General features: G+C 34.6%; 1 protein-coding gene across 1 annotated transcript; it reads left to right on the top strand.

Moving 5' to 3' along the window:
* The first annotated feature begins 18,837 nt into the window (after positions 1 to 18,837).
* Positions 18,838 to 71,807, top strand: LOC129232607 (L-2-hydroxyglutarate dehydrogenase, mitochondrial-like). Its single transcript, XM_054866742.1, has 8 exons — positions 18,838 to 19,049; positions 25,897 to 26,048; positions 32,033 to 32,164; positions 36,538 to 36,708; positions 42,076 to 42,237; positions 51,483 to 51,640; positions 54,456 to 54,587; positions 71,511 to 71,807. Exons 1-8 carry the CDS (start codon positions 18,923 to 18,925, stop codon positions 71,716 to 71,718), a joined length of 1,242 nt encoding a protein of 413 aa, XP_054722717.1. The 5' UTR covers positions 18,838 to 18,922; the 3' UTR covers positions 71,719 to 71,807.
* The last annotated feature ends 282 nt before the right edge of the window (positions 71,808 to 72,089 follow it).

Genomic DNA, 72,089 nt, shown 5'->3' with positions numbered 1-72,089 from the left:
ATAATAGTGAAAATTCAGACTCGCGAAATATTGTTTTTATTTTTTTGCATCCAATAGTATAGTAATAAAAAAAACCTAAATTTTTGACCCATACACACATGAGCTCGTTTTCGTTTGTATTCGTCACATTAAAAAAAAAGTTTGCACAATTATAAGCAAACAGAATGCCGACATGTGACCACATAACTAAAAATGTTTCGAAATACCATCGTTCAACTATAACACGACAATACAAATATTCCTTTATCTGAATTAGCATTATTTTATTCAATTTTTCAACTTTCAAAACAGTTTATACTCATTTCTTGAGCGTGTTTACCACCAAAAAATTAAAAATTTTAAAAACCGCCGACTGAGTCGCAGCTGTTGAATCAAGAGGGAAAATTGAAAATCCTTTTAAAAACCTTATATTATTAAAAATCAAAGTTGAAAATCCTTTTAAAAGCCTTATATTATTAAAAATCAATGTCAAGTATTTTATTTGCTATTGAATAGAAACTAGCAACAGATAAAAATTTTAAATCATTGTTTTTAATTTCGGCCAACAATGAATTTGGTGATCAATCGCGTGAATAAAGGATTAGCCATTATTAAAATCTACTTCAAACGCGCTGATGTGTGCATCACATGACTTCCTTTTACTCCAATTTAATGTCATTTCCCCATTACTGGCAATTTTAAAGTGATTCAATAGTTTACTCTCTAAATATCACCAACAGGGCCAAATCGAAACCAGATTAAAAAATATATATATATATCGCCAAATTTGTTGCCAAGTTGGCAGCTACACTTGGCGACCAAAAGACTGGCGATATATCGCCAAATGTCCGCCAAATTATAACACCACTTGAGTTTACATCGAAATTAACTATGATTTCCACCCAAAAAGGCCCTTAGGAACATCCGAATGCAACCGAAAGGGAAGGTGCACAACTAGGTCCCACTAGGAGTCTAAGTACCAAATTTCAACTTTCTAGGACATACCGTTTTTGAGTTATGCGAGATACATACGCACATACGTACATACGGACGTCACGAGAAAATTCGTTGTAATTAACTCAGGAGTCGTCAAAATGGATATTTCGGGTGTCCGTAGATTCCTAGGCACATATCCACGTGTAGTAGGGTCGAAAAAAAACAACTCAACATTCATTCGGGGGGAGCAAAATGGAAATGAAGCCGATTTTTGAGTGAAAATTTTTTTGCGAATACAATACTTCCTTTTTTGAAAAAGGAGGTAAAAAAGATAAATAAGTAGGATAGCTTCATTGGGGCCGCCGAAAAATTCCCATGTGTATTTTTTTTTTTTTTTTTGATGAAAAATATACCTTATGCAAATCATTGTTAAGTGGAGAAAAATGCATGGGTCGCTGAAATATACTTCAAAAAGAAAAAGAAAAGAAAAAAAAAAACCTTAACGCAGAGGGAGATTCAAAGTATTGCGAGGAATACTCACACTAGAAGTTCTAAATGTTTGAATAAGAGATGCAGGAGGCCTATTTAAAATAAAATGGAATGGAATAAAGACCTAGGGTATCACAGAAAATTACCACATCCGTTCAAAATATTAAAAGTTCTTTTCAGGGTATTTGCTACTTTTTGAGTTTTGAAATCCATGACTTTCCCTGACTTCTGCCCGTAGCTTTCCATGACTCACGTTCTTCAAATCCATGACTTTCCATGACTTACGCAAGTTACTTCATTTGACAATAACATCAAAATTGCGTATAAATAGAGACTATAAAGCAGTATAACTTTGTTTTAGGAAAATATCCTTTTTATCTCAGCTATGTAAATAAGTTGAAACAAATGAAGCAAAAAATATTCAACTAAATATTTATATGAAAAATAAATGATGCAACAATTTATTGAGACAAAAAATAAGTACGAGAATTTAAGAACATTTCAAATCTAAAATAACCCATTATCTCCCCAAAGCGCAGTGTGAAATTGTAAAATACAAATTTAGTAAATGCATTCATACATTAAACAGAAAAAAAATACTTCAAAATACTCAATTCCACAGTCATCATGGCAAAAGATAAGTTAGTAACAAATCTGAATACGATCGGCATAATTATTCAATTGTAATGTACAAAAGCAAGCTTACCATTAAACATTGAAACTTCAAACTGCTATTTCTACTGTTTATGTGTGTTTTTTTAAACAGAAAAGTTATGATACGAAAAAAAAAAATCCCCAGTCTCCGGAATGGGAAATCATACGATATTGAAAACATACGATAGTCCTGAGCGCGAAATCCATGACCAACAGTCAGTTTCCATGACTTTTGGACATTTTACACTGAAATCCATGACTTTCCATGACCAATTTCGATCATGTTCGAAATCCATGACTTTCCCTGACTTTCCATGACTTTCCATATGCGCGGATACCCTGTCTTTTTCTGGGGCCGCAGACGCTTGTATTTCAAGAAGACAAAAATATTGGGATAGAAGTTGGAAATTTTACTATGGAAAAGACAAACAAAAAATCGTTTTCGGCAAAGGAAAATTGAAAGAAAGACTTGCCACAATATTTTTATCAATAATTAAAATTTTAAACGAAGATAAGGATATAGTCAAACTGAAAGAACAGCGGGGAATTCCAAACCCTTCTTTTAACGTCCCCAAAGCCGGCCTGGAAGTGTGTTTTTAAAACTTAGATTTTGAAAAAATTCCGGGAAAACGTTCTCAAACACCACCCCGGCCTAACGTCATTAAAGTTGGCCAACACATGAGTATTTAGGATTACAATTTCGAAAAACCATGAACGCGCTCCCAACGTAACTAACGATAAAAAAGCCCTCTCAATTATTTATTTATCATCATCATTCAAGATCGAATCAATTTCGCCTTTTGAAATTTAATTTAAATTAAAAAAAAAACTCCCTGAGGTAACCCGAACCTGTCCCAAACCCTAATATTACCGAAGTTCCTCAAAAATTTCATTATTAAGGCTTCAATTCAGAAAATTTTTCGGGGGAGATCTCCCAAACCCCCTACACTCCTCTAACGGTATTGAAAACCGCCTGCGATTGCACTTATTGAATTTCAATTTTGAAAATTTGCCAGGGGAGGACTCCTAATCTCTCCACCCATCAACATTATACAAAACCTTCTAAAAAAACTGCGTTTTCTACAGACCAAAAATTTTTCGAGAGAATGCTCCTCTCTCTCGCTCTCTCTAGCCAACATCATCGAAAAACGTCTTAAATCCCGCTTTCAGTGCTTCACAAAATATTTCTGTGCGCGAGCTCCTTAACCCCCCCCCCCCTTTCATCAAAGGTTGGCTTAAATTACGTTTTCGGAGCTTTAATTCCAAGAAACTGGCAACGGCACATTTTAATAAAAAAGCCTAGAACTGCGTTTTTATGGCTTCAATTTCAAAAAATTACGGGGGATGGTCCCAGCATCTCTCTTTTCCTTAATATCACCATAGATCGTCTAAAACCGCATTTTTCGAACTACAATTTTCAAATTTTCCGGGGGGAAAGACCCCCGCGGACCCCCCTTTCAGAAATAATTCACAATTGCCGTGCTTGAAGTTCAAATTTTGGAAAATTATCGGGGGATGACCCCGTCTCTTTCACCAATAGCATCACCATAGATCGACTAAAACTTTGTTTTTCAAATAATAATCTTGAAAAATTCCCGGAGAAGTACCCCGACCCCCTCTTTCTCTCCTGAACATAATCAATTATAACGTGCAATTCAGTTTTTGGAACTCAAATTTGGAAAAATTACCGGGAAAGGATTTCCTGGTCCTCTCTCCTTCCTCATCAACAAAATATGGTCTAAAACTGCGTTTTTATATCTTCAATTTTGAAAAAAATCCTGGAGGTAGCCCTCTGACATCCCCTATTCCTGATTCAATATTATCCTTTAATATAACTATCCCTGCTAAACCAGAAGCTGAATCTTCTCTCTCTCTTTGCATATTGGAACATGCGTTTGAAATAATTAAGGGGTCGCCAAATGCGTCCCCCCCCTCCTCAGATTTTTATAAATATTTACCAGATTTTTATAAATTCCAGAGAACGAAATAAATTACGAGAAAGCAAATTAATTTACGCTTTTACATTTCTCATCATTAAAAAATGTGGATTCAAGTTCATAGAATCTCATTTTAATCTGTAATTCTAATTACAAAACTAAAAAACACGGTTATTACAATGTATTCGTTTATAATCACCATTCTGCTTCTTATGCGCAATTCGTTGTAGGAAAAGTGCGCAATATTTTAAAAAATCTTTTAGCATGATGATTTTATTTTTTCTTTCATTAGATCTAAAATGATTGTCACCTTTGTTTCAAATTAAGGAACTAATGTCATATACCCCACCCTTGGCGACCTTTTCCTGTTGGCGTCAAGAAAGTGTCGCCAAGAAAACGATGTATGACGACATATGTCATACATCGTTCTTAGCGATGCTTTTTCAGCGCCAACAGAAAAATTCATATAAAAAACATGATCAAAGCACTTTAGAACACAATATATATATATATATATATAAACAGCATAAAACCACAACAAAAAACATCGCGAATATACGCTTTAAAAATACCTGAAACTAGAAAGTTTTTGTACACAAAGAACAATTACTAGAAAGCATTTAAAATGCTTAAATTGACAAATTACTATAACAGCTCACCAATGAAATATGTACCAATAGAAATAAAAGCTATTTTCCAACATGCATTTCATCGAACAAAAACTTTTCTCATACTCTGCTAAAAAAGAGCAAAGTGATTCAAATTGCTATGTTGAAAGCGGGAAACATAACAAAAATCAATAATTATTTCAGCCAAAAAGCGCTTAGTTACTCAAATTTCGATGTATGAAAAGTAGAAATGTCTCAACAGAACATACCAACATAAACAATACAAAAATACCATACATGAATTTGCTATCCAGACATGCTTTCAAAATACCTATTATATTATATTTTACATGAAATAACTTCATTTTTTTATAAAGTGCTAGAGTTAACTTATTTTCAGAAATTCAGTACCTAAAGGAGGCACGTTTATAGAATATGTCTAAATAATTCGTGGCAACGATAAAAATTAACTCTTAGAATAAAATAACCGTACTATTTTTGTAAAATTAATTGACATACAGTAAAAATAAAGTTAAAAACTACAAGAAACCCTCAAGATTTTGTAAAAACAAAGAATTTCGAAAGTGAGAGTTTTTTTGGAATCCTAGAAAAAAAAAAAAAACTTACCTTTTTGTGGTATAAATCCTCCCACTCAATCTGAAACAAAACATATGACAAATGGCACCTTACAGATACACACCAAGTTGGAGTTTACTTTTAATGAACGTTCAAGCCTGAAAAAACTGGCATTTTCTAATATTTATTCATCAAAACACAACTACTGAATTGAAACTAACCCAAAATAAGCTTTCCTGTAAGGTATATGCACGAAAAAACAAGAATATCCCTTGCTCTCCTGCGTGAAACCGATGTAAACAAGTTTGGGAACTACTTTGATATACCCCCCCCCCCCCAAATCGGACATTTGGCGACTTCTTTTTCTCGCCAAGCAAAATAAATTTGGCAACAGCGAAAACCTAAAAGCTGAAAAAACCTGAATTGGCAACACCAAAATAAAAAACAGCAACCCTAAAAAGTCCGTAGGGAGTATCAGATTTGGCGCGTAATTTTGGAGGGGGGGATATCAAAGTTATACCCAAGTTTGAATCTAAGATTGTTTTCGGGTTGTCAAACACAGGTTAATTAAAATTAAAAATTATCGCTTCATTGGCGAGAAAAATATTTCAATTTTGTGCAAAAAATCAGATGTCGCCAAATAGGGGGGGAATCACATCTGTACCCAAATTAATCAACGTACAAGATACATAGAATCGTCATCAATCGGGGGGGGGGGAGAGCAAGACCCCCTGGACCCCTCCCTTGTGCGTGCCACTGTTACGAATTAATTGATCAAAAGAAACCACAAATAAGCTCATCAGAGCACAAGAAGCATGTCCACCATCATGACCAAAAATGGCTCACATCTGCTAATACTCATTCGAAACAACTCCATCCCGCAAAGTTCGGTCATTTCCTTATTCCTATTCCGAGTCACAACTGACTACAACTGTATTTATGTCGAGGACTGCATACTAAGTGCCTTGCCTCCGTTATTTTATATACCGATAGATGGCAGCACCATCACCGGATCGAACAGTTCATGAGAATTTAGAGAGGGCCGTGGTAGCCTGATCGGTAAGGCATTGGACTCGCGGCCGGAGGGTCTCGGGTTCGATCCTCGCTGGTCGAAGACCCACCGTCGTCATTAAAGGGGACTGGGCGACGTTAAATATGCTCGTGGTCTCAATGTCCTCCAAGTGAAACGATACCTCTGGGGGTGCTAGCACCAGGTAGCTATTAGCTCTTGGACTAGTTCTAAATTCTCATTAACTGTTCGATCCGGTGATGGTGCTGCCATCTATCGGTATATAAAATAATGGAGGCAAGGCACTCAGTATGCAGTCCTCGACATAAATACAGTTGAAGTCAGTTGTGACTCTGAATTGGAATAGAATTTAGAGCTAGTCCAGGAGCTAATGGCTACCTGGTGCTAGCACCCCCAGAGGTATCGTTTCACTTGGAGGACATGGAGACCACGAGCCTATTTAACGTCGCCCAGTCCCCTTTAATGACGACGGTGGGTCTTCGACCATCGAGGTTCGAACTCAGGACCCTCCGGCCCCGAATCCGACACTCTACCGATCGAACTACCACGGCCCCGGGTCATTTCCTTATTTAATAAAAGATTCATTCTGTTTTTGACGTGCTGCAGTTACATGTGTAGACCCTATCCATTTTAGTATCATAACTATTGCAAAACTCGCACTCGATCTTCCAAATTGAATTATTCAAATTATTTTCGGTACATATGATATCAAATTCTTGGTTCTTTCAGTGTGCTATTTTTATTTTTATTCAAAATCATTGTGTACTTCAAAATTAAAAAAAAAAAAGTAATAATTGGTGGTATTGACCAGTTTTGCATTTGTTTGAACGATGCAAAAGGGCTAAATAAACCATCCATTCTTTTTAGGCGGGGATGTTTCGATAATTGGGAATCTGGCAAGTTTTCTTCTTTGGCGTCAATTTTTGGCTCCAGTACCTGCGCGAGAGGTATTTTTCACTGCAAATCTAAACAAAGATAACCGAAACATCTATTCAAATAGGGTTACTATAAATCAGCAAGGTTACCAAAATAAAATTATTTACGCCAAAAATGAGACGACCGCGTCAGATTCCCAATTATCGAAATATCCCCGTAGTCTGCGTGGTAAAGTATATCTACCTTGGTTCAATCGTAAAATCTAAATCGGACCTGAGAAATGCTTAAAAATAAAGAAGTTAATACAAATACACGCTACTTGCAGATCACGTCCCATAAAATATTTTCACAGATGTCATTGTTCTGCTTTTTGATTTTCTGTCATACAGTTTTGAAAGAACACTAAACATCTCGTCAATAGATGCGTTTACAAAAAAATAATTCATACTAAACAAGGACGCCCATATAGGGGGGCAAGGGGGGGGGGCCCTTAGAAATTAGAACTCCATTGCTTTTAGTACTTTTTCTTTGCAAAAATGTAAAGACATTTCTTCTCCAGCCATTAAATGAGCAAGTTATTAAAAATGTCATATTTTAATGACTCTAATCTGTCTTGAAATCTTCTTCCATGGATTAACTTCCATAATGTAAGTGGAATACACAGAGAAAAGTATTTTAGTTGAATAATAAATTTTTGAAATAAATACTCCGGTAAATACCCATTTTGGGTATAAACCTATAAATTGGATAATATACCCCCTAAAAATAAATACCCGGGTATTTTACATCACTAATACCAAATAATAATAGCAAAACGCAGTTTCCTTCACTCATGCCGGGAAACGAAGTAGAAGCTGCGTACAATTTTATTCCACATTTCGAAGATTTCTAGTCGCAAACTCGAACATTTGAATATATAATGTAAACGGACGTGTCAAAACATGTTATTCTACTTGATCTCTATATTAATTAAATTTACTTACATGTTTCCATCTTAGAATAGAAGAAATGAACCGGTACCTCTCGAATGCTTAGAAGGAATCTCTTGGCGTAGAACGAATGAATTACTCATTTTCAGCGGAATATCGTCCACAAAACCAAGTGCTGCCACTCAAGAAATGACAGCTGAAATAAAATACAAACAATCAATGTTGCAGACGATAATTTATTAGTTAGTTCCGCTGATTCTCAGCTTGCGTGTTCGACAACCTCAACCGGCCGCTACCGGTGAACCAATCACGTGACAGCTACTGATCACGCGTTTCAATCAACCAATCAACAGCTTAAAGTGGTAACCGTTGATGATAGAACGCTGCGGTTAGTTACCGGTTCATCACCGATCGACCGGTGAGGTTCGACGAACGCAGGGATAGAATGGCTTGCGCTCTGTTTCGCATTTTTTCTTTTTCGCTCTACATCTACATCAGATGTATTATTCCCTTGCAGTTTTAAGCAATTTCCAAGCGATTAAAAAAATAATAATTAATTTGAATTTTGTCTTCTTGAATTCAAATTATGTTTTTCGTAATCACGAGTGTGTGTATGTAGGCATGTGTGTTTGCGTGTGGGGGGTATGTGTGTTTGTGTGTAGGGGTATTTGTATGTGTGTGTAGGCATGTGTGTTTGTGTCTGCGTGCAGGCATGAGTGTTGGTAATTGTGTGTATGAGTGTTTGTGTGCGTGGGGGCGGGATATGTGTATGTGTGTGTAGGCATATGTGTTTGTGTCTGCGTGCAGGCATGAGTGTTGGTAATTGTGTGTATGAGTGTTTGTGTGCGTGGGGGCGAGATATGTGAATGTGTGTAGGCATATGTGTTTGTGTCTGCGTGCAGGCATGAGTGTTGGTAGTTGTGTGTATGAGTGTTTGTGTGCGTGGGGGCGTGGTATGTGTATGTGTGTGAGGGCATATGTGTTTGTGTCTGTGTTCAGGCATGAATGTGTATGAGTGTTTGTGTGCGTGGGGGCGAGATATGTGAATGTGTGTAGGCATATGTGTTTGTGTCTGCGTGCAGGCATGAGTGTTGGTAGTTGTGTGTATGAGTGTTTGTGTGCGTGGGGGCGTGGTATTTGTATGTGTGTGAGGGCATATGTGTTTGTGTCTGTGTTCAGGCATGAATGTGTATGTGTCTGTATGTATGCGTGTGTGTATGTGTGTATGCGTGTGTGTTTGTGTGTGCATGTGTTTTTGTGTGTATGTGTAGGTGTCTGTATGTATGTGTGTGTGTATGTGTAGGTGTCTGTATGTATGTGTTTGTGTGGGTATGTGTTTTCGTGTGTATGTGTAGGTGTCTGCGTGTGTGTATGTGTGTATGCGTGTGTGTTTGTGTGTGCATGTGTTTTTGTGTGTATGTGTAGGTGTCTGTATGTATGTGTGTGTATGTGTAGGTGTCTGTATGTATGTGTTTGTGTGGGTATGTGTTTTCGTGTGTATGTGTAGGTGTCTGTGTGTGTGTATGTGTGGGTTTGTGTGTGTTTGTGTAGGTGTCTGTATGTATGCGTGTGTGTTTGTGTGTGCATGTGTTTTTGTGTGTATGTGTAGGTGTCTGTATGTATGTGTGTGTGTGTATGTGTAGGTGTCTGTATGTATGCGTGTATGTATGTGTTTGTGTGGGTATGTTTTTTCGTGTGTATGTGTAGGTGTCTGTGTGTTTGTATGTGTGGGTTTGTGTGTGTTTGTGTAGGTGTCTGTATGTATGCGTGTGTGTATGTGTAGGTGTCTGTGTGTGTGTATGTGTGGGTTTGTGTGTGTTTGTGTAGGTGTCTGTATGTATGCGTGTGTGTAGTTGTGTATGTATATGTTTGTGTGTATGTGTAGGTGTCTGTATGTATGTGTTTGTGTAGGTGTCTGTATGTATGCGTGTGTGTATGTGTTTGTGTATGTGTGTGTTTGTGTGTGTATGTGTGTGTGCGTGTGTGAAGTTGTGTATGTATGCGTGTGTGTAGTTGTGTATGTATGTGTTTGTGTGTATGTGTAGGTGTCTGTATGTATGCGCGTGTGTATGTGTTTGTGTAGGTGTCTGTATGTATGCGTGTGTTTGTGTGTGTATGTGTGTGTGCGTGTGTGTAGTTGTGTATGTATGCGTGTGTGTAGTTGTGTATGTATGTGTTTGTGTGTATGTGTAGGTGTCTGTATGTATGCGCGTGTGTATGTGTTTGTGTATGTGTTTGTGTATGTGCCATTTTGGATCGGATTTTTCACTGTTGCACTGCTAGGGTTACCACAGTAAAGTTTCGTATATCGCCAAATTTGCTGAAAATTCACGTGCCGCTAATAATTGCTCAGAGTGAACAATCGCCAAACGCGATAACTCGCCAGAAAAGACAACCACGCAAACACGCGCTCCGATCCAAAATGGCTGTTCTTAAGCTGATGCTTCGTCTCGGATATACAGGGGCCTTAGTTTTCGCTATAGGTGCAGCATCGTGAGGAGCCGGTCGACGGTGATGCTGCAGAGGGTGCTGGCGGGAAAATAAAATGATAGCACATCAAAACAGTCAAATGAAAGCAATAAGCAATCGTGATTGCTCAAAAAAAAAAAAAGAAGGAAAAAAGGTTTCTTTTGCTGAAGCATTTGCTTTCCATTGTGGGAGATGTAAACACATTTTGTAATTAATTTATCAAATGAGAACACGTATCTGTGATCCCTTTGTGCCCAATTTTGTGCCCAGGAAATGTAATAAAACTATTTTTCTGTCAGCCAAGTTCGTTTTTTCCACCTCCTGAACATTTTTGAGAAATGGGGAGATTCTGTCAATAGTAAGGAATTTTCGAACAAAAACAAAAAACAAATTATATTACTTTGAATTTTTGGCATCTTGAATTCAAATCATGATTTTCGCAATCACGAGCGTGTGTGTGTATGAATGCGCGTGTGTGTTTGTGTAGGCGCATGTGTGTGTGTTGTGTATGCAGTGCTGTGTGTGGGTGCGTGTGTATGCATGTGTGTGCGTGTTGTGTATGCATGTATGTGCGTGTTGTGTATGCAATGGTGTTTGTGTACGCGCGCGTGTGTGTGTAGGCCTTTGTGTGTGTGTGTATGTATAGGCATATGTGTTTGTGTCTGTGTGCAGGCATGAATGTGTGTATGTGTATGTGTGTTTGTGTAGGATATGGACGCAACCTGGAGACGGCTTTCGCAAGAGGAGCAGCATCGTGAGGCCGGTCGACGCGACAGTGGTGCTGACGGGAAAATAAAATGATAGGAATTCAAAACAGTCAAATGAGAACAATAAGCAATCGTAATTGCTCAAAAAACAAAGAGATATTGCCATTTTAATTTTGGATGTGTGTCCTTTTGAACGACGTTTGATGAATTTGGTTCATGAGATAGATGCAATTTCACAAAAACCTCATTACATAAGCACCTCATATCGTCACGTCGTAGAACCTAAAACTAATAGTGAATTAAGAATTGGAGAAATAAAAGTTTTCTTTTCGAAAAAAAGGCCGTGGTAGCCCGATCGGTAGAGTGTCGGATTCGGGGCCGGAGGGTCCCGAGTTCGAACCTCGATGGTCGAAGATCCACCGTCGTCATTAAAGGGGACTGGGCGACGTTAAATAGGCTCGTGGTCTCCATGTCCTCCAAGTGAAACGATACCTCTGGGAGTGGTAGCTATTAGCTCCTGGACTAGTTCTAAATTCTCATTAACTGTTCGATCCGGTGATGGTGCTGCCATCTATCGGTATATAAAATAATGGAGGCAAGGCATTTAGTATGCAGTCCTCGACATAAATACAGTTGTAGTCAGTTGTGACTGGGAATAGGAAACCTTTTCGAAAAAGTCCCTTGCTTTAATGCACAGGATTCTCTGTGGAGAATGCTTTTTAGAAATCCCGGGATTTTGAATGTTTTTGGACTCTTGGACCTGCATTGTCAGAAAAAAAAAATCAGTAACGGAACTGGTAAATAATGGGCAGCAAATGTGCCTCATTTCTGACGGTCACATATTTGGCAAAAAAAAAAAAACAGGAATGTTTTCCACAAAACGCCAGTATCCTGCTTAAATATTAACCAGGAATCTTTCTGTGGGGTCCAGAAATCTTCTCTATAAAAGCCAGTCGCGTTTCTTGGATAAATCAGGAACCGTCCAAAAAAAAAAAAAAACAATTAATTTGAATTTTGACCTCTTGAATTCAAATTACGTTTTCCGCAATCACTAGTATGTGTATGTAGGCGTGTGTGTTTATGTGTGGGAGGTATGTGTGTTTGTGTGTGGGAGGTATGTGTGTTTGTGTGTGGGAGGTATGTGTTTGTGTGTAGGGGGTATGTGTATGTGTGTAGGCGTGTGTGTTTATGTGTGTGGGGGGTATGTGTGTTTGTGTGTAGGGGGTATGTGTATGTGTGTAGACATGTGTGTTTGTGTCTGTGTGTAGGTATGAGTGTGTGGGTAGTTGTGTGTCTGAGTGTTTATGTGTGGGGGGAATGCGTATGTGTGTAGGCATGTGTGCTTGTGTCTGTGTGCAGGTATGAGTGTCTGTGTAGTTTTGTGTAGGTGTGTGTGTGTATGTGTAGGTGTCTGTATGTATGCGTGTTTGTGTGTGTATGTGTTTGTGTGTGTGTGTAGGTGTATGTGTGTGTTTGTGTGTGTGTGTACGTGCGTGTAAGTGTAGGATATGGATGCAACCTAGAGGCGGTTTTCGCTAGAGGAGCAGCGCATCGTGAGGCCTCCACCGGTCGACGGTGGTGCTGCAGAGGGTGCTGGTGGGAAAATAAAATGATAGCACATCAAAACAGTCAAATAAAAGCAATAAGCAATCGTGATTGCTCAAAAGAAAAAAAAACGAACGAATAGTAATAGCTCTGCACCTTTGAGATTTACCAGGAAAGCTTTTAAAGCAAATATCGCCAAAGCTGAGGCAGAACTGTAAGCTAAAACCAAACAGCTCATTTTTCTGCAATTCCTTTAAAAGCGTATAGCATCCAGACTGCATTTCGCCTTCGTTTGGGCTCATCCAGCCTGAAAGGGCAGTAACAGAGCTGAAGGTCCTAAACCAAAGCCGTGTCCATCTTTGCGCTGGGAGCTAAACAAAATATGTCAAGTGACCCGTCATCCATAATGTTTATTTTTCACTGAGAAGATTCAAAGTTGGATTAAGGTAGGACTATATAAAATTAAGAATTAAAAAAAAAAAAAACCGTCTGAGTCGCAACTGTAGAATCAAGAGGGAAAATTGAAAATCCTTTTAAAAGCCTTACATTATTAAAAATCAATGTGTGTGTATGTGTAGGGTGTGTGTATGTGTAGGTGTCTGTATGTGATTGAGTGTGTGTATGTGTGTGTGTACGTGCGTGTATGTATGCGTGTAAGTGTAGGATATGGACGCAACCTGGAGACGGCTTTCGCTAGAGGAGCAGCATCGTGAGGCGGCCGGGCCGGTCGACGGTGATGCTGCAGAGGGTGCTGGCGGGAAAATAAAATGATAGCACATCAAAACAGTCAAATGAAAGCAATAAGCAATCGTGATTGCTCAAAAGAACATTAAATGACTTTAGTATTGCTTGTCAAAACATTTTTACAAAAATGTATAAATTAGAAAGCGCAAAAATTAAATAAATTCTATTTGGTTTCTTCTTCCTTCATTTGTTCCTTTTCTTTTATTTTACTTTTGACAACAGACGATGTTTTTTACGCAGGTGGTGGAGGAATGTTAGGTAGTACGGACCCAACCCATAAAGTCACCTTCATAATTCCAGAGCAAGAGAGGCCGCCCCCCAACCAGATGGCTCGATTGAGCAGAAAAAGACTTAAAAACTGTTGGCCTCAGTGGGTGGAGGAAATCTGTTTCTGACAGGGCGGGATGGAGGAAACTGATTGAGACGGTCTTGGCCTGCCCTAGGCTGTAGTGCCGAAAAAGAAGAAGAAGGTGGAGGAATGTACCAGTCATCAGGGATACAGGGGAGGCAGCCGATGATGGCCCCTTCTTCAATGATGGCATCATCTAGTGGAATGGAGCCGATGATGGCCCCTTCGTCGATGATGTCATCATCTACTGGAATGCAGCCGATGATGGGCCCTTCTTCAATGATGGCATATCTTCTAATGGAATGCAGCCGATGACGGCCCCTTCTTCGATGATGGCATATCTTCTAATGGAATGCAGCCGATGATGGCCCCTTCGTCGATGATGTCATCATCTACTGGAATTCAGTCGATGATGGGCCCTTCTTCAATGATGGCATATCTTCTAATGGAATGCAGCCGATGACGGCCCCTTCTTCGATGATGGCATATCTTCTAATGGAATGCAGCCGATGATGGCCCCTTCGTCGATGATGTCATCATCTACTGGAATTCAGTCGATGATGGGCCCTTCTTCAATGATGGCATATCTTCTGATGGAATGCAGCCGATGACGGCCCCTTCTTCGATGATGGCATATCTTCTAATGGAATGCAGCCGATGATGGCCCCTTCGTCGATGATGTCATCATCTACTGGAATTCAGTCGATGATGGGCCCTTCTTCAATGATGGCATATCTTCTGATGGAATGCAGCCGATGACGGCCCCTTCTTCGATGATGGCATATCTTCTAATGGAATGCAGCCGATGATGGCCCCTTCGTCGATGATGTCATCATCTAGTGGAATGCAGCCGATGATGGGCCCTCGAGGGCAGCATCGGCGGGAGAGGGACAACAAAGGGTGATGGAGCATGCTTTCTCATTTTTTGCAAGAGCGAGAATCGTATAAATGAAGCAGAATTGCAAAAAAAAAAGGAAAAAAAATCTCTTTGAGCTGCTCATGTTTTCTAATCAACAATTTACTTAACATGATGACCTCGTTTTTGTTATAAGATAGTTTCTGATTGAAATAAAGCAGTTTCAAAACCAATACCTTAACATTCCTGTGATTCAACGCATTTGTTTCATCACGAATGACATCTCACTTAACTTTCAACTTCTTCATCAAACTAAAGGGTTTCATCCATAAAAATGTATGTGTTGTTTTCCGCCAAAAGCAACTTTGCCACTTCGAACACATAAAGTAAGGCCTCTGCTTCATTTTGCTGCCAATGAGAATGCAAGAAAAAAAAATACTTTGCGATTACAAGTTTTTTTTCTTCTGTGAAACAGCTTTATTACTGCCCCCACCCTCCCCAAGCAACAAAACTCAGTTACGTTTGAAGGTAATGGTGCAACACACGGGAGGGGGGGGGGGAGGAGGCTAAAAGGACTACGTATTAGCGCCTCCGCAGCAGAAGTTGCGCTAATGCGCCATTAAAGGGCAATCATTTCCTATTCCTATTCAGAGTCACAACTGACTACAACTGTATTTATGTCGAGGACTGCATACTAAGTGCCTTGCCTCCATTATTTTATGTACCGATAGATGGCAGCACCATCACCGGATCGAAGTTATTGAGAATTTAGAACTAGTCCAGGAGCTAATAGCTACCTAGTACTGCACCCCCAGAGGTATCGTTTCACTCGGAGGACATTGAGACCACGAGCCTAAACGTCGCCCAGTCCCCTTTAATGACGACGGTGGGTCTTCGACTATCGAGGTTCGAACCCGGGACCCTCCGGCCCCGAATCCGACACTCTACCGATCGGGCTACCACGGCCCCAGGGCAATCATTTGGTGCATTTTTTGATCGCACGCACACGCAGTTATCTTTGGATTCCTTATTGATTTGTTTCGGCAAGGCTCTACTCGATACGCGTCTTATCATCATGCTCTGTCATTGTTCGAAAGATCGAAGGTGTCGACTTGCCCACAAGAGGATATGTTGTAGTATGATCGGGAAAACCTTTGTTTACATTAGTTTACATGTTATTTCTGCTGTAAAAAGTGATGTTTTTTCAATCTTCAAAGTAAAATTTCATTGATGATATGGTTAACTGATGTGTAGTACAGGATAAATTAAGGCCGGAACACCGTAGCTGTTCTGCCTTCCGGATTTCCTTTTTCAGGAAAAACTGGTGTCAAATCAGGATTCAATTATTTCTCATTGGCGTTCGCTACTCGCAAAATGTACGAATTCATCCCTGAAGCACATTATGTCTTACTAATAAAAGTGAATACAGTCGGATCCCGCTACAACGCGATCCGACTTACGCGAAATGGCTATAACGCGAGTTTTTCCATGAGTAATGATTTATTTTTTTTTTTTTATTGCGGTCACAAATTGCTCGTCTGCAACATGAATTTTTTTGGAAAAGAGCGGCGGAGTGTTAGAATGAGCTTCGTTGATATTAAATATTGGTTTTGTGAATGGACTTTCATAGCTTTAGCGTCACTAAAAGCATAATAAACACACTGTATTAGTCTAAACAACGCTTTGCTTTAGTTTATACAAATAACCACTCAGATTCTTAACGTTTGTTTTTCATTTTTACACATGAACGTTGATAAAATAGAATGGCTCCCAAACGCGCTTTTTTATCTAAAGTTAGTGCAAATGGTATAAGAAAAAGAGAAAGTTTCTGAGCATTAAAAAAAAGGACAAGATTCTCGATATGCTTGAACAGTTTAAAAGTTCTTCGAAGGTAGCACGACAGTTAGGTATGAGTGAATCTTCGAGACGTACAATTAAAATTCAAGAAAAGCAAATCCGTCATCGTTCAGAACTTAGTTTTAAAACTGAAGCTCGCACAGTAGTGTCTAAGCAAACTACAAACATCATGAAAATAGAAGCTGCTCATGCATTGTGGATAAAAGAGGCCAGAAAGAGGGGTGTCCCCAAACTATGCATAAATCATCATCTTCATCATCTAAAAAAATGTAATTAAGTTTACGATGTCGTATGTTCAGTGGTATAAATGCAGTAATGTAATGTACTTAATGTAAGTACCATACTGTTTAATTCATGTCTCTCATTGATAATTGATTTTGTGCTTCATAACAGTAATTTAAGGAAACTCTTTTTCTAAAATACAGTAAAAAGTCAGTTCTTTACAAAAGAAATTGTAATATATAGTGAAGAAATAGTTTGAAGCAATTGGAGGTGTGTTAACACAGGTCTGAAATAATTGGGTATGCTTGTAAAATATTTCTAAACATGCGTTGTTCCACAACGCGAAATTTCGACTTGCGCAAGGGGTCTTGGAACGCATCCCTCGCGTAAGTCGGGATGCGACTGTAACTACTATTTGTATTTGTGAAGGATTACGTCTGTGTTTCATTTCAATGCGCCATTTATTTTATTTTCTCGGGCTTGGGTATTTTTGGGATTTTCGGTATTTTTTACCCAGAATTACTGAACCCCAGAGTTACCCAAAACGCAAAGTTATATAGAATTGCGCCAGACCCCTAGATTTACCCAAACACCATAACTACGCAGAATTTCCCCATATCCAGAACTACCCAGAATTGCTCTAACCCTGCACTACCCTCCAGCACTAGCCCAGAGTTACCGAGATTACCCGAATAAAACCTTGTTTTGTCCGTTTGACAAGCAGTTTTGTTTTGATTTATTTTTCGCAACATTTTGAAATCGCACCGTGTAGTGATCGTGCCATGATGCTCATAGGAAAAAGCGTAGTTTTCCCCAATATTTATGTAGTTAGTTTTTTTGACTTCTTCTTAGTTTTTTTCATCACATATGCATTAAAATCTACAGTTATGCCGAATTTTAAGTATGTGAGTCACTTGGAAGTGAGTAAACATTTTGATGAGTGAAGCATTCATTGTAAAAAATGGTATTTTTGAGATCTTAATAATTAAGAATTCTATTTACGAAATTTAGGATTTTAGGATGGAGCGTTATTAGACACTTACAATTTCAAGCATGTAGATATATATTAGTTTAGAAAAAAGGGAGGGGGTTGGAAGTCTACTTCCAACCCCCTCCCTTTTTCCCCCTTACATTGAAATGGTTACCCCCTCCCCCCCCCCCTTATATTGAAATGGTTCATCTAAGATACACACTGGCAGATGCGCCACCCGTTTATTTTCTGATTTCCGAACTCAGCCGACACATTGCCGGGTGTCTTAATATTTACATGTAAGTTAGCTTGATTCATGCTGTTTTTTTCTTTTTGCTAAAATATACAATATGAGGGGTTAAAGTCCTTTACGTCTCCCCCTCCCCTGTAAAAATTTGAAGGGACGGACCTCCTGAACTTTTTAAAAATGACTGGCTTGTTTTGGCTTTAGTTCAATAGTTTAAAAAAAGATTAGCTGTTTATTAATCTTTCGAGCATAAAAGAAGTCTTGCGGGGCCGTGGTAGCCCGATCGGTAGAGTGTCGGATTCGGGGCCGGAGGGTTCTGAGTTCGAACCTCGATGGTCGAAGATCCACCGTCGTCATTAAAGGTTACTGGGCGACGTTAAATAGGCTCGGGTCTCAATGTCCTCCAAGTGAAACGATACCTCTGGGGGTGCTAGCACCAGGTAGCTATCAGCTCCTGGACTAGTTCCAAATTCTCATTAACTGTTCGATCCGGTGATGGTGCTGCCATCTATCGGTAAATAAAATAATGAAGGCAAGGCACTTAGTATGCAGTCCTCGACATAAATACAGTTGTAGTCAGTTGTCCCTGTAAAAATTTAAAAGGACGGACCTAATAAATTTTTTTAAAATGACTGGCTTGGTTTGGCTTTAGTTCAATAGTTAAAAAAAAGATTAGCTGTTTATTAATCTTTCGAGCATAAAAGAAGTATTGCAGTCCAATGTAGTGCACGCCCCCCCCCCTCACCTGCGTTCATATTGAAAAGAAGGATCCAAACGTGCAAAACTCTCACCCTCTTCTGGCGCCAAAGCACCTAATGTAAAACAAAACGTGACTTTCCATTTCTTGCAAACAAGCATGGAAGCCGCGGTGAAGCGATTATTTTGACTGTGAAATCGGATTTTCGCCATTCGAGGAAGATGAATATGTTTGTGTGGTGAAGCATGCAGCGGCTCGCGTACGATGTGGTGGTGGTGGGCGGTGGAATCATCGGCACAGCCACCGCCAGAGAACTGTTGCTGAGGAATCCCGGTCTGAAACTCGCGCTCGTCGAAAAGGAAAAAGCCATAGGTAATGGGTTGCTGACTGATGAGTCGGCATATTTAATGCTGATAGATTTCAGTGCTTAACGATAATTTACATTATCTCTCTCTTTCATTTGCCGCGTCGAATTCAGGCAGGCCAGAGTTGGCAAGGTTTTGGACACTATGGTAAAAAACCACGGTAAAAACCTGGGTTTTTACCTTCCTGTCCAAAACCCTTGTGTCCAAAACTGTCCAAAACTATATTTTAAGAAAAATTGTGTTTTGTGAGAAAGCATCAAAAGCAGAATAAAATGTATCAAAGTAGTGTTTTATATTGAACATTTAGTCAGTGTGAACATTCAACTTATTTATGCAATTGATTTTAATCTAGTTACATAGAAGTTGAATTCTGGATTAAAATCTCAATTTGTATGCTTGAGTTTATTTTTATTTATTCTATAATAGTAACCAAATTTCGATAATGTTTATGCATGTGTGCAAATGAAAGCAGGGACGGCAAGGTTTTTTCCCTCCTATTAAAAAACCCTTGTGTCTGAAAGTGTCTAAAACTACTTTTTGAGAAACTATATTTTGTGAGAAAATATCCAAAACTGAACAAAATATGTCAAAGTTATCTATATGTTTTTTGGCTATTTAATATATTTATTCAATGTGAAAATTCAAGTATAAATATATATGTAACTTATTTAAACAGCTGATTTTAATTTACAAGTTACGTTGAAATTAAAATTCTTCATTGAAAATTTCAGTTCGTATCCATGAGAGGTTTTTTGTTCTTCCATAAACCAAATTTTTCATTATTTATGCATGTATGCAAAAGAAAGTGTCCAAAATATAGTGCAATAAAGGACTTAAATGCAATAAATAATAATTTTTTTGTAGTTACTGAATGTGTTTTATTAAAACTACGAAATTAAAAAAAAATGGCACAAGTTTTAAAATATAAGTGTTTCATCATCAATTACTTGTTCTTTTACCTAAAAAATATTTTATTAAGATAAGATAAAATTTATTAACAAACAAAATGCACATACATAACAGTAAGCAAAATTAAAAAAGTAAAGTTAAAAAACTTACAAATTATAAAACATAAACTACAAACGTCATAACAAAATATTAAGAAAAATAGTTCAACACGAGTTAGTATTAAATTCACACTAAAGAGCGCCAAAGGCACTGTCCACAGTGTTTTTTAATTGGTTTAGTATGGAGTACAAACACAAATATGTATTAACAGAAATATTTACAAATTAATTTTACACAAATAGTAAAAATTTTACACAGAACAATTATTGGACTGTTTGACTCCAGAAAAAAAAAAACACAATAACATTTTTCGTTAAAATATCATGTAAAACTTATTTGCACAAACCACTAAAAAAATTAAGCATTTTTTTTTTTTTTTTGCACCTAAATATTGCACATTTACTCCTTTGAGTTGTAAATGGAAATGAAATTAGTCGTCATGGTAGTATTGTGAATTTTCCTTTCATAACTCTGCCAACTGTTACGTAAGGAAGTTTTTATGTATTAAAGTTATTGGCAATTTTTTTAAAGATATTTATAAATCAACATTTTAGAGAAAAATATTTTCAAATACTCATTAATTAAACCTCAACTTCATTAATATCTATATTCATGCACATTACGAATATTGCAGTCAATAGGAATTGATTAGATTACACCCCTTTAGCTTTAGCATAGTTTTGGACAGTTTCGGACACTTTTGGACAGTTTGGGATGGTAAAAACCACCTGTCCTGTCCTAAACCAGTTTTAGACAGTCCAAAACCCAAACCTGATGGTTGCTTTCAGATAAAAGGGCACTTTCATTCAAGAAAAAGAGCTCTTTTTGACAGAAATTTTGTAATAAAAAATAATTTAATCATTCTATGTTCCTTCAAAACTTTTCGGTAGTAGGGGAAGGTGGAGCACCTTTTCGATAATTGTTTTCAGAAAATTATTTTCAGACCAATGTTCACCAACATTAGCTGAACATGCAGTTTAGATATTTTTGTATTTTAATAAAAAATTATTTTACTCCATTATTTAAGTAAAATTTATTTTACCCCATTATTTACAGGGTCGTAAGAGTTTCGGCCAGTGGTGGTTTTAACCGTGGATAAAACCGGTTTAAACCGCTCGGGATAAAATCGGTTTTATTCGGTTTTGGCAACTTAGATAATTATCAAATTTTAAATGGAAACCAAATAATAATTTATTCAAAAGAAATGCAAAACAAAGCATAATCGATCATCTTTCATTATTTATCTGAATAGTATGTTTTACATTTTGTAGAAAGTACAGCATGTTTAGGAGATAAGGTTTATATAAAAAATATGCAGTAACATTAAAAAAAAAATAGAGTGAAACATTGTAAGTTGAATGGATAGATTTTAATTCTCGCACACCAATGTACAAAGTGTTTGAAAGTATTTCGAGTAATTTGAAGAGAAAAATGAGAGAAAAAAAAACTTCTTATTAGAAACATATATAGGCATTTTTTTAAGAACAAAATTAAAGGTACAGGGGGGAAACACTCTTGAAAATTAAAAAGCAACACTACTGAAAAGTTACTCTATTTATGTTACAGGTTGTTTTGTATTCTTTATGCCTTTTGTTTTAGTTGTGAGCAATTTCAGTTATTCATTTTGAAGAGAGTTGAAATTTGTTCACTACTATTGTTATAATAATGTAAATTACTTCACTAATATTATATTTAATTAACTAAAATTGCTGTGCTTAATTAAAAAACTTCCAACTAACAGATTTATTATTTGCAAAACACACATCTCTCACATACATATAAATTAGAAGTGTATTTTCATGTAATTTAGTTTTGGCCAGTTCTATGGTGGTTAAATCCAGTTTTGGCCAGTGGAAAATCGGTTTTTTCCGGCCAAAACTACAACCCTGATTATTTAGTGGGTCACCTTGGGACACCAGCAATAATCCTCATAAATGTCATCTTAAATAATTGAAATACAGTATATTCCCGATTATCCATGCACGGATTATCCGGTTTGCGGATTATCCATGCATCATTTGGGAATCACACTTTTTTAAAGCTTTTTAAAAGATTTTATTCTTGAAGTTAAAAAGCATTTAAAAGCTAAAGGTTTACCTTTGAAAGCAGTACTGCTTTTAGATCCATCACATCCGGATGAAAGTTTGCTGAAGTCTGATGACGGGCTATTTACCAGTAAATTTCTCCCTCCAAATGTTACAACTTTAATACAACCCATGGATCAAGGTGTAATTGCGTCAATAAAACGACTGTACAGAGCTGAACTTTTAAAAAACTAGATCCACGAAGTTGTAACGCTTAAACTTTTGGAAGCAGTATTCATTATTGGATGCAGTGCATGGTATAGCAGCTGCATGGTCAAAGGTAAAATCGGTTAGCCTTGCACGATCCTGGAGAAAAATCTTGCCACAAGAGTCATTGGATGAAGAATCGTCTTCGATTGCCAGAGATAACATCGATAACATCATTGAGGAAGTTAAAGAAATCGAAGGTTTCGAATCAGTGGACGCCGAAAATGTCGAAGAGTGGTTAAAAAGCGACGAATGTGAACCAGGATTTCAATGTCTGACTGACAAAAATTTTCTTGAACTTGTTACCGAATCAAACGCAAGTGATGATACCGAAAACAAAGATGAAGAACATGAAGAAAATACAATTTCACATTCTACTGCTATACAATCTGTGGAACATTGATTGGATCACCTGAGTGAAAGAAGTTACGAGTACGGAGAAATAATTGCAGTAAGAAAAATTCGTACGGACATACGCAACAATTTAAACAAACAAAGAAAACAAAAATGTATCACCGATTTTTTTTTTAAGCAATAAATTTCGAAGAAAAGTTCCTGGTTTGTGTGAGTATATATATATATATATATATATATATATATATATATATATATATATATATATATATATATATATATATAATTTAGTTTTTTCTAATTTCCCCTTAAATAGTTACCCTGCATATTTCTTAAATGATTTTTCGGGTTATCCGTGTTTTTCGATTATCCGTGATTCGCTGCTCGGTGATTAACACGGATAATCGGGAGTATACTGTATTATTGCTAAGAACATTTTCGGTTCAACAACAGATGCATCAAAAGCAGGGAACTTGATATTTTCTTTTCTGAATCTCACTATTTCTGTTATTTTAATACTTTACCTACAAAGAAAAATCAATTTTCTGTGAAACAGTGGCCATTTTCTCAATTTTAGTTCATTCAAAATCATGAGATTCATTAAGTACAATGAACTAGGCTTTTTCTGTACTGTACATTGGTGGAGCAGCTCAGGGGCAGTGTCCAACTGCTCCACTTAAGATTATTATTATGCATCAAATTTTAAAAGTTAGGCTTAGCAGTACAATACCTTAAAATTACAGTGAAATACGTTTAACACGAAAAGGCTCAACATGAAAAATCGGTTTACGTAAACTGGTGTAGCGATCCGGACTGTGTACTGTGCACTTAAATATTAAATCTTTTAACATAAATTTTTTTTTTTCGGTCCTTTCAGCTTCGCGTTAAAATGTTTTCCACTGTATTATGAAAGGACATGTTTTAATTCTCACATGCTGTGATTGAAATTATTCCATTTCCTGCTAAAAATTTTAACAACGAAAACACCGAATAATGTAACTCCGAACCTTTCGAAACAAAGAAAATGAGATCGGTCTTTTCCAGCTCGTGTGAGAAATTCCGAGAAGAATAGATCCTGCTATCATTGATGGTGTCCTAAGAGAACTCATTTCTGTATACAAAATTAAAGCTGAAATTTATGGTGTCCCAAGGTGGGGCATGTCCCAAAGCAGGGTTCGGTTTTGGACTGTCCAAAACTGGTTTAGGACAGGACAAGTGGTTTTTACCATCCAAAAGTGTCTTAAACTGTCCATAAGTATGTTAAAGCTAAAGGAGTGTAATATAATTAATTCGTATTTACTGCAATATTTGTAATGCATAAATGTAGATATTAATGAGGCTTAGTTAATGCATATTTGGTAATATTTCTCTCCAAACTGTTCATTCAAAAATATTTTTAAACAAATTGCCAATAATTCTGTTACATAAAAACTTCCTTACGTAACAGTTGGTAGAGTTGTGAAAGGAAATTCACAATACTACCAAGACAACTCATTTCAGTTTCATTTATAACTCAAAATAATGTTATTAAATGTGCAATATTTAGGTGCAAAAAAAAAAAGGCTTATTTTTTTTAATGGTTTTTGCAAATAAGTTTTACGTGATGTTTCAATGAAACTTATTTTTAAAATTAGATTAAAGAACAAGAAATTGATGATCGGACACTTATACTTTAAAACTTATGCTACTCTTATTTTGAATATAATACATTCTGTAACTACAAAAAATTGTAATTTATTGCATTCAAGTCAATTATTGCACTACATTTTGAACACTTTCTTTTATTTAAATGTCGAAATATTTGGTTAATGGGGGGAAAAAAAACTCATGGGTACAAATTGAAATTTTTAATGAAGAATTTAGCTTCTTTGTAACTAGATTAAAGTCAGCTGTATAAATAAGTTACACATATATTCATACTTGAATGTTCACATTGAATAAAAATATTAACTTAATGTAATTTTGACACATTTTGATCTTTCTGTTGATATTTTCTCACAAAATATAGCTTCTCAAGAAAAAAAAAGTTTTGGACACGTGAACAGGATGGTAAAAAACTTTCTAACCCTGCTTTGATTTGCACATGCATAAACATAGAGAAATTTGGTTACTATTATCAATAAAAAAATATAAATAAACTCATACATACAAATTGAAATTTTAATCGAGAATTCAACTTCTACGTAACTGGATTAAAATCAGCTGCATAAATAAATTGAATGTTCACATTGAAATGTTCAATATAAAACATTGATTTGACACATTGTATTCTGCTTTTGATGTTTTCTCACAAAATACCATTTTTCTAAAAATACAGTTTTGGACAGGACAGTAAAAACCAGGATTTTTACCCTAGTGTCCAAAACCTTGCCAACCCTGTCCCAAAGTGCCCCACCTTCCCCTATACACAGTGTTGGGTTTTTTGCCGGGACAGTGGAAAAAACCATGGCAAAAATGGAAAAAACCGGCAAAAATGGAAAAAACGGCAAAAACCTAAAGGCAAATAAAGTAGCATTATAGTGTTAATCAAGAAATAGTGACACTATAATATAAATAATGCACTTTAATATTTTAGTTATGTCTCTCCATGTTACTTCTCATTTATAAGGTGAAAAATAAATAAAAAACAAGTGTTGGGATTGCAAAACTGAAGATTTTAAATGTTTGCTAAAACAATTTTTTCGGAATGAGCCAACTTTTATTTCTTTTATTTTATAGTTGCATCTCGATTAAGTATACTTTATATAGATATTTAGTATTCTGTAAAAAATGCTATAATAAACAAGCTAATTACATTTTCATTGTAAGCTAATTATTTGTCTTAGATTTTACAAATTGAAATTTTATGTTAATGTTTATAAATTTAAAAGTAAAAATGCTCCATAACTCTAAAAGTAAGTTAAACCTTAAAATTTTTGTAAGCTATAAAAATAATTAAATTAAAATTTTATCAAAATCTTTTCATGGTTTTACTTTTATATAAAAAGGGAAAAAAAACCTGTCCGTAAGTTGTTAATACAAAATCTATTTTTGCCACTTTGGCAAAAACTGGCAAAAACCTATTTTTGCTGCGCGGTAAAAACCGTGGTTTTTTCCATGGTTTTTTCAGCCCCCGGCAAAATCTTGCCAACCCTGCCTGTACACAAATGTATTCTATTGTATGATCTTTCTAACTGATGTGGTTTTGATTCTTCCTTGCAGCTCAGCACCAGAGTGGGCACAACAGTGGGGTGGTGCACTCTGGCCTCTACTACACCCCAGGCTCCCTGAAGGCCAAACTCTGCGTGGAGGGCCTAGACCTAGCCTACCAGTACTGCACCAAGAAAAACATCCCTTACAAGAAGTGCGGGAAGGTGAGAACCTCTTTTCCAAATCCAGGCTCCATCGGACAAATTTTATCGAGCAGTCGAGATTATTTGTTATTGGTATCCAGGGTTCGCTGATATATATTGTTACAAATTCTGTCAATAGTAATTATTGTAGTAACGTAACCTGTAAATAGTTTTTTGTAATGAATAGACGGCCCCCGTACATTCGGCTGAAGTATATGTCCCCTCGTTTCTGAATGATAAAATTTGTGAATGGAAAAGAAATAAAACAACGGTCTACGATTTTTCGGGAGTCTTGTGGAATAGTTGAGAGTTCTCTTTCGGTTTGTGTAAAAAGCCGTTACGCATGATAAAAAGTCAGTCTCGATGGAGAATTTGTACTGAGAGTGTATTAGCTCTGTTTATTGCGAGGCATTTCGCTGTGTTGTTTTTCGTATTTGGAAGTAAACGCGTGTGTAAGCGTTGAGTTTACGGTGTTGAGTGAGATTTGCTTCATTGCTGATGATTCATTTAGCAGTTGTTGACGATCTTTCCTGTACATAGTGTAAATAAATTCTCTGTGCTTTTAATCAAGAACTGTGTCGTCTTTTCGAGAAAGTTGGAAGCCGCACCGGATCCGTTACAATATCATGATTTACATTTTAACCTGTAGGACTTCTTATCTTCGCAGCCATCAGTCCTAGATGCATACTTCCCACTGCAAAAATGTTCAAAATCAGATGTGGAGTTATGATATTGAAAGTTTGAAGCAAAAATAAAAATGAGTCAAAAAATACAAAATTTAACTTTTTATACGGGCCCCAAGTACCTTAAGTTATATTTAGGGAAATAATCTCCATTGAAAAATAATTCCAACTCCAAAAAGCTTGTCATTAGTACTACCAATATTCACCGAAATATGAAACGCAGCGTTTTGTGACTTACACCACTTTTCAGTCGCCGTCAATAACACCTTTTGGGGGGAAATATAGCCGTAAGCAGTAGCGGATTTTGGGGGGCGCTCAGGGGGCCTGTGCCTCCCAAAAGAATCAATTAATTAAAAAAAAATAATTTTTTTTTTTTAATTGACTTCTCTATAGATTTTTTTTTCATAAATATTTAAAAAGAACACAAAGCACACAGAGCATATTTTGAATAAAAGTATTTTTGTTTGCAAAATCAGAAGCACTGGAGTCGTTGGCCAAAGTGGCAGAATACATTTAACTCGCTGGTTTGGAATTCAAGGGAACGTAATATCATGATTCGTCCATTAGTTGTTCTATGATGAAAGCAATGATTGACATTTTTATTAAAAATGTTAATTATTGGTTAACTATGATTTTCTTTGTCATATAATATTAAAATGTAAATTAATTTAAAACACTCAAATGAGGTACTGGATTATTTTAATAACCTTGCCCTCGTGCTATAATCATAATGACAATTTTCTTAATTAACACCGCTCATTGCATAGCTTCTCGGTAACATTATACACAGGGTTTAGTTCTTTATTGGCTTGAAACATTTAAGATGTTCTACATCCACATTCAAAGTATATTAGTGTATAATATTTGTTCTTGGAAAAGTATATTCATTGGCCTGAAGGGATCCAAAAAGAAAAAAAATAAAAAAATAAAGTCATGAAAACTTTCTTATGAATTACCTTATGAAACATCATTTTTTTGGGGGGGGGGATTATTCAATTTCCAGGGCCCCCTCCAAAAGATTTTTCTGTATCCGCCCCTGGCCGTAAGCAAGTGTTTTTTTTAAATTATATGTGTGTATAGAGTGGTTTTTCAAATTTTTCAAGGTTTTGTAGTGTGTTTTTGAGTATTGTGGCATAACATTCTCATTTATTTTTGAATAGCAATGAAAAATATAAGTACTTAGTTTTTTTACTTTGACTAACTGACATTCTTGTGAAAGGGCGATAAGTTCCAATCTCATTTTCTGTATGGTCCCTTAAAACTTCAAACTCGAATATCTCCTCGAGTTTTGGTGCCACAAATGTCAAGTTTTTTGTGTTTTTGAACTTCCTATAGAAACAGTCTTGATGCAATCTTTTGAGAATTGAAACTTGATAAATAAAGATTTTTTATTCTGAAGGAAAGCACTATAAAAGCTAAAGCTTTTTGGGACTCTTGCGTACTGTTACCCTACCCAAGGCGCTGCGTAAAGATAGCAGCACAAAATGCAGTGTCTAACAATTGAAACAGTATTCTGGTCGTTTGTGCAGTCAATTAGTCTTAATGGTGCACCGTCAATAAAAACTCAAATTGTGAGTGACGCCTAGAACTAGGAGTGTTGACACCAGAGATGAAATATTCATTCATTCTTTTAACCCTAGACAACAAATGACACCTCCTGTCACACAAGTATTGATGTTGGTACTTGAGATGTACCGAGTAGCACTTTGATTGAGTTGCCGAGTACCGAGTACTCGGCCTTTCGCCACTCATCCGAGTACCGAGTTACCGAGTACCACTTATGTTTTGAGAAGAACCACAGACACACACGCGATGAATTTGAACTCATTGCAATAGTAGTATGGACCTCAATGTCCGTATAATAGTTTTTAAAACAAAATTCCAGCTGAAATTTAATCATGCATTATTTAAAAGATTTTGTTTGTGTAAAAAATGTTATAAAAAAGTTATTTTTAAAATTAGAAATCAACAAATGAATAAAAGGTATGATTAATCACATTGGAATTAAAACACATTATATCAAGCTATTATATAATTCTAGTCCGCCAAACTTAATAATACAAAAATTTCATATTTTTTACACTGCCCCATTTTTAATAAATAAGTTTTATAAACTTTGGGGACATTAAAATAAAGATGGACTCCGTTGAAGCATATTAAACTTCATTATTCTCAAAATTTAAATTTGACTTGTTAATTTGAATTGAAAATGATTGCAGTATATTATATGGTTGCACTTCTTTATTAATTGTAAACTCTGTCTCAAAAATGTTCCATTTTATACAACGACTCTGTATTGGCCGAGTATCTGATCAAAATTTGGTCGAGTGCCGAGTAGTTACCGAGTACTCGGTACATCTCTAGTTGGTACCTTTGCACCAACCAATAACAACCAAGTTGTCAAGTGGCTGCTCATTAAATGTTAAGAAATTAATAGTGTTTTGCTGTATAATTTCAGCTTAACCAATAACAACCAAGTTGTCAAGTGGCTGCTCATTAAATGTTAAGAAATTAATAGTGTTTTGCTGTATAATTTCAGCTTCTCCATGCAGAACTGTTATAGGACATGCATACTTGCCAACTCTATTGTTTTTAACGGGAGACTTCTCTTTTTTACTTCCATCTCCCAATTTCTCGTTTTTTACCATTTTCTCTTGTTTTTGCAGTTTATCTTCAATCAATCATCAAAATGTTTCACTTTCTTCTCAATAGATGGCGCTCTTTTCTAGTCATCCACCAATGTCAGGGGAAAGAATTTTTTCAATTGATAACGCATTTAGTAAAATTTAATTTTGGAAGATTTCCACATTGCATGTTCAACGAAGGACGTGCTTTGCCGAAAATGGCAGCAGATTTCAATCCCTTTCCATCTTGAAAATATTTCAATTACTTTAAAAGTTTGAAGTTATTTTAAGATGTGCTACCTTATACCTACTTATTTTATATTTTATTTTCATAAAATATTGATTTTTTTTGGATTTTAGTAATTAAATTTTTGTAGCAACCTTTTTGGTAGAAACTAGGAAATGTACAAAACTTTAAGTGAAGTCGCTCGTTATTTGGTTTTTCCTTTGCAGTGTTTTTTATTCCTGCTACCAATTAGCTTACGTGTGCGAAAAATCCCCAGTTCTCTAAATTTAAGTATTCATGTTATTTAAAAGCATAATTTAATAATTCTGTTGTGAAATATGTTGTTGGTTAATTACCTATATACCTGTGGTGGAACCTCCTGTTTTTTTTCCTTCAATGGTTGGCAAGTATGGGTCATGTGTATTTTCAGCTGGGTTCTTTTATTATTGTACAATGATGTTCAACTGGAGTTGCAATTTTATTTTTTTTCACTTGCGAAGAAAATGACTTGTATATTTCGAAACTCGGAAATTCATTCCCCCCCGCCCCCACCCTATAAAGAAGGTAACCCTGTTTGAAGTTGAGTAATGTTAATTTGGACTTGCATAAAGGAAAATTCGGTAAAAGGGATTTACGGGATTTTATGATCAACACTTTTTTACTGGTGAAAAAAAAAAATATTTTTGCGGGATGCTCGTTAATTGGATTCAGGGCTGTAGACAAGGGGATGGTTTGTAGGGTTCAAACCCTGTCCGAAATTTTTCATCCAAAGAAATACTTCCCATTATTTATTTTATTTATTTATTTTATTTATTATTTATTTTTTGAAGATAAAAATAATATTGTTGTTATCGGTGTTATTTCAGTTTTATTTGGGAAAAGAAATTAGCATGACTGAAAAATTGTACAAACTCATTGTATGTTTATGGTAGTTTATGATTAGTTATTGAGAAATTCATTTATTATGTAACAATATGACGTTTTGTAAGAACAGCCCCTCCTTCCATTTAGATCATAAAGTGTAACAAAGATCAATAGAATACATTTGAAACCAAATTTGATAGATCATATAAATGTTTCAAAAGATATGTTTGGTAAAACCCCCTCCGAAACAAAAGTCTGGTTACGACCCTGATTGGATTGAACCATTTTTGTATAAAAAACAACAACGACATGCTGCAAAAGTTCTTAAATGTAATGTAATAAATTATTATTAAATATATTTGTTTTGCAACATTGCATGAAAACAGAAGAGAAAAGTCGATTTTTAGTCTATTTTGCTGTTTTTAGAGTATTAAAAAAAAAAAAAAAAATACTTTACTGAAGTAGTGGTCTAGAAAGCACTGATTTCATTTACAGTTAATATTTACACCTAAATATATTTTTAAAATGATATAGGTATATTTTAAATTTCATATAAAAATCTCAAATAAGATTGTTTTTTTTGAGCAATTTAGGAACTTTAAGATATTATCCTCGGAGGCTGAGATGTAGCTAAAAGGCTACTTTTAAAACCCCAGGTTTTTCAAAATTTGATTTTTCCCCCTCACTCTACTCCATTGCATATGAACTGATGCTGGGGAAAAATAATTAATTTATTCATGCAAATGCAAACCATCGCCATTTAAGTTATTCGTCTTCATCCGGCAGCAGATGGGGAAACTGCGAGTGCATGACCTTGACATTGACCTTCTGCAGTGGGGAATCCAGAGGGGCAACTATGAGGCTGCAGCTGCCCCCAGACTAGAACTAATTTTTTTTTCTATTAGAATTTTTTTTATTGTGTATGTATGTTAATATAAAATAATTAAATATATAATTTCTTATATGTATCCTATCTTTATCATTTTATTCGTTTTCCCTAAGGACACGAATTTGCTATAGTAATGGAGATACTTGTTTTCCGAAATTTCCTTTCGAATTTCGGAAATTTTTCCCTGCCTTTTAAAAAAAATCATTTACTCAAAAAGAAGAAAAACAGAAAAAAAAATTTCAGACCTCTTTAACTAATGCGCTTAGTGTCAATTCTCAGAATTTTATCTTCTTTTCCCCTTTTTTTAACTATTAGTCCACAATTTTTCTGGTTTTCTTACTTACATTTAATGTACTTGCATTTGCCATGGGCAATATTTTTTATAATCAACAAGAATTGTTATTTTTGCCTTCAAATTGTTAAGAAATAATGTCTAAAAAATTTTTTTTTCAATTTAATTTAATTTATTTTTATTTTTACTGACATTTAAATTTTAAAATTTTATCACTAAATACCAAATTTTAGATAATTTCAACTGTGACTCAGAAAATTTCATTAGCCATTGACACCTCCTGAAAAAAAAATATTGTTTTTTAAAACGACTTCGTTTACGTCACTGAACTTTTGGTGATGTCAAGGAGACATACATTTTTAATGATCTCGGCCACCCCCAGAACTAAATCCTGAATTCGCCACTGACCTTCTGTTTGTCCTTGCAGCTGGTGGTTGCGGTCGAACCGGAAGAGATCGGCCGGTTGGGGGCCCTCTATCGGAGGGCCCTGGAGAACGGGGTCAAGGACATCCGGTTGCTGGGTCCCGAGGACATCCGCAAGATGGAGCCCCACATCCAGGTGATTCTCTGATCCTTTCATCGAAGGACACTCTTGTGAGTTCTAATCTCCCAGATCCGATTTGGTAAAAAGAGTGGTGTATATACCGTAGACTAATAATAAGAGTAGACCGAGCTTTCCCAGACTTGCGGATGAAAAAATGGGTTCATGGATACATCATGTGACTGGTGGAAGGTTTGGCGAAAACTTTGGCAGCATGGTTGTTAGATGGCAACATTATCTATAGTTTGGCACTCGACACGTATTTTAATACCTAATGTATTTTCATTATAATTTTTTTCCAGGCGCAGAGATGGAACTGTTTTTCTTTTAGTTATGCATTATTTTGACATCAGTCATTAGTTTTTGATCACAGTTTTCAGTCACTTTTTATTTCATTTGGAACTGCTGCGTTGGCGTGAACGTAATGGCGTAAACGTTTTACGTTGACACAAAAATGTACTAATCGGTATCTTAAATTGAAATTGTAGGTAAAAATCTTACCGCTTGCCGATTCTTTTTGGGCGCTTGCATCTTTAATTGATTAGAGGCTTCTTGAAATTGACTAAAGAAACTATATTAACAAAATATGTACAACTTAGAATAACAAATTTACAAATCGGACTCCATAAAAAGATCATTCTTCCCTGTTCCATCTATTCTATTTATTTTATTTCTCGCTGGCGTTTATCGTCTGCTACGATTTAGAGCCGCTATATAGATATATAGGGGCCTTACTACGATGAACGCCCGCTGTTGCTGGGATATCCACCAGTCACATGGTTTGGTTCATGAGCAGCAAAAGGGTTGTCATAGCTCGGTCTACTCTTATTATTAGTCTATGGTATATACAGAGGTGGCGACTGGGGCTCATAAGTGGTGGGGAGGAGGGGGGGGGTTGGAAGTGGAAGACCATTTTAGGTTATTTTTAGTAACTAGGGAGTGGAGGGCAGGGTTGTAGTTTTAGCCGGACAAAACCTATTTTGGCCATGCCACTGGCATAAACCGGTTAAAACCGGCCAAAACTGGATCTAACCAACACAGAGCTGGCCAAAACTGTATTGCATAAATGCACACTAATGAGTGCACACATACAGTTTGTATGCATAATATTGCACATTTTAATGCATGATTAGAAGAAATAGCATGTTTATTTATTATAACTGAAATAAATTGTAAAGCCGATTTATTGATTTAAATACCACTATTCTTGAATTAACATCGAAAATTGCGCACAACAAAGACAAAGGACACTCATTAATTAAGAATACTAAACACCCTGCAATAGAAACTAATAACTATTCTTCACAAAAGTTGTAACATGTATTCAAAGTATTAAAAAATAACTAATATACTTTGATTAAATTTGAAATTCATTTTGTTTGCATAAAACTAGGAAACAGGTATAAAAAAACTGCAGCTTTGTTTAAAATTTTCAATTTATAATTGAGAAAAAGAAATAAACTGTTAATGAGACTATCAAAAAGATTGAATGACATTTTACAAAAATCACGTCCTATTCAAAATTGTTGGTTGAATGATATTTTGACTAATTTATACAACTTTTGCTGTTTCGAATAAGGAAAACTACCTGTAGTTATGACACAGAAACGCTACTGTTTTTAATAGTAAATGCTTTATATATGCTTCCTTTAAAAAGAAAAAAAATATTTTACATATATTTTTTAAACAGTATACACTATATTTTCTAAGAACGATTAAAAAACTATTTTTGTTTGCAAAATATAATACCCCCCCCCCCCTTTTTGCCGATTTTTCCAGTAAACTGAATTAGTTCCCCTTCATATTTAGTTGTGTGATTATGTCAAATAATACCTGCGTTCAATTCTAAATACTCGTGATTGTACTACTCTTATTTTATTATTATGTACAGGAACAGGGGTGCCCATCCCCCCCCCCAAGTTCAATGGCGCAACTACCCCCCCCCCCCCCAAAAAAAAAAAAAATCCTCAACCCTCTTTCCCTTTTTTACTTCCTTTTACAAAAAAGGAAGTATTGTATTCGCGAAAAAATTTTCACTCAAAAATCGCCCTTAATTTCCATTTTGCTCACCCCCAAATGAATGTTGAGTTTTTTTTTTCGACCCGACCACATGCGGAAAAGTGCCTAAGAATGTATAGACACGCAAAATATCCATTTTGACCATCACCGAGGTAATTACAACGACTTTTCTCGTGACGTCTGTGCGTATGTGCGTATGTATCTCGCATAACTCAAAAATGGTATGTCCTAGAAAGTTGAAATTTGGTACATAGACTCGTAGTGGGCTCTAGTTGTGCACCTCCCCTTTTGGTTGCTTTCGGATGTTCCTAAGGGGGTCTTTTGCACCTTTTTGGGGGGAAATCATTGTTAATTTCGATGTAAACTCAAGTGGCGTTATAATTTGTCGGACACTTGGCGATATATCGCCAGTCTTTTGGTCGCCAAGTTTTGTCGCCAACTTGGCGACAAATTTGGCGGAGTTTTTTTTTTTTTTTTTTTGGTTTCAATTTGGCCATTGTTGGTGATATTTAGAGAATAAATATTGAATCACATTAAAATAGCGAATAATGGGGAAATGACATTAAATTGGAGTAAAAGGAAGTCATGTGATGCACACATCAGCTCGTTATTTTTTAGCTCTCTTTTTTTATTTTATTTATTTTTTAAAAATATTTTTTATTTATTTACTTATTTATAATAATTATTATTATTTTATTAGAAAAGTTCTGACTTTTAATGACAAGCACACACACAAGCTAAATAAATAAATGAAATAAAATGTAAACAGAACAAAATAAAATAAATAATTAAAAATAAAAAGAAATCAATAAATAGATTGATGTAAATAAATTTAGGAAATCCCCTCCCCCCCCAAATTTTGAAGGCGCACCCCTGTGCAGGAACCATTTTTAAAATTTTATCTGGACTACTTTGTTTGCTTTTATCATAAGGATGTTAAAATATTTGAGCCACTCAATATAATTCCATTATGTGCAGTAATGTTTGCCACCCTCTGCTTTATGAAAGAAAAAGTATGGATACATTAATTACATTTTTTTCTTCTAAAAATGACAGAACTTTTCCATTTATTGGAGAAACCCCCAGACTTTAATCAGAGACTTATAAAGAATGCTGTTTGTGTTATAATTTGTTGTGTAACAACTCCTTATGCATTGGGGGTGTAACGAAGATGGGCAAGATTGATTTTATTTGATGAGAACCATCAAACTCGTGAAAATCGGCCAAACAGTCTAGGCGCTATGTGCGTCACAGACATCCAGACAGACAGAGATCCAGACAGACTTTCAGCTTTGTTATTAGTAAAGAAGATTTCCTGGCAAAAGAGGAATAACATAAATTAATGATTCAAAATTCAGTCTTTTCGTCCATTTACGGGCAAGTTTTGATTTTATGAAAGAGGCAGCTCAAAATTGCTTCGTAAAACTTTATGGGTCAAACCATAGACTAATAATAAGAGTTGAATTTTCCCGTCGATCGTCTAACTACCCCATCGTCGTTATTAAAACTATTTAATAACATTTACTGCACGGCGTTTCTTTCACTCCTTAACATTACCTTTTAAATCATAGACTAATAATAAGAGTAGACCGAGCTTTCCCAGACTTGCTGATGAAAAAATTGGCTCATGAATACATCATGTGACTAGTGGAAGGGTTGGCGAAAACTTTGGCGGCATGGTTGCTAGATGGCAACATTATCTATAGTTTGGCACTCGACACATATTTTAAGACGTAATGTGTTTTCATTATAATTTTTTCTTTCAGGTGCAGAGATTGAACTGTTTTTCTTTTAATTATGCATTATTTTGACATTAGTCATTAGTTTTTGATCACACTTTTCAGTCACTTTTATTTCATTCGGAACTGCTACGTCAGCGTTGGCGTGAACGAAATGGCGTAAACGTTTTGCGTTAACGCAAAAATGTACTCATCGGCATCTTAAATTGAAATTGTATGCAAAAATCTTACCGCTTGCCGATTCTTTTTGGGCGCTTGCATCTTTAATTGCTTAGAGAGTTATTGAAATTGACTAAAGAAAATGCACAGTACTATCTAAACGAAAAACTCACTATATTAACAAAATATATCCAACTTAGAATAACAAATTTTCAAATTGGACTCCATAAATATTCCGTGTTCCATCAATTCTATTTATTTTATTTCGCGTTGGCGTTGATCGTCTGCTACTATTAACGCCCGCTGTTGCTAGGATATCCACCAGTCACATGGTTTGGTTTATGAGCAGCAAAAGGGTTGCCATAGCTCAGTCTACTCTTATTATTAGTCTATGGGTCAAACTTTAGTTTATATTCAATCATGTTTAGCGTGCAAAATGACAATAAATAAAATTAATTTCGATCTTGTTTCCAGGGATTAAAAGCCATCTGGTCCCCTTCCACGGGCATAGTGGACTGGAAGCAGGTCACCCGTTGCTATGCCGACGACTGCCGGACCTCGGGGGCCGACCTCTACCTGGACTTTGAGGTCAAGCACTTCGTGGCCAGGGGGGAGTCCGGATGCCTCGTCTGCGGGAAATCCACGGTGGGTCCCCCCTTCGTCTCCCCCCTCCCACTCATTGACCAAACAGCATACTTGCCAACTTGACTGTTTTTAACGGGAGACTCCCGTTTATTGCTTCCATCTACCAATTTACCGTTTTTTACGATTTTCTCCCGTTTTTGCAGTCAATCATCAAAAAGTTTCACTTTCTTCTCAATAGATGTCGCCCTGTTCTCGTACAGTAGAAGACCGTTATAACGCCGACCTATATAACGCAATTCTCTATAAAAACACACCACTTTTCAGCAGGGTTGGCAAAAACCCGGGTTTTTTTAAAAAAAGCCCATGGACCCAGGGTTTTTTGGGTTTTTTTAAATAAAACCCAAAAATAACCCAACTAAAGTTGGGTTTTTTAAAAGAAATGTGGGTTTTTTTGTCTTTTTTTAGGGAAAATGTGGGGTACTTGTAGCATATTGTAGCATAAGTATATGGACAAAGTGCAAAGATTATCTTCGGGTAAAAAGCTGGAAAACTAGTTAAAATTCAGAGTTTTATGAAGAAAAGTATAAAAGACGAAAAAACCCAAGAATGTTTAAGTTTCAGATTTTTTAATTTTCATTATTACCAACAGTTAAGGCAAAGTTACTTCTCGAGTGATAAAATCTATTGTTCGTTTTTAATTACTACATTTTTTTTTTGCATTTTACTTTATAGTATTTCATTTCGTTATGCAAAACTACTGTAGAACCTCAATTAGTTTAAATCCCTTTTTACTGAATTCCAGCTTAATCAAGACATTTCTTTGAATTTTATGTTGCCTGTTTTTCTATTTCTGTGTACAGGGTAAGAAATATTTAACTTTTTTGTAAAATAATGAAAATACTGTACCTGTTCTGTTTTCTGTCGACCGTTTGAAAAATCTGTTTATTTCTAAAAAATTTACCTTGTGTTTATTCGAGATTTGTGACGTGTTGGTTAGCAGAAAATAATTTACATGAAAGCCTTTTAACTAGATTAGTTTCTTCTGTACAATCTACAAATATTGAGAAAATCAGACGTGACAGGACTTGGTAGAGATAATTTGAGTTATTTATTGACCAGAAGAAAAAGTTAAATACATTTATTTAAAATCTTTGAAGTATATTTTTAATGCCGTTAAGAGTTAAGAAATACTATTAAAGTTCAAAATCCATTTTTCATGTTCATTGTCTGTGGTGAAGAACAAATAAAAAAGAAGTTTAAATTGTGAAAGTATTTAAATTAATTAATTTTTTTTAAAAACTTCTCACAAAATTTAAAAAAACCCAAAAGTGGGCTAAATAATGGGTTTTTTTGAATGGGTTTTTTCAAAAAAACCCATTGGGTCCAATTCGACCAACCCTGCTTTTCAGAAGTAAGCAATAGGTTTTGAAGTTTAAAAAATCCCTTTGTTTTGCTTTGCAAGCACTAAAGTTGTAAGGAAAATCAAATTTCGAAACAGTTTTTCATCTTTCTATCTTATTTCAAAACTCATAAATTGAAAATGAGTACTCATAGTAAAGAGAAAATACCAGATGGCTCTTGAAAATGCAGTTGTTATGCAAACCATGAACCAACAGAAGTGCAGGATGATGCACTTTCTTTTGATTGTGAAACATATTTATTTGTGAATAACTAATTGTAATATTGGTGCTTTAATACTCATTGCTGATAAAACTCATTCTGAAGTGCTAATATATGATATATTCTGAATATTAGTTTCAAAATTTGTGAAATGATCTATATAATGCAAAAACCTGTATAACGCAAAAGCTCTGGTCCCAAGGAGTGCGTTATAACGGTCTTCTATTGTACACCAATGTTAGGGAGTAAGAATTTTTCCAATTAATAACTGGTTTAGTAAAAATTAATTTTTTGGAAGCTTTCCACACATTGCATGTTCGACGAAGCACGTGCTTTGCCGAAAATTACAGCAGATTTCAATCCTTTTGCATCTTGAAAATACTTCAATTATTTTGAAAGTTTGAAGTTGTTTTAACATGTGCTGCCCTGTACCTACTTATTTTATATTTTATTTTCATTATATATTGATTTTTTTGGGGGGGGGGAGGGATTTAAGAATTAAATTTTTGTAGCTATACTTTTTTTGGTAGAGGCTGAGGAATGTACGAAACTTTAAGCAAATTCACTCCTTATTATTTGGTTTTTCCTTTGCACTATATTTTCCTTGCTGCTACCAATTTGCTTACATCTGCGAAAAATCGCCATTTCACTTTAAATTTAGTTTTCATGTTATTTAAAAGCATAATTTAATAATTCTGTTGTGAAGATATGTCGCTGGTGAGTCACCTATATACCTCTTGTGAAATCTCCTGTTTTTATTCCTTCGAAGGTTGGCAAGTATGTAAATTTTAACTAAAAATAAAAGTTTATATATATATATATATATATATATATAAATATATATATATATATAATATATATATATATATATATATATATATATATATATAAATAATATATATATATAATATATATATATATATATATATATATATATATAATATATATATAAATATATATATAAATAATATATATATGTATATATATATATATATATATATGTATATATATATATATATATATATATATATATATATATATATATATATATATATATATATATATATATATATATAAAATTAAGCAAACAGAATTACAAATATTAAACAAATTATGAATAACAAAAGATGATAAAAAGGAAAAATGCAAACAGCTATTAAGTAGGAAAAGATAAAGAGTGAATCCAGAGCTCATCAGCCGTGGAGGATTCATTAATTATGGTCAAAAGACCATAATTAATGATTAAAATATGAATTCACTCTTTATCTATTCCTACTTAATAGCTGTTTGCATTTTTCCTTTTTATCATCTTTTGTTATTCATAATTTGTTTAATATTTGTAATTCTGTTTGCTTAATTTTATATTTACTTGGCTTTTTAGTTTTGCTGCGTTGCGCATCTATGGGCTCTTGGTGTGGTCTTTTCAATATTTTTCACTTTTATTATTATTATATATATATATATATATATATATATATATATATATATATATATATATATATATATATATATATATATATATATATATATATAAGCCCCTCTAGGTATGATGAGTCAAAATTGCTCCTACACTTCTACATTTAACGAAGCCATTGACTGTTTGGTGCAAGGGCGTATACAGGCTAGGGTCAAAAGGTCGGCTGACCCCCCCTATGATGAGAAACATTTTCTTTATTATTATTATTATTTTATTTTTCCTAGTGTTGGCAAGGTTTTGGACACTATGGTAAAAACCGTGGTTTTTACCGTCCTGTCCAAAACTGTGAAAGTGTCCAAAACTATATTTTTAGAAAAATTGTATTCTGTGAGAAAACATCAAAAACGGAATAAAATGCATCAAAGTAATGTTTTATATTGAACATTTGTTCAATAAGAGCATTCAACTTATTTATGCAGCTGATTTTAATCCAGTTACATTGAAGTTGAATTCTTGATTAAAATTAAAATTTGTATGCATGAGATAATTTAGTTTTTTTTTTTTTTTGACATTAGTAACCAAATTTCCTTATTCTTATGCATGTGTGCAAATGAGAGCAGGGTTAACAAAGTTTTTACCATCCTGTTCAAAACCCTAGTTTCCAAAACTACTTTTTGAGAAACTATATTTTGTGAGAAAATATCAAAAACAGAACAAAATGTGTCAAAATTATTTTTTGAGTGTTTAATATATTTATTCAATGTGAACATTCAAGTATAAATATATATGTAACTTATTTATTCAGCTGATTTTAATCTAGTTATGTAGAAATTAAATTCTTCATTAAAAATTTCAATTTGTATCTGGAGTTTTTTTTTCTTCCATAAACCAAATTTTTCGACATTTATGCATGTATGCAAAAGAAAGTGTTCAAAACGTAGTGTAATACTTGACTTAAGTGCAATAAATTAGAATTTTTTTTGTTACAGAATGTATTGTATTAAAAATATGAATTAAAAAAAGAATAGCACAAGTTTTATAGCATTAGTGTTTAATCATCAGTTTCCCATTCTTTAATCTATAATTTAAAAAATAGTTTTTACTAAAACATCATGTAAAACCTATTTGCAAAGACCATTTTTTTTTTTTTTTTTGCACCTAAATATTGTACATTTAATAACATTCTTTGAGTTATGAATGGAACTGAAATCAGTTGTCTTGGTAGTGTTGTGAATTTCCTTTCACAACTCTACCAACTGTTACATAAGGAAGTTTTTATGTAATAGTTATTGGCAACTTTTTAAAGTAAAATATTTTTTAAATGAATATTTTGGAGAAAAATATTATCAAATACTCATTATATGTATATAAAAATTAAACCTCATTAATATGTATGTTTATGCATTACGAATAGTGCAATGAATAAGAATTGATTAGATTACACAGCTGTAGCTTTAGCATAGTTTTGGACAGTTTAAGACAATTCCGGACACTTTTGGACAGTTTTGGACGGTAAAAACCACCTGTCCTGTCCTAAACTAGTTTTGGACAGTCCAAAACCCAACCCTGCATTATTATTATTATTGTTAAACGTCAATTTTTTGTCCTGGAAACTTTAGTGTGGGTAATCAATGTCAATTCCTTTTTACTTTTAGTCTTGTCAGACTTGTCTTTTGAAGTCTAATAAATGCAAATTCTCTTGCACGTAATGTAACTTTGAAAAAGATAGGGGTTTTAAACTTCAGGAGCTGAGTCTAGGCCCAGTAGGCCCCAAGCGTTAATCAGGGCAGTTTACAATTCAAAGTTTGAAACGTATGTCCGCAAAAAAAAAAAAAAAATCCTGTACTTTTTTTAACTTTGTTGCATACAATTTTAATGTTGTGCCTTTCTTGTTTTCCTTGAAACAAAAATTTTCACGACACATTAAACATAAAAAATGTTTTATTTTCATTTATTCGAACAATTTTATAATTGTTTTTCGCGACAACAATTTTCATGACAATTTTAATACATATTATTTAAAAGAAAAAAAATTATTTTGCATATTATTTTAAAGAAAGTTCTAGTTGTACTTTATTTTTCTTCCACTTTACTGGCTACTGAAACTTGACAACCCCCTTACAAAAATTTCTGGATCTACCCCTGGTTTGGGGATAGATACAACTATCACCCCCCTTTTTTATGGGGGGGGGGAGGAGGATTGGATTGTCCAAGGAAAACTTTTTACTATCTAATTTTATATTTAGAATGATTTGAGAATTTTAATTTCTTGTTTTTTGTTTTATTCAGTCATTAGTTATTGTTCTTCCTATTAAAAAAAAAACGTTCAAATGTGAAGGAGCAACGAAAAAACACGGTTTTCGTTTCACAAACTTCTTTTCTTTCCCCAGAGCATCCCTTGCAAGTGGGTGGTGACTTGCGGGGGGCTGCAGTCTGACCTCCTGTCGGGACTGACAGGATGCCCCCCAGCCCCCCAGATCGTTCCTTTCCGGGGGGAATACCTGGTCCTGAAACCGGAAAAAGCCAAGATGATCTCCACCAACATTTACCCGGTAAGTCTTCCATTATGAATCCTCATTCCTCAAATTTCAAAGTGACTCAAAAAAAGTTCTTTTTTTTGGGGGGGGGTGCAATCACAAGTTACTTACTATTAGGGTTGGCTTTCTGCTGGCAGAAACTAGTTTTTGCCGTGCCAGTGGCAGAAACTGGTAAAAACCGGCAGAAACTGGCAAAAACTTCAAAATGTCTTTAATAACTCAAGTAATTAGTAAATGATATTTGTTTAAGTAAACTAAAAAAATTAAACTTCATTTCATCATTGAAAAAAATAAAATCCCATGCCAGTGCCCTTGATTTAGTTCAGAAAGGGAACTTTCCAATTGCAGAGGCTCGTAGGATTTGGATTAATTTTACAAAGGATAAAAAATCATATTGGGGCTTGGGAAAGAGGAGTGACATACAGAACTAAACAGGCATTACTGATTGTAATTTGCTCACTTATATGCTTCGTCTGAATTGTTTGTGATTGAAATTATCACGTGCTTCTAGAAGAAAGTGCCAAATTTTACTTGCCAATATTAACCTAAATTTTGTACCTAATGTCACAGCTTTGCAAAACAAATTGGCCCCATTTCTCGAAACTTATTTTTCCAGTCAAATTTTTACCGCTACCCAAGTTACTACATAGTGGACCAGTTTTAAAAATGTACAATAGATGAAAGTTTCACGAATATTGCTTGTTCCTTGATGCATTGCCTGCTAGCTCTTCTGTTGCAGAAATATTCTAAAGTTTCTCGTTTGTGCATATCAAATTGAGAATCTATTTAGATTTTTGAAACCACCTTTTCTAAGAGGCAATTGCAGGGTCCAAACAATGTAACATTTGATTTTGAGTTGTGATAATTTTGTAATAAAATTACAGTACTTTGGTTAACAACATTATTTTTTCAATGCATTTTCTGTTGTATATCAAGAACTTCATTTTGTGAGTTTTTGCCAGTTTCTGCCGCAGAATGGCCGAATGTGGTTTTGCCATGCCGGTTTTAACCGGTTTCTACCAGTGGTTTTAACCGCTTCGGCAGAAACTTGCCAACCCTGCTTACTATCCTCACTTGACCAAAGTTGATGTTGCTCTGATTTTTAAGATTGCCATGATGACAGTTGTTTTTAATATTTATTTAGAGAGCGAAATTTTTGTCGTCACAGTTACAAATCGTTTACGGCTTGATTTTATTTATATTTTTTTCAGGGTTAAACTGGAAGCAGACTTTCCATCAAAAAAAGTTTATTTTCATATAAAATTATGTTTCTTCAGGAAAAAACACTTATGAAGAGGAGCTTAAACAGCCAACCTTCATCTAAATGTATAATTTCCACTCCTATCATTTAAGATGACTGAGAAATGAAAATTCATAACGTTGCACCAGGCTTAGATAAAACGAAAAGCTTTCTACAAACACAAATCCTAACTGGAAAAATTTCTGCAAATAATTATTAAAAAGGTGAAAAAACTTTAAAATCATTTTTTTTTTTGCAATAACATATAATTAATGCTTATTTTTCACCAACTGAAGAACACTGCCTTAAACATTATTTTTTGTTCAATATCAATCACAGGAACATTGTTATTATTTTTCATTTGTGATGAAAAAAGTTCATGTGGATCTGAAACTACTCAAGTTGTAGACTAAGCTACCTGCTTTTTACTTGGAAAATTTATGATGATTTTGTAAACAAATCAACAAAAACTACTCATTTGTTATTAAATCAAGCAGTTCCGTAGAAATAAATACCGTATTTTCCTTTTGTATTATCTGTTAAGAAAGTAAAATTGATGAGGAGCGGATTATGTGTGCTTTTTTTTCTTAACTCCAATGCACTCACTTTACAGCAGGACTAACCAATAGAAACCCTTCTGCATTCTGTAACATTGTTTATTTTGCATAGCTTGAATTTTCATCCTACGCGATTCAGGCTGTGTAAAATTAAACAACCGTACAGTCCAGTGTTGGGTTTTTTGCAGGCAAAAAGGTATTTTTGCCAGGACAGTGGAAAAAACCATGGCAAAAATGAAAAATACCGGCAAAGATGGAAAAAACGACAAAAACCTAATGGCAAATAAAGTAGCTTTATAGTGTTAATCAAGAAATAGTGACACTATAATATAAAGAATGCACTTTAATATTTTAGTTATGTCTCTCCATGTTACTTCTCATTTACAAGGTGAAAAATAAATAAAAAACAAATGTTGGGATTGCAAAACTTAAGATTTTAAATGTTTGCTAAAACAATTTTTTCAGAATGAGCCAACTTTTACGTCTTTTATTTTATAGTTGCATCTCGATTAAGTATACTTTATATAGATATTTAGTATTCTGTAAAAAATGCTATAATAAACAAGCTAATTACATTTTTATTGTAAGTTAATTATTTGTCTTAGATGTTTGTAACTGAAATTTTATGTTAATGTTTATAAATTTAAACGTAAAAATGCTCCATAACTCTAAAAGTAAGTTAAACCTTAAAATTTTTTTAAACTATAAAATTAATTAAATTAAAATTTTATCAAAATCTTTTCATGGTTTTACTTTTATATAAAAAGGAAAAAAAAACCTGTCCGTAAGTTGTTAATACAAAATCTATTTTTGCCACTTTGGCAAAAACCTATTTTTGCCGGGCAGTAAAAACCGTGGTTTTTTCCATGGTTTTTTCCGCCCCCGGCAAAAACTTGCCAACCCTGATACAGTCACAGTAGAAGTAGTCTCCTTTGTCTTTTCCTTTTTTAAAAATAAATAACATCAGTAGCTTAAAAATATTTTCTGCAGAGCCAAAAATTTTCTGCAAACACCGTTCGTGCATTCATCTATATTATGCAGAACTGTGTTATACGCTGTAAATGATCTTTGTGATAAGTGTCCTGGTGGATGTCGGCCACAAAATCTTTACAGGGCCCAATACAGGCTGATTTTGCTACCGTTTTTCGGTACCGTCACAAAAATCTTGTTTTGAAATCGGCACTCTCACAAAAATCAGTAATAAAATCAGTAGCTTCACAACAACATCGAAAATTTCACAAAAATTCGCATTTTTAAATATAAAATTTGTTTCTCTGTTTAAAACAAAACTTACTCATAAAATAAAATTCTAAGCAGGTTTACATGAACAATCGCTTAAATAGAAACCTTTTTGTAGTATTTTAACTCATTTTTAGCTGTTTATCGCCAAAGTGTATTTATGCAATATTATCGCAATCTTTCAACATCTGTTTTGGGAAACCGTATATCTCATAATTTCCTATATTGTACACAGTGCATAGCCCATTAAGCTGAAATGACGATGGTATTTTTTGTACTTCTTAGGTTTTTAGTTCCCCCCCCCCCAAAAAAAAACGAAACCTGTTAAAAATAATACTAGATGACATTTACACTTTTCGAACTAAAATTTCACTTGTTTTACATCTCTTTTACAAAAATTAGGATGCCTCTAAAAGTTCACAAAAACAATGCTGATTAAAAAAATACTTTCACAAAAATAGAATGATGCAATACTTTCACAAAAATAGGTAGTGAGAAAAAAATCCTGGATTGGCCCCTGCTTTATTACTGCATCCTAACGACCCTCATGAACTTGGTCCTATGATGACTGGTCGAACTTGACCAGTCATCATAGGACAGGTGCAAATTTTTGGCAATTTTCGGTCTATAAAAGCCATAAGCCCCAAAAGAAATTCTGTAAACTCGACAACTCCTATCGCCATTTGTGGCTGCAAAAAATATAATTTGAATTCAAGAAATTCAAATTCAAAAGGATGCTCTATGTTCATTCCCCCCCCCCTGAAAAAGTTGAGTTTTGTGAATGAATGTGTATTGATCCTGTGTGCAGGGCCCGATTAAGATATCAGGGGGTCCTAGGCCATATGCTTTTTTGGAGCCCTCTGTGTAGTCAATCCTTACAATTTTAGCCATTGGCGAAAACAGTTTCAGCTATTGGTTAGAAGAAATTAGCCATTTGGGGGCCCCTAAAAAAGTGGGGCCCATAGGCCATGGCCTTGGTGACCTATTCAGTAATCGGGCCCTGCTTCTGTGTGCTTCATCTCTTTAGTCGCATTTTGAGTAAAGATGTGAAATTTATGGAAAATTGGAGCCATAGGGAAAAAAAGCTTTTTTTTTTCCAGATTTTTCTGGGAAAGTTGATTTTTTACAAATTAAAATGTGGTTTAATCGCTTTTATTTTCTAAGAAAACATAAAAATGTTAAATGTTAAGGATATAAATATTCAGAATTAAATATACAGGATTTGTATTAGGTAGATAATGGAGGGTATAGTATAGTACAATATTTTGACATCTTTCTTACTGTTTCTATTAGTGCAATACTTAGAATACCCAATGACCCAGTTCATTCTTTATACTAACCTATTGTTTTTAATGTATTTTATGTAACACTTTTTGCCTCAATAATGGCTTTTGTTATTTTATACAATCGAATCTTTCTTACAAGTTTTGTCACATTTACACTCACAATTTTATGTGAGTTTTCTTTCAACAATGCAACAGAAATGAAAACAATGAACGCTATCTACTGGAGTTGAGGGTTCATGCACTGGAGTTAGGGTTCCCGTTTCAACTATGGAATTATCACCAAACTGAATTCCCAACTAGAAGCCATTTTCACCCGTCATACCTTGATGGGCGACTTTCTAGTTTGGATATTCAGTAGACCCTTGTTTTACGCGATTTCGATTATGCACGGTTTAAGATTTGACACCTTTATTTTATTTTACGCGGATGAGTTTCGGTTTTGCGCGGATGGGGCAATGCTAAAAGATAACATTTTCCCCTCTTTCAAAATCCAAACTCCTAAAGATTGCAGATTACGCGTAATCGACGGCATTTTGGCTCGCTTATCATGGAACTCGGTCCACTGGAGACATTTTATATGCGACGGGTTCCAGAACCCTTTCAAGAAGTAAATTTATTAAACTCACACCGTTCAGAACTCACTGGAACAAGAGCTTTTAGGAGTGACAAAAGTGACCAATGACAATACCGACCTCGGTGACACACAACCAAAAACGCTCGCATTGAACATGTTGAGCCATTCCTAGACAGTAGAAATGGTCTTTCTGATTTGTTAGTGGAGAAAGATTCTATCCTGGAAATGATGCAAGTGGTCATGAATGCGTTCATGCTCTACAAAGAATGACAGAGAAAAAATCTTAATGACTGCCAAAAGACTGTCATAGCCAGCTCCTCTTTATGAACAGGACACAAAATTAATTTATGTTTTCTTCACGCATGTTGTGCATAAAAGTCGATATACGTACACATTAAATCTTTACTAATAATAAAGCTGAAAGTCTCTCTGTCTGGATGTCTGGATGTCTGTGACGCGCTTAGCGCCTGAACCGTTCGGCCGATTTTCATGAAATTTGGCACAGAGTTAGTATGTAGCATGGGGGTGTGCACCTCGAAGCGATGTTTCGAAAATTCGATGTGGTTCTTTATCTATTCCAACTTTAAGAACAAAATTATCATAAGATGGACGAATAAGTTACGAAATGATCATAACGTGGAACCGTAACATGGGCACGAGCCAATTGGCGAGACGCGAAATGATCATAACATGGAACGGTAACATGGGTACAAGCCAATTGGCGAGAAAATTCACCATATATTATTTGTAAATATACAGGCGAACCAAAACACCTTTTAATTTTTCTATTATGGGCAAAGCCGTGCAGGTACCACTAGTTTTTTATAAAAGTAGTCATCACTAGAACGAAATATTTTTTTTATTCTATACGGAACCAAGCCCCTATTTTAACACTACTATTAATAAGTCTCAATTTACGCGGTTTCAATTTACACAGCATTTCTGTGGAACGTGTCCCTTGCGTAAAATGAGGGTCTACTGTATTATGCTATTCTTTTTGCCACAGAAAAAGTTATATAATTTTTTTTTTTTGCTCTACAGTTGACATCCTATAAAAAAGAGTTATATTTCTTGGGAAAGATATTTTCTACTCTTTTTAATGAATGAATGAATGACTAAAACTGGTGTGTGAGTGTGTGTGTGTGTTTTCTATATATCTAAGTTTGTTGCAGTTTAAACTGCAAATTTTCATTCATATCCCAAATAGTAGAAATATTTCAGTTTTAAAATGTATTTAAAAAAAAAGTATTAGTAAGCTTATACTTTTTTTTTCTTTCTTTATCTTTTTTAAAATGGAATTACTACATATAATAGTCATTCTTCGTGGAGATGCATTTCTTAAGATTTTGGCAGACAAGAGTTTTGATGAGAAACTGCTTTTTAAAGTTTTAGGCCTCCATATATGAGGCAGCGAGAAGCAAAGGGATGTGAGTGCCGAAATTAAAAATATGGAGATAGCCAGTACACTGGTAGGTGAACCCTTCCTCTATCTTGGGGCAAGATATAATACTAGTAGCCCGGGTGCAGCTGTATAGCATGATTTAGAAAAAAATTTCAATGAAAGTCTACCTGGGAGCTGCTCTTTTAACGCATTTTTCTCGAAACTCGAAAATGTCCACTTGCATCCCTTTGCTTCTCACTGCCTCATGTTTGATTCAGAGTCCTCTTTTTCACAATTTTTTAAAACATATCTCCCATTCACAAGTGGCCATGAAATGTTGTATTTAGGTAAAATATGTTATGACGAACCACCTCGGGAGATAACAGGAAATATCCAACGCGCAAATGCACGGATTTACAGAATGCACATGTTTTCGGGTTTCAAGGAACCCCTTTTCCAATTCAAAGGTGTGAGTTTCTCTGGAAGCTCGCTTCTAGAGAAGAGCTTCTAGAGAAGTGTGGGCTTCTAGAGAAGACCACACCTTTGAATTGGACAAGGGGTTCCTTGAAACCCCCGAAACACATGCATTCTGTAATCTGTGTATTTGTGCTAAACAACATTGGATATTTCCTAAAGAAGCTCACACCTTTGAATTGAAAAAGGGGTTCCTTGAAACCTCGAAACACGTGCATTCCGTAATCTGTGCATTTGTGCTAAACAAGGTTGTATATTTCCTGTTATTCCTTGGTCCAAAGGTATTTATTTATTGCACCTCGGGAGAGTAGCTTAATTTTGGTAAAAAGTGCAGTTACAACTTTTGTGCTTAGTAGGGCCATCTCCACATTTTTAGTTTTGGCACCTACAGCCCTTGTCTTCAAGGTGCTTCAGTTCATCCTTGTAGCGATATTTTCCTAAGTAAATACCTTTATAACGCCGACCTATATAACGCAGTTCTTTGTAAACCGCACAACTTTTCAGATGTAAACAATAAGTGTTGCAGTTAAAAAAAGCCCTGTATTCTGCATTGCAAACAGTAAACATAAAAATTGTTTGGCAAATTTAATTTTTAAAACAGTTTTTCATCTTTTTATCTGAATTCAAAGATTTTAAATGAAAATTAGAATTTGCAGTTCAAAAAAAAAAAACAGATCACTCTTGAAAATGAAGCTGTTATGCAAACCATAAAGATAGAACTGCATGTCACACTTTATTAGTAAGACCTCATTTGGAGTATGCTGTTCAGTTTTGGTCTCCTTATCTTGAGAAAGAGATTAATGTATTGGAAAGGGTTCAAAGGCAGGCTACAAGGCTAATAAGTGGACTTTCTCACTTAGACTATGATTCCAGGCTTAGAAGGTTAAAAATGTACAGTCTCGAGCAAAGAAGAGACCGAGGGGACATGATTCAGCTGTTTAAATTTATTAAAAGAAAGATGTTACGGGGCTGAAGTTTATCACTGAAAACAGGACAAGGGGTCATTGTTTTAAGCTATTTAAATCTCAGGCTAACATGGATATTAGGAAAAATTATTATTATAGCAAGTTAGTGGAACCCTGGAACAGCTTACCGGAAGAGGTGGTCATGAGCAAGGGAGTGGACAGTTTTAAGAGGGCCATTGATCTTCACTGGGGATTGTAAATGGACTAGGACCAGTCTGGCTGGGCCCAGAGCCTGTTGCTGGTCGTCGCTTTTGTATTTGTATTTGTATTTGATTGTAAAACGTACAGTTGACTTTCAGTTAAACGACTTTCGAGGAACCGCAAAAAATCGTTCTCGAGTAGAGAGCGTCCAAAAATAGAATGCTTTTAATACTACAGTGGACCATCTGGGACCGTGAAAAGTTGTCTTTAAACAGAGAAAGTCGTTAAGTAGAGCGTCGTTAAACGGAGAGCCGACTGTACTTTTTGAATAGTAATGATTATTGCTTTTTTGATTGTGAAACATACTTTTCGAGTAGTACATTGTATAATTATTGCTTTAATACAAATAATATAATAATAAATATTGCAGTTAAAACTTATTCTGAAATGCCAATATACAGATATATTCTGAATATATTAGTTTCACAATATCTCTACATAGTATAAAATGAAGTCTCCAAAAAGCGTCTGTGTGTTTGAACTCGTAAAACTCGAGAACTACCCGGCCGATTGCGCTGAAATTTTCAGTTTGTTCCTTTAAGTCCTGAAAAGGTTTGCAGACCAGTTCCAATAAAATTCGATGAATAGTTCTTTTTTTGTTCCAATTTAGGTCCAATTTTCACATAAATTCTCAAATATGGGGGTGAAAAATGACTTGCATATATTGATATTACATATCGTTAGAAAGGGTAGAATTTTCCACGTTCTACGCAATTTGTTTCAATGCTCTAACTTTATTACGACGGGAGTTATTTGCGTTTTCAGCTCGAATTTTTTTAGGCTTAGCTGAAATTTAGGCACTACTTTCTTCATTAAATAAACCAGTAAAAAGTGAAGGAATTGTCCCACAGCTTTCTTTTTGACGCCATTGGAAAAAGCGACCTTTTTTACTCCAGATCTAACTCGACCCGTGGTCGAAAAAATAAGCTTTTATCTCGAAAGGAAAAAAAGTGACAAGCCTTTTTAAATCAAGTTTAAGAAATCTCGGTTCCATTCAAATTGTGAACCATTTTCTTACCTATTTCAATTCCTTAAACTTATTTTATTGTGTGTTTCCATGGCTACGCATTTTAAATCCATCTTTCTGGATTTAATTTCTTAAAAGTATTTTAATATCTGTCGTCACTGTTTGGAAAGGAAATCATGATGTTTTTTTTATTTATTTTTTTAGCCTGATTGTTGAATATACGTCACTCGACACAATTTTTATTTTCAAGGTAGACCGCAGCTAGTGATCTATATAATGTAAAAACCCGAGTAACGCTACAGCTCTGGTCCCGAGGTGTGCGTTATAACGGTCTTCTGCTGGATATTGAAGCTCTCTGTTTGTTACTTTTCCGCAGGTCCCCCACCCGGGGCTCCCCTTCCTGGGGGTGCACTTCACCCCCCGCATGGATGGATCTGTGTGGCTGGGCCCCAACGCAGTGCTGGCCTTCAAGAGGGAGGGCTACCGATTCTCCGACCTCAACCCCAGAGACCTCTCGCGCCTCATCACCTCACAGTGAGTTTGCATTCTTCTTTCTTTTTTTTTTTGTCTCGATAGGTCCACGGAGAGTTCATTGCTGACGTACTTTGATGTGGGGTTTGTACTTAATGCGTAGTTGAACGATGACGTGTTGTCCTCGGCAATACTCGGTACCGATTTAGCAAAGTGTAAACATCCCATTGGCTGGAAGTAGCACTACAAGTTACTGATGGGCATAACCGAGTTCTCATAATCGAATAGCTCGATTATCACGAGTTCTCGATTATCAGATCTCGAGTTCTCCATTATCACAACTCGAGTTCTCAATTAGTGCATCTTGAGTTCTCGATTATCAGATCTCGAGTTCTCAATTAGTGTATCCCGAGTTCTCAATTAGTGTATCTTGAGTTCTTGATTATCAGATCTCGAGTTCTCGACTATCAGATCTCGAGTTCTCGACTATCAGATCTCGAGATCTCGACTATCACAACTCGAGATCTCCATTATCACAACTCGAGATCTCCATTATCACAACTCGAGATCTCGATTATCACAACTCGAGATCTCGATTATCACGTCTTGAGTTCTCGACTATCAGATCTCGAGTTCTCGACTATCAGATCTCCAGTTCTCGACTATCAGATCTCCAGTTCTCAATTATCAGATGTTTTCCTAAGCGATGTAGCGATGTAGTCTTTTGTTTTTTTTTGTCTCGATAGGTCCATGGAGCTGACGTACTTTGATCTGGGGTTTGTACTTAATGCGTTGTTGAACGATGACGTGTTGTCCTCGGCAATACTCGGTGCCGATTTAGCAAAGTGGAAACATCCCATTGGCTGGAAGTAGCACTACAAGTCACTGATGGGCATAATCGAGTTCTCGTAATCGAATCGCTCGATTATTCGGGATCGTTCGAGAACTCGATTATCACGAGTTCTCGATTATCGGGTCTCGAGTTCTCCATTATCACAACTCGAGCTCTCGATTAGTGTGTCCCGAGTTCTTGATTAGTGTATCTCGAGTTCTTGATTAGTGTATCTCGAGTTCTTGATTATCAGATCTCGAGTTCTCGGTTATCACAACTCGAGTTCTCGATTAGTGTATCTCGAGTTCTTGATTATCAGATCTCGAGTTCTCGGTTATCACAACTCGAGTTCTCGATTAGTGTATCTTGAGCTCTTGATTATTGTATCTCGAGTTCTCGACTATCACATCTCGAGTTCTCGATTATCACAACTCGAGTTCTCGATTAGTGTATCTCGAGTTCCCGACTATCACATCTCGAGTTCTCGACTATCACATCTCGAGTTCTCGACTATCAGATCTCGAGTTCTCGATTATCAGATGTTTTCCTAAGCGATGTAGTCTTTGTTTTTTTGTCTCGATAGATCCGTAGAAAGTTCATTGCTGATGTACTATTTTGTGAGGTTTGTACTCAGTGGCGTCACAAGGGGGAGGGGGCGATCTGCCCCACTTTTCACCCGTCTGGGGGGGGGGGAGTGACACTCTAAATGGAATTGCAAGTGTTTGAAAAATATGAAGCTAAAATGCATTTTCAAGACTACAAATTTGAAGATTTTCCAGGGAGGGGGGTTAACCCCCGGACCCCCCTCTTTTATCTATTTTTTGTACATTCGCAGACTTAAAATATCATTATGTCATCATGTTTACATATTTTTTTTTGGTCTGTGTGTGTGGGGGGGGGGGAGGGACATCACAAATTACCGCCCAGGGTCTCACCAGGTTTCGATGATTTGAATCAGCTTGATTTAAATCATGATTTAAATCAAGTGATTAAAAAAAATAATTGATTTAAATCAATTGATTTGAATTAAATGATTTTTTTTTAACAAAATCATTATCTAAAATCAGTACATTTTATTTTTATAAATTAATTTTGCATTTTTAGAATGTATTGCTCTAAATTTGACTACACTGCATTATACCTATTATCTTAACTGCAACAGGCAAAACTGCATAGATCCCTCTATCTGTGTGTGTAACAGATTTTCACTCTATTGCTTTTAATCCAAAATGACAGTTTAGAACAAAATGAAAATTTGGAGATTTTTTTTATACACCATGACTAATGTAATTCAGAAAAATAATTGTTCAACATATAATTTTACACTAAAAACGTACATGATAATAGAAACCTTATCTTTTAGCAAGACATAAAATCTTATCTAAAATCTATACAAAACAAAAGAATAATATTTTAAGATTTATAAATGGGTTAAAATCTTGTCTAAGCATTACAACCTATTTATAAATCTTAAAATATTATTGACAATTTAGATAACTTATCTTAAGTAAGTTGAATGAATTCATCTGTTTAATGAAATATATTATGTTTATAAATGGTAAAGTAATTAATATCTACACATTTTTGAACATTAAAAAAAATCTGATTTAAATTTTAAAAAATCTGACTTTTTTGGTTAAAAAAAATAAAAAAAAGCACTAACCCTGATAGTTTCTGAATTACATGAATTAAATGTTTACATATTTTTTTTTTGTTTGTGTGTGGAGGGGGGGGGGGCACCACAAGTTACCGCCCAGGGTCTCACCCATGCTAGGTACACCACTGTTTAACTCTAGCGTCAATGACCGGGTACCCGGGTACCTTTTTGCGGCTTTTATCATAATTTTTACGCTTTGTAACTAGGTCTTGGTAATATTGCTTTTAATCCTTGTTATTTGCATGAATCTGAACTAAAGAAAGTTGTAACCATACATAATTTTTAGTGTTTTAAAAAACTTGGTACTTGTTGACGGACCTAGAATCACTTCTAGGATGAACATTTAGAACATAGAAGCGATGCAAAGTCTAATTCTTTTCTCTCTCCAGGGGTTTGAGGAAGCTGGCCGGCAAGCATCTGCTCTTCGGCCTGAACGAAATGTACAAGAGCTTCAACATCGGAGCCCAAGTTGCAGTCCTGAAGAAATATTTCCCCCCACTGACTACCTCTGACGTCGTCAGGTGAGTTTTACTTTCTCTTTTTTTGAGGGGGAGGGGGGAGGGAGAAAACAGTACAGCACTGTGCTGCCGTTAGCAGGTAAAAGGGGCCGTAACTGCAAATTTTTAATACAGTGGAGCGCCACAAATCCGTTGACCTAAAATCTGCCAACATCCGAAATCCGCATAGATTTTCCCCAAAACTTAATTTTGCCGAAAAATAATTTTTGCAAACACTAAACTGCTATTTTGTCGCCAATAATCTGCCTCAAACGAATTTCGTCACATTACGCTCTCAAGCACTGAATAAAAAGATGATCCCAACGCAAAAACAGTCACTAGCAAAATAGTTTTAGTTACTTTACATTCGGCGCAATGACTGAAAGATGTAAGCTCTAAATCTCTCCTCTCCGATACATGTTTTCTTAAGCTGGTTCCGAAGAGCTAGTTTTCGGCTCAAATATATAATGTTCTCGAGCATTTTGGGGTGAAAATATATTACGCTTTTTGGAGTGTTCTATAGTCAGAACTGGGGGACTCCTAATGCTGTACAATATCCAAAAGAAACTTAAGCTTAAACAGTACAAATATTTGAAACAATCCTCAATCTCAGAAATGTTTTCGAAGTGTAAGTAGCCAGTATCAATTGTTAATATGTATATTAAATAATGTAAATTACGGTAAGTATGTTATTTTTATTTATTGTTTTTATTTTTTTGAATATAAAGGTACGGTCTCCTTAATGACCTGAAATCCGCAAAATCTAAAATCCGCACAACCACTTCTCCCAACTTGTGTGGATTTTTGATCATCCACTGTATTTTTTGCATTTTTGTTCTCTATTACGTTAGCTTTATTGCACAAGCTTCCTGTTTTGGTTTTCGCTGGAAATTAAAGTTCAATTCCAACATTTTCCTGTTGAAATACACCGCCAGCTCAGTCATTCCAGCCGAGGACTGCAGTTTCGTGCTCATTAGCACTCGTCAGCCCTGCATGGGAAAGTGACTGAGCTGGAGATGGAAAACCTCTTAAGGAAGCCAAGAGTGCGAAACAAGCTGGTAGCTAATATAGAATTAGCACTGTCCAGAGGAGTGACCTGAGCAATGGTTCGGTTCAACTCGAAGATTGAAGGCAAGGCAGGTATATTCAATAAGTTACACCAAACCATTACTTCGGTCACTTGTCCCGTCAGTGCTAATTCTTGTACAGTATCTTCCTGCGTATAATCCGCGGATTATCTGCTAAAAAAGGCAGAGTTTATGAGGTGCGGGTTATCTGTGATTTTTCCCCCTTAACACCAACTGTTGCAAGCCTTTGCTTTATTTTCCCATCCTTTAAGAGTTTGTACGTTTTTGTTTGGCAACAGTGAATATGTTTTGTTTGAACAGATAAGTTTTGATTCGAAATGTTTTAAGCAGTGTTTTAAGAAATTTTATAAGAAATATTAAGAAATAAAAGTATATGAATGGAAAAAGTGGTGTACACTTAACGTCGTATCTAACACCAACGCATTGAACCTCAATATTTTTACAGTAGGATTCACCTTACGCCGACTGAGTGTTGTTTATTTTATGAAGCACGCATGTTCTTCTTCGCTGCCTGTCTGTATGTTGGTCATTTTACGTTGCTTGAATGTTCCTCTTGGCGATTCAGGTCATGTAAAATAAGCAAGATTACAGTGAAATAGGTAGCCATTTGCACAAGATTAGACCGTTTGCTCCTTTGTCTCGACTCTGTTTTTCAAGTAATTAGCGTACTGTAATCAAGAAGAAATCATTATATTTTAGATTATATTTCAGATCAGTTTTGATTATGCCTTCAAAGTAATTACTTTTTCACGTTTTTAGTTTAGTTGCTGAAATGGTATGTTAAATTCAAACTTAATCTTTTTACATTGTATTATCCGTAATACGCAGGAAAATACGGTATTAGCTACCAGTTTGTTTGGCACTCTTGGCTTCCTTAAGAGGTTTTCCACCTCCAGCTCCGTCACTTCCTATGCGGGGCTGATGAGTGCTAATGAGCGCAAAACTGCAGTCCTCGGCTGGAAATGACTGAGCTGCCGGTGTATTTCATGTATTTCTGCCTTAGCCCCAGAGCCTGATTACCGCAGGGGCATGTGGGGCACAGGCCCCTCCTCTTAGATTTCAGGGGGGCCGAAATCCCCTCAATTTATCCTGCTAATTAAAAATAAATAATGATTTCACTCAGAATCTAGAGTACAATGATATCGTTGATAGTTTTGCAAATGCCAAGACAAGGAAAAAATCTATTTGTTGATAAAATTCCCCTTAAAAATGTGATCTCTTTGCAAATCAGAAAACTACTCCAAATTTAGTCTGTCTTTACTATTAAAAATTATATCATAGATAATTTTGGTTTACTTCAACGTTTAACCACATTTTATATATTTATCGTATACTACTACATCTCTTCTACTTTTTAAATGTATATATTATATTGTGATATGAGGTACCACCGAATTTAGTATGGTTGTGTAAAAACGCAAGTATTGAAATATTTTATTGCTTCAACATATAAAAAAATTGGGAATGGGAGGGGGGGACACAAAATGAATTTCGTGCCTGATGTCTTCAAAAATCTTAGTCAGACCTTAGGGGGGCCCTGAAATAGAAATGTGCCCCATATACAATATCTGGATGATCGGGCTCTGCTTAGCCCCGGCTATAGGGCGGTAATTTACTGAAATTTTCTTGTTGTTAATATTGAATCCAAAACCCGTTTCTTCAAATGTCTGATTTCTGTGGATACTGAGGTTTGACCGCCCAGCGTAGTGTACTAATCCATTAGCTCACTATTTGCGGATTTGGGAACTTTATGTACCAATTCGGTGGGGAATTGTTGAATTCCGAAATTTTTTTTTACCATATAAATAAGGACCACCCTAATATATATATATATATATATATATATATATATATATATATATATATATATATATATATATATATATATATATATATATATATATATATAAATATATAATATATATATATTATATATATATTATATATATATATTTATATATATATATAAACTTTTATTTTTAGTTACAATTTACATACTTGCCAATCTTCGAAGGAATAAAAACAGGAGATTTCATAAGAGGTATATAGGTGACTCACCAGTGACATATCTTCACAACAGAATCATTAAATTATGCTTTTAAATAACATGAATACTAAATTTAAAGTGAAATGGCGATTTTTTGCAGATGTAAACAAATTGGTAGCAGCAAGAAAAATATAGTGCAAAGGTAAAACCAAATAATAAGGAGCGAATTTGCTTAAAGTTTCGTACATTCCTCAGCCTCTACCAAAAAAAGTATAGCTACAAAAATTTAATTACTAAAATCCCTCCCCCCCCTAAAAATCAATATATAGTGAAAATAAAATATAAAATAAGTAGGTACAGGGTAGCACATGTTAAAACAACTTCAAACTTTCAAAATAATTGGAAGTACTTTCAAGATGCAAAAGGATTGAAATCTGCTGTATTTTTCGGCAAAGCACGTGCTTCGTCGAACATGCAGTGTGGAAAGCTTCCAAAAAATGAATTTTTACTAAACCAGTTATTAATTGGAAAAAATTCTTACTCCCTAACATTGGTATACAGTAGAAGACCGTTATAACGCACACCTCGGGGCCAGAGCTTTTGCATTATACAGGTTTTTGCTTTATATAGATCATTTCACACATTTTGAAACTAATATTCAGAATATATCTATATACCAGCACTTCAGAATGAGTTTTATCTGCAATGAGTATTAAAGTACTAATTATACAATGAGTTATTCACAAATAAATATGTTTCACAATCAAAATCCTGCACTTCTGTTAGCTTCATGGTTTGCATAACAGCTGCATTTTCAAGAGCCATCTGGTGTTTTCTGTTTACTGTGAGTATTAATTTTCAATTTAAGAGCTTTGAAATAAGTTGGTATGATGAAAAACTGTTTCAAAATTTAATTTTCCTAACAATTTCTATGCTTGCAAAGCAAAACAGAGGGATTTTTTAAGCTTCCAAAACCTATTGTTTACTTCTGAAAAGTAGTGCGGTTTATAGAGAACTGCGTTATACAGGTCGGCGTTATAACGGTCTTCTACTGTATTACGTTAGCTTTATTGCACAAGCTTCCTGTTTTGGTTTTCGCTGGAAATTAAAGTTCAATTCCAACATTTTCCAGCTGAAATACACCGCGATCTCAGTCATTCCAGCCGAGGACTGCAGTTTCGTGCTCATTAGCACTCGTCAGCCCGGCATAGGAAGGGGCTGAGCTGGAGGTGGAAAACCCATAGACTAATAATAAGAGTAGACCGAGCTTTCTCATTCTTGCTGATAAAGAAAATTGGTTCATAGATGTATCATGTGACTAGTGGAAGGGCTTGGCGAAGACTTTGGCAGCATGGTTGCTAGATGGCAGCATTATCTATAGTTTGGCACTCGACATGTATTTTAAGACAATTTGTTTTCATTAAAAAAAACTTCCAGGTGCAGAGATTGAACTGTTTTTCTTTTAGTTATGCATTATTTTGACATTAGTAATAGTTTTTGATCAGTTTTCGGTAACTTTTATTTCATTTGGAGCTGTCAGCGTTGGTGTGAACGTAGTGGCGTAAACGTTTTGCGTTAACTCAAAAATGTACTAATCGGTATCTTAAATTGAAACTGTGGGTAAAAATCTTACCGTTTGCCGATTCTTCTTGGTCGCTTGCATCTTTCATTGCTTAGAGAGTTATTGAAATGGACTAAAGAAAATGCACAATACTATCTAAACGAAAAACTCACTATATTAACAAAATATTTACAACTTAGAATAACAAATTTACAAATCAGACTCCATTAAAGATCATTCTTCTGTGTTCCATCCATTCTATTTATTTTATTTCACGCTGGCGTTGATCGTCTGCTACTATTAACGCCCGCTGTTGCTAGGATATCCACCAGTCACATGGTTTGGTTTATGAGCAGCAAAAGGGTTGGCATAGCTCGGTCTACTCCTATTATTAGTCTATGGGAAAACCTCTTGAGGAAGCCAAGAGTGCTGGTAGCTAATGCAGAATTAGCACTGACCAGACGAGTGACCGAAGCAATGGTTCGGTTCAACTCAGAAGATTGAAAGTAAGGCAGGTATATTCAGTAAGTTACACCAAACCATTGCTTCGGTCACTTGTCCGGTCAGTGCTGATTCTTGTACCGTATTTTCCTGCGTATAATCCGCGGATTATCTGCTAACAAAAGGCAAAGTTTATGAGGTGCGGGTTATCTGTGATCTTTTCCCCCTTAACTCCAACGCATTGAACCTCAATATTTTTACAGTACGATTCATCGATCGAGACCCGAGTTTCAGGATATCGAGAGAAAATCCTAGACTATTGGCCAGGTTATATTTGCAGCAAATGCTAACCTCAAGAAAATAAATAATTAATCAAAAAAAAAAAGAAAAAGAAAAAAAATCAGGCACCAAAAAGCAATAAAAGACTTTTTCTTGAAAAAGATATGCTTAAAGTCTCTTTTACTGTCAAAATGATTCCTTAAACTCGCAATAACGCACTTAATAATGTAATAATAGAATAAAGACCTAACAAAACTAATACAGAGGAATTTTGATCAAGAGCCCATATTGTCTTTAGTATCGATTTCAAATTTTCACCATCATATTCCAAATTTTTATAAAGTTTCTTAAAGCCACGTGTGTTAAAACCTCTTTATCTCGATTTTTTTTCTTCCTGTGAAATTCGAAATATAGATTCGACTGTATGTAATATTCCCACTGCGCCGCTCATAAAATTAAACATATTTAGCAATTTGCAGAATCTATGACAAAAAAAAAAGGCTACATATATGTGGATTTAACAAATCAGTCTCATTTCTACAGCGAAGTGTGAAATTTCACTCAATTATCAAAAAAAAATGTCGCAGCAGAGTGAGGAGTGAGGCGTCTTTACTCTTGAGGGTCATTCATGGAGCTTATTTTCAATGGCACTGCGGGGGGGGGGAGCGAAGTGAATTTTTGACCATTGTTATTCAGAAAAAAAGTCGTTTTGATTTTTTTTCGTTTTCATCTCTTTTTCTTTTCTCTTCTCTTTTTTTCTCTTCTCTTTTCTTTCTTTCTCTCTCTCTCTCCTTTTTTTTGAGACAAATATTTCGGGGGGGGGGGGTTTGTCCCCAAACCCCCCCCCCCCTTAGCTACGCCCCTGACGCCGACTGAATGTTGTTAATTTTACGAAGCACGCATGTTCTTCTTCGTTGCCTGCCCGTATGTCGGTTATTTTACGTTCCTCTTGGCGAATTATGTCGCGTAAAATAAACAAGATTACAGTGAAATAGGTAGACATTTGCACAAGATTAGACCGCTTGCTCCTTTGTCTCGACTCTCTGTTTTTCAAGTAATTAGCGTACTATAATCAAGATTTCAAAAAGAAATCAATATATTTTAGATTATATTTCAGATCAATTTTGATTATACCTTCAAAGTAATTACTTTTTTACTTTTTTAGTTTAGTTGCTCAAATGGTATGTTAAATTCAAACTTTATTTTTTTACATTGTATTATCCTCGGATTATACGCCGCCGCGGGTTATACGAAGCTTTTTTTTCTTCGGGCCGATTTTAGGATCTGCGGATTATAGGCCGCACGCAGATAATACGCAGGAAAATACAGTATTAGCTACCAGTTTGTTTGGCACTCTTGGCTTCCATAAGAGGTTTTCCACCTCCAGCTCAGTCACTTTCCTATGCGGGGCTGACGAGTGCTCATGAGCACGAAACTGCAGTCCTCGGCTGGAAATGACTGAGCTGGCGGTGTAATTCATGTATTTCTGCCTTAGCCCCAGAGCCTGATTACCGCAGGGGCATGTGGGGTACAGGCCCCTCCTCTTAGATTTCAGGGGGGACAAAATCCCCTCAATTTATCCTGCTAATTAAAAATAAATAATGATTTCACTCAGAATCTAGAGTACAATGATATCGTTGATAGTTTTGCAAATGCCAAGACAAGGAAAAAATCTATTTGTTGATAAAGTTCCCCTTAAAAATGCAGGGTTGGGTTTTTTGCCGGCAAAAAGGTATTTTTGCCGGGACAGTGGAAAAAACCATGGCAAAAATGGAAAAAACCGGCAAAAATGGAAAAAACGGCAAAAACCTAATGGCAAATAAAGTAGCATTATAGTGTTAATCAAGAAATAGTGACAATATAATATAAATAGAGCACTCTAATATTTTAGTTATGTCTCTCCATGTTACTTCTCATTTATAAGGTGAAAAATAAATGAAAAACAAATGTTGGGATTGCAAAACTGAAGATTTTAAATGTTTGCTGATACAATTTTTTCGGAATGAGCCAACTTTTATTTCTTTAAGTTTATAGTTGCATCTCGATTAAGTCTACTTTATATAGATATTTAGTATTCTGTAAAAAATGCTATCATAAACAAGCTAATTACATTTTCATTGTAAGTTAATTATTTGTCTTAGATTTTACAAATTGAAATTTTATGTTAATGTTTATAAATTTAAAAGTAAAAATGCTCCATAACTCTAAAAGTAAGTTAAACCTTAAAATTTTTTTAAACTATAAAAATAATTAAATTAAAATTTTATCAAAATCTTTTCATGCTTTTACTTTTATATAAAAAGGAAAAAAAAACTGTCCGTAAGTTGTTAATACAAAATCAATTTTTGCCACTTTGGCAAAAACTGGCAAAAACCTACTTTTGCCGGGCGGTAAAAACCGTGGTTTTTTCCATGGTTTTTTCTGCCCCCGGCAAAATCTTGCCAACCCTGTAAAAATGTGATCTTTTTGCAAATCAGAAAACTACTCCAAATTTAGTCTGTCTTAACTATTAAAAATTATTTGGTTTACTGCAACGGGCAAAGTTTAACCACATTTTATATATCGTATACTACTACATCTCTTCTACTTTTTAAATGTATATATTATATTATGATATGAGGCACCACCAAATTTAGTATATTTGTGTAAAAACGCAAGTATTGAAATATTTTATTGCTTCAACATATAAAAAAATTGGGAATGGGGGGGGGGGGGGCACAAAATGAATTTCGTGCCAGGTGTCTTCTAAAATCTTAGTCAGACCTTAGGGGGGCCCTTCAATAGAAATGTGCCCCATATCCAATATCAGGAAGATCGGGCTCTGCTTAGCCCCGGCTATAGGGTGGTAACTTACTGAAATTTTCTTGTTGTTAATATTGAATCCAAAACCCGTTTCTTCAAATTTCTCAAAAACTTATTTCTGCAGATACTGAGGTTTGACCGCCCTGCCTAGTGTACTAATCCATTAGCTCACTATTTGCGGATTTGGGAACTTTATGTACCAATTCGGTGGCAATAATTTATTTGGCATGCCTAACAGTTTAGTTTCTACAGGTGATACTAGGGGATTTGGCTAATAATAGCCCATTTGGCTTGTTTTGAAAAGAACTGGCCAAAAAAGAAAAAATTGAAAAGGATTAGTCAAACCAAGGTTGGCCGGATTGGTCCCAATTGGGTTGGACCCAATGGTTTTTTTTGAAAAAACCCATTATTTAGCCCACTTTTGGGTTTTTTAAAAATTTTCTGAGAAGTTTTTCAAAAAATTGATTAATTTAAATACTTTCACAATTTGAACTTATTTTTTATTTGTTCTTTACCACAGACAATGGACATAAAAAATGAATTTTGAACTTTAATAGTATTTTTCAACGCTTGACAGCATTAAAAAAATACTTCAAAGATTTTGAATAAATATATTAAACTTTTTTCTTTAACTTGTGAATAACTCAAATTATCTTGACTTAGTCCTGTCCCGTCTGATTTTCTCAATATTTGTAGATTGTACAGAGGACCAACATGTCACAAATCTCGAATAAACAAGATATATTTTTTAGAAATCAACAGGTTTCTCAAACAGTCAGACAGAAAATAGAATAGGATGTACAGTATTTTCATTATCCTACGAAAAAGTTTAATATTTCTTACTCTGTACACAGAAATAGAAAAACAGGCAACATAAAGTTCAAAGAAATGTCTTGATTAAGCTGGAATTCAGTAAAAAGGGATTTAAACTACTTGAGGTCCTATGGTAGTTTTGCATAACAAAATGAAATACAATAAAGTAAAATGCAAAAAAAAAAAAAAAAAAAAAAAAAGAAATGTAGTAATTAAAAACAAACAATAGATTTCATCACTCGAGAAGTAACTTTGCCTTAACTGTTGGTAATCATGGAAACTAAAAAATCTGAAACTTCACCATTCTTGGGTTTTGTTGTCTTTTATACTTTTCTTCAGAAAACGCTGAATTTTATCTAGTTTTCCAGCTTTTTTTACCCCAAGACAATTTTTGCGCTTTGTCCGTATACTTACGCTACAATATGTTACAAGTACCCTACATTTTCCCTAAAAAAGACAAAAAAAATCCACATTTCTTTTAAAAACCCCAGCTATAGTTGGGTTTTTTTGGGTTTTATTTAAAAAAAACCCTGGGTCCATGGGTTTTTTAAAAAAAACCCGGGTTTTTGCCAACCCTGAGTCAAACCGGTGTTTGTCTACTTTCTTAGTCAAACCATTGATTTGACTTTTTTAGCGATACATTTTTATCCGTGTAAAACGGATAAAAATTTAATGTATGTAGTTTTTAAAGCGTGCATGTACAGTTTACTTAGTATTCACCATACGGAAAACGTAACGTCCCGAAACTAAATAAAAAGGGTAAGATTAAGGTCAAAAATTTTCAGTCGCCGATTTTTAGGGTTACCTAACAAAATTGGCCTTCAGAGTGTAGATTTGGGTGTATGGGAACCGGATTTAATTTCTTATTGCCTCGTTTTAAGGGGTTTAATGACCCTTAACCTTCAAAATTTTCGATTTTCTGGAAAAAATAAATGTTATGCCTAATTTAATTCTGCACAACTTGATACCTTATTTATTACCATACGCAAAAAACTTTTCGAGTTATTGTAAAAATGCGTAAACTTTCCCCGTAGAGATTTATGTGAACAGCAGCTGTTTAAGCCTCTTTTTCTCAGGTGCCGGTTTCTTCAGTTTTCTCGTTTTGCGTGCGTGATGTTTCGGAAAGTTTCTTATGTATTTCCGTAAAACTTTTCATGCATGTTTGTCTGATTTATTATTATGATCTGAACCTAAATTTTGACTAACAAATTAAAGTTAATATTGAAAAAAGCATTTTCACCCAAAATTTTAGAAAATTTTGATATTAACTTATAAAACTAAAAAAAAAAAAGGTTCAGATCATAAAAATAAACCAGACAAACATGCCTTAAAAGTTTTACGGAAATATATTAGAAACTTTCTGAGATATCACGCATGCAAAACGAGAAATCTGAGAAAAAGAGGTTTAAACAGCTGCTGTAAACATAAATCTCTATGGGGAAAGTGTACACATTTTTTCGATAACGTGACAAATTTTTTGCGTATGGGAATAAATAAGGTATCAAATTGTTCAGAATTGAATTATGCATAACAGTTATTTTCTTTTCAGAAAGTCAAAAACTTAGAAGGCTAAAAGTCCTTAGACCCTTTATAGCTGAGATAAAGATTATTGGGAAAATGTTTTGCAACTCTGAAATCAAAAGTCATCACAATCAGTGGTGTCAAAAATTTTCGCTGTTGTTTTTCATTTTCGTGATTTTGTTCCTCTATGCTTGCATGAGTTTTTGGGAAAGCGGATCACCCTTTAAATATTTCCAAAATTCCCAGAATTAGGGCGATTTTCCAACAGGTTGGCTATTTTTGGCCTGGCAACCTCAGTTGTTCATGCTGGATTTTATGAAAGTCTAAATTACAAATACAGTGAAATCTGTGTAAGTTGACCACTCGCGGTGCAGTACTTTGGTGGTCAGCTTATAAAGGGCAGTAATGATTTTTTTTTATTTTTTGTCATTTCTTTCACCACGTATTTATTTTTTGAGTAATTCCCCCATATTCTTTCTGTTCAACTCACTTTCATTGTTTAACTTTATTGAAAGTGAAACAATAATTAAAAATACTAATCAAATAATTTTGTTATTTTTTCCTTGTTTTTAACTATATTAGACACTGCGGTTTTAGAAATTCCATATGTGCCGGCTAATTTTCTCTGGCTTTCTCCATTTTCAAATAATTTTAATATAATATTTCATACTTTTTTCAATCTCAAGTTCATTTAACTTTCTTTTTCAAGCTTTTTTTTTACAACTTATAGCACAAAAAGCAATAAACGCGACTCTCCCAGTTCATAAAGGCAAAATTAAAATGTCCTATCTCTTAATCCCTTGCACCAGGAACATGTAACTTTAGTCATTAGCAGGCCCAGATCTGCGTATCCACAGTGCGATGTCCTTAAAGGGGCTAACGGCCCTAGAAATTGAAGAAAAAATAGAATAAAAAACTAGCTTATTCACTTTACTAAGAGACACTGCTGGCCACTAGGGAGGAGCCCTACATATTTTGTTGCAGGGGGACCCAAAATCCATAGATCCGGGACTGCTGTTTTTTAGCACAATTCTTGTTGTGCCACAACATATTGCAACTGAAAGAAAAGACTGAACTTTTCTACTGACACCTATTTTCATTGAACAGAGTACAAAAAGCTCTCTCAAATAGAACAACAAATGAAAAACAAGTTTGGAGAATAAAGAGCAGCATAAGCTTTCTGCTGCTGTTTAGTTAGTAAAATGCTAGTCTGTCATCAAAGCATTAAAAACATTTTTGGAAAGCTATCAAAAAAAAAAAAAAAAAAGAAATAATACTAATAAATAATAAAATAAAATAATTTGCTGAAGAAAGTTTTAAAAAAATAAACCAAGTGGTCAACTTACAAAGGTTTTTTTACAATACTCCAAACCAAATTTGGCGTACATTAGTGGTCAAGATAGACAGGTGGTCAAGTTACGGAGGTTTTCATCCATTATATAATATAAGACTAATTCCGTTCCTGATAAAAGCGGTCAACATAGGCAGGTGGTCAACTTACAAGGGTGGTCAACTTTACAGGTTTTACTGTACTCTTGAATTTATGACCAGCTTCAGACCTGAATGGATACGGGGTTCGCCGATATCAGTCGATATATATCAGGATATAAATCCGATATTTATTTTGAAAACAGCATGTTATTTTGATATTTTTGATATTTATTTTTCAACCGCAGTATTTTCAATATAAAAATTACATGAATCATATTAATATTGTTCATTTATTTTTGAAAATAACTAAAAAGTGATGTACTATATTTTAAAGATATATTGATACATCATGAATATGACAAAGTGACGTAATATTCATCATTTACTTGTATTTTATATTCCTATTAAAAGTGCCTAGTTAAATATTAAACATTGAGCTCAGAAAACACACAGCTCAGAAAAAAGAAAATGTCTTATGACTATGCATTTCTGAATCATATAACTGTGTAAAAGTAGCTAACAGAAGAAAAATGAGTTTCACAGCTAATGCTAAGTAACTCCATTAAAATTGACAAAAATGTAAAATCAAATATTAGATATAAATAATGAAAGAAACCTTATTTTAAGTCTACATATTATAATAAGAAAATAAGAAAATAAAGAAAATATAAGGAAATAAAGAGTGATTTGAGGATGCATTTACTACATTGAAGACTTTAGTTTGTGCTAATTGAAAATATCGGACATATATCAAAATATCCGATATATGTCAAAATATTGAATATTTCAATATTTTTGAATATTGAAATATTCAATATTTGAAATCGATTCAAATCAATTCGAATTTTGAATCAATTCAAATATTTCAAAAATATTTTTCAATATTTTTGAAAATATCATGATATTTTCGAACCCTGGAAAGGAATCGCTGGTAATTCAAGTCAAACTACAAGACTAAACTTCTTACTCCAATGACTAAAAAAACATTTTCATAAGAACTCCATCGGCAATATATAATTATTATTTTATTCACTTGTCATTTCTATTTTGTTGCCTTTAGTTTTTTTGCTGTAAAAACAATCCCGAGCTCTCACATGGTAATCCATGTTGTCGAGGGATGAAAAAATCGTACATACACTTCAGCTTTTTTTTTTACTGAAGCAATGTTAATTCTTAAATTTTCATTTTCCCACTTTAAAAATAAATATTCATATGTATAAAGTTGCAACTTATACGTTTATCGTGAATTTCATTTACGCCAAGTGTTTTACACATTGGAGCACTCAGATTGGCTGTCGATGCATCCTTAGCTTTACAAAAGAGGTTGAGAGGTTCGTCTCATTTAAATATTGGCATACCTATTAAATTGCATGTTGAATCTCTAAAGGCGATATTTTTAAATATTGCCTGTAAAGATTCAATCTGACAATTTCTTGAGCAGTCATTCTCAAACTCTTTTTCTCTCTCATACAGGGGTGCCCATCCCCCCCCCAAGTTTAATGGCGCAAGTCCCCCCTCCCCCCATATGTTTTTCAACCCTCTTTTCCTTTTTTATTTTTTAGCTCTCTTTTTTTTATTTTATTTATTTTCTAAAAATATTTTTTATTTATTTATTTTTAATTATTATTATTATTATTTTATTAGAAAAGTTCTGACTTCTAATGACATACACATACATACAAACTAAATATAAAAGTGAAATAAAATATAAACAGAATAAAATAAATTAAAACAAATAATTTAAAATAAAAATAAATCAATAAATAAATTTAAATAAATTAATTTAAAAAAAAATAAAAAAATCCCCCCCCCCCCAAATTTTGCTGGCGCAACTTGCGCCATAATTCCCCTCCCCCCTGTGGGCACCCCTGCTCTCACAGGAGTTTTTTTTTTTCTAAATTGTATATTAAAGTCCTGTTTTTTTATTGTAAAAATACAAATGTATTTTTTCAAAAAGACATGATTTTATTTAATCAAATTGGTCGGAATGTCATACTGCTGTAGTATGAGGCAAAACTAGTCTGTGAATTATGGATTGGAAACATTGTAAAAGGCAAATAATATTGACTCAGACTTTGGACTGAAAAATATAAATGGAAAGAAATTTTGCAGCACAAGAAGAAATTCATTAAAATTTTTTACAAATGAGTAAATGAATTAAGGAGGTTTTCTAGTCTAGAAATGCAAAAAAATCAATTTTTTTCCTTTCATATTCTCAGAGTTTAGACCTTTCAAAATAAGTTTCTAACAGGATTTATGGAAACTCAAATTATTTTTGGAGTTACACTTAATTTTGTCAAAATAAACTCTTTTGCTGAAATGCGACTGCAAACTTTAAACGCGTTTTTTTCAAAACTAGTCTTTTTCGATACGGCTGACGAGATATCTCAAGTTCTAATGCACCGATTTACTTCAAATTTGGTACAGACTTTCTTAGTATTATCAAAATTGTCTCAACGTAGGGGTTTTTTGTATTTTTTAATTTTTTTTATATTTTAAAAAATACCAAAATTTAAAAAAGGAGCCAAAAATTGTTCTTTTTTTCAAAATGGCGCCATTTTGTGAAAATTTTTTTATTTTCAAATCGGCTTCGTCCAGACCAGGGTTGGGTTTTTTGCCCCCCAAAAGGATATTTTGTCCAGACAGTGGAAAAAACCATGGAAAAAACCGGCAATAATGGAAAAAACGGCAAAAACTTAATTGCAAATAGAGTAGCATTATATTGTTAATCAAGAAATAGTGACAATATAATATAAATAGTGCACTTTAATATTTTAGTTATGTCTCTCCATATTACTTCTCATTTATAAGGTGAAAAATAAATAAAAAACAAATGTTGGGATTGCAAAACTTAAGATTTTAAATGTTTGTTAAAACAATTTTTTCAGAATGAGCCAATTCCTTCAATGCTAAAACGAGGAATGTTTACTTAAGCTTAGTAAATTAATAAAAAGATTGAATTCTAATTATATATATATATATATATATATATATATATATATATATATATATATATATATATATATATATATATATATATATATATATATATATATATATATATATATATATATTTAATTAATCCCTTTTTTATCCCACTAAGATTTTCAAGCTATTTAATCAATAACAGAATATTTACTTGAATATAGAAAAATATTAACTTTTCCTCACTAAAGAAATAATGCATTTTTTTTCACTTACTGGGAAAATGGATAGCCAAGAGAAGAATTTAAAAAGAAGAAAAAAAAGCTGATCACTATGTGCATTCTATATTCACTCTACTTTTTAGTGATACTAGCTCACTCTACAGAAAATGGCAAAGCCTTTTATCAATTATCAGTAAGAAGTTACCCCTTTTCATTGCAAGTTAATTATTTGTCTTAGATGTTACAAACTGAAATTTTATGTTAATGTTTAAAAATTTAAAAGTAAAAATGCTCCATAACTTTAAAAATAAGTTAAACCTTTTTTTTTTTCAACTATAAAAATAATTAAATTAAAATTTTATCAATCTTTTCATGCTTTTACTTTTATATAAAAAGAAAAAAAAACTGTCTGTAAGTTAACTCAAAATCTATTTTTGCCACTTTGGCAAAAACTGGCTAAAATCTATTTTTGCCGGGTGGTAAAAAATGTGGTTTTTTTCCACCCCCGGCAAAACCTTGCCAACCCTGGTCCAGACAATTCTACACCCTCGTTTAATAAAAAGTAACTGTAACTATATGTTTCAGACCACCTGGAGGATTAGAATCATGTCAACCAGGAGACCCCCCCTTTTTTTCGAGTGCCCACTTGGCCAGCCTTCACCAACTTCAATTTTGATTTTTTTCCCAAGTATTATGCATTTTTATACTTTTAAAGTATCAATAAAAAACTGATAAAAATGGATAATGAAAATAGCTACTGTTTTTTTTCTATTATGCCTGTAAAATCACCTTAAAATGAAGCCTCTAGACTCGAATACCCCCTTAGTAAAAATTAGCCTGTTTATTTTCAATGTTTATTTTTTCCTTTCCTCACCACCTGGCAAGTGGACAGTTTTGGGTATGTTGTTTAACATCGTAAATAGAGATTCAATCAATTGAATCTCTATTTACGATGTAAACTTAGTTTTGGGTATGTTGTTTAACATCGTAAATAGAGATTCAATCAATTCAATCTCTATTTACGATGTAAACTTAGTTTTGGGTATGTTGTTTAACATCGTAAATAGAGATTCAATCAATTGAATATCTATTTACGACGTAAACTTAGTTTTGGGTATGTTGTTTAACATCGTAAATAGAGATTCAATCGATTGAATATCTATTTACGACGTAAACTTAGTTTTGGGTATGTTGTTTAACATCGTAAATAGAGATTCAATCAATTGAATCTTTATTTACGATGTAAACTTAGTTTCGGGTATGTTGTTTAACATCGTAAATAGAGATTCAATCAATTGAATCTCTATTTACGATGTAAACTTAGTTTTGGGTATGTTGTTTAACATCGTAAATAGAGATTCATTCAATTGAATCTCTATTTACGATGTAAACTTAGTTTCGGGTATGTTGTTTAACATCGTAAATAGAGATTCAATCAATTGAATCTCTATTTACGATGTAAACTTAGTTTCGGGTATGTTGTTTAACATCGTAAATAGAGATTCAATCAATTGAATCTCTATTTACGATGTAAACTTAGTTTCGGGTATGTTGTTTAACATCGTAAATAGAGATTCAATCAATTGAATCTCTATTTACGATGTAAACTTAGTTTTGGGTATGTTGTTTAACATCGTAAATAGAGATTCAATCAATTGAATCTCTATTTACGATGTAAACTTAGTTTCGGGTATGTTGTTTAACATCGTAAATAGAGATTCAATCAATTCAATCTCTATTTACGATGTAAACTTAGTTTTGGGTATGTTGTTTAACATCGTAAATAGAGATTCAATCAATTGAATATCTATTTACGATGTCAACCTATGTGAAAATTCCTCGAGCCGTCGTTTTCAATTCCCTTTCTCCCTCCCACAGGGGGCCCTCGGGAGTGAGGGCCCAGGCCATCGCCGAAGACGGAGAACTGGTGGACGACTTTGTGTTCGATGAAGGTCGCGAGGAGTTCCGTGGGAGGGTCCTGCATGTGAGGAATGCCCCCTCCCCTGCTGCCACCTCCTCCCTCGCTATCGCCAAGGTGGTTGCAGACAAGGCAGAAGAACTTTTCAGGCTACACAGTCCTTCCTGACACAGTGAGGTTTTAGAACTTTAAAAAGAATTGCGGCGTTGATTTGTTCCATCGAGATGTTATTTCATTAAAATCGACTAATAGTCCATTGCGACTCACCGTCGCAGTTGAATCTCTACTTTTTTAGTAGAACTATACAGTTAGACAAACTTTTGTGCTTGTAATATACACAGTCGATTCGCAATAACTCGAACGTAAAGGGACCGACGAAAAACTTCGACTTATCGGAAGTTCTACTTACCGCTGGTTTCCGTACAGGCCCGGACTGGCCATAGACTTGACCGGGACATTTCCCGGTGCGCCCTCTCGAAAGGCGCCCTTCTGTTGTTTTCTTATTTTCCAAAACAATGTTTTAGCATTATGGAAATAAA

This window comes from Uloborus diversus, unplaced genomic scaffold (assembly GCF_026930045.1).
Source record: "Uloborus diversus isolate 005 unplaced genomic scaffold, Udiv.v.3.1 scaffold_13, whole genome shotgun sequence".
NCBI lineage: Eukaryota > Metazoa > Arthropoda > Arachnida > Araneae > Uloboridae > Uloborus > Uloborus diversus.
This window is presented reverse-complemented; position numbering and strand designations above follow the sequence as displayed.

What these genes read in the sequence shown, in the direction of transcription:
- LOC129232607 (XM_054866742.1), top strand. Translation starts at nt 18,923, where the DNA reads ATGCAGCGGCTCGCGTACGATGTGGTGGTGGTGGGCGGTGGAATCATC. An exon ending in AGATGGAGCCCCACATCCAG is followed by an intron (nt 32,165 to 36,537) that starts GTGATTCTCTGA and finishes TCTTGTTTCCAG; the next exon opens with GGATTAAAAGCCATCTGGTC. An exon ending in TCGCGCCTCATCACCTCACA is followed by an intron (nt 51,641 to 54,455) that starts GTGAGTTTGCAT and finishes TTCTCTCTCCAG; the next exon opens with GGGTTTGAGGAAGCTGGCCG.